This window comes from Musa acuminata, chromosome BXJ2-5 (genome assembly GCF_036884655.1).
Source record: "Musa acuminata AAA Group cultivar baxijiao chromosome BXJ2-5, Cavendish_Baxijiao_AAA, whole genome shotgun sequence".
In the NCBI taxonomy this organism is placed as follows: domain Eukaryota; kingdom Viridiplantae; phylum Streptophyta; class Magnoliopsida; order Zingiberales; family Musaceae; genus Musa; species Musa acuminata.
This window is the reverse complement of record NC_088342.1, coordinates 10,451,864-10,521,768: the sequence shown is the minus strand read 5'-3', so window position 1 is coordinate 10,521,768 and position 69,905 is coordinate 10,451,864. Positions and strand designations below refer to the sequence as shown.

The following is a 69,905-nucleotide window of genomic DNA, read 5'->3' as shown; positions in this document are numbered from 1 at the left end:
AAAAGCTAATACGCATACATTGAAAAAGGGAAATCTATGATCAATTTAGAGTTTAAAAGGCATATGCAATACACTTCAACATGTCAAGGAAAAGATCCAGTTTTGCCCACTTTGGAGGGTTATGCTTGGAATTTTCCTATATATTTTGTTTTTCTGAGAACTTTTGAGAGAAACTTCATACCTAAATTTCTTAAAAGTGTGCCTGATTACACAATTCTGTGTATCTTGGTACTGATTAAACAATATATTTGCTTCCTGTCCATTTCAGAGCATTTTTGCACCTCAACTGTGACGAATTAATGTGAGAAGACAAAACCAGCTGGCTAATGCATGGAAATTCTAAAGGTACTTTGCTGTATGTTCGCTTCATCATTAATTTTCACTATTATGATTTCTTGGTTAAATGGGTTAACATTGGGAAGTCATGCACGAAAGTGCCTGCTTTACATTATTTATGAGGAAGAATCTTGCAGATCTAATGGCCATTTTGAATCACATGGCATGAACCAGGAAGTGCTATTGCAGAAGATTTTCATGAGGTGAAAGGTCAGAAGTGTTAGGATACACTTCCGACCCAAACACCACTCATCTTGAGTTCCTGTTCCATTACATAAAAATTAATTGTAGTTTGTAGTTTTTCATTGACAGAATGGCAGTAGTATTTCTCTAAAGAAATTATCTGGAATAGCATGTTTGTATTTTCAAAATTTTGTCCAAACCACCCCCGATAGAATGATGAAAGTTGCATGTCTGAAGGAATTTTTGGGCTGAAAATTGAGTAATGTTACGATTTTCCTGTCACATATATTGACATGCTCCTTTTAGTAGGAAAACTTAATCAAGGTAAATATTCTCATGGTCACCTTTCAACTCTCTATTGCCTCAAGTATGATTTCTCAACCAATAGTCCTTGCACACTAGATTTAACTTCTTTTCAAGTGAACAAGCTCTAGTCATTCATGTGCAGAACTACAGTGAATTGATTCCTGATCACTCTCAATTTGCTTGATTTGTGTTGCAGTATCCACATCAGAATTCTCCTCTGTGATTTATTTTTTTCCTCTTTGCTATGTGAATCCAGACTCATTCCTGTTATGGCAAACACAAAACAGAAGGTTAACTGATGACTAAAAGTACTCGTAGCTTATTGTTTCCAGAGAATTGAGTGAAATGTGTTTTTGAGTTGTGTATCCTACGTATCCTGTTCTCTAGCGTTTTAGATTTCTTCTGCTACCTCAGGATATTAGCCTGATTTGGAAGTCGTTCCTTTATTTGAAAAACATTTTATGTTAGGCTCATATGTACCATTACACATTATTTGTTCTATACAATTTTGGTTGTAAAACTAAGCATGGACAATTATAAGAAAGAATCTTGTGGAGTAAGTGTTTCTAAATTATAAAGCAGAAAAGATAGTTCATGATCATGATTGAGATTTTTGTTACTTGTATACTTGCAGAGTGGCCGATCAAGAAAATTGATTTTTAGTATGTCTTGGTGGTAGATTCTTATATTACTGGTGAGAGTGGACCTCTTGTTTTTCTCAAGTCTAAAAGAAGAAATGGAAAAGGGAAGATGATGCTAATAATTTGATCCTTTTCAACTGTAAACCTGCATATTATTGGGTCTTTTCAGCAACAAGGGGAACAAGTAGGATTTTAGATCGAATCCCATGAATAAGATTTTCTTTTAATCAGTGATGATGACAATTGAGATTTTTATCAACTCTATGCTTGGTCAAATTTATTTGCTCGACAACTATAAAGATGACTGAGTTTGTTAACAGATGAGAAGAATCTTCTTTTTCCTGTGTTCTTGATTTAAACCAAGGTTTGCCGTACCGGACTGTACCGTCCGGTACGGGTGGTACGTACCGGTCCGACAGGCTAGCGGTACGCGGACTGCCCTGTACCGGTCCGCCCGTACCGAGCACTGTAGCACTGCTACAGTGCTTGGTACACCTGAGTGTACCGCTCGGTACACCTGGGTGTACCGAGCGGTATACCGTACCGTACCGGTATCGAGCCCGGGTCGAAACGCCGGTACGGTACGGTATGGCAAACCTTGATTTAAACTTCTAAATATTGTACCATTCAGATGATATACTTTTAAATTTATTTATTATATTTCTTTCCGGGCTCTATGTTTGAGGAACTAAGATAACATGAACTGATTCAGTGGTTTTGACATTCTTTGCATTACTACTGTATATATACAGAAACGGTGAACATAGTCATAGCATATTCTTCTCAGATGAACTATCATAATGCTCCATACGTATCAAACTGGTACGCTGATTTCTCTCATGGTTTGTGAATTTTCAGTTGTGCACGTCCAAGAACCCATGTGAGATATAAGCATGTTGGCCGTGGAATAGACACCAAATATTAGCCGATAGCACAACCTCTCGAGCATCCCGCAATGCTTCTCATAAGATATTGCTGCTGAGCTAAAGAGTGTTGCCTTGTCGTATCTCCTGTTCGATTAGCCAAACCAACTTTCTCAATAGTAACTATGTTACCGTATGGTTCATCACTGTATATTTGCATCAGATTTCTGTTGTTGTTCCCTCGTTGATAATGGTGAGGTGTAGCATCTTTTCATGTGTAATAATCAGTAAAATATTGTTATTTTCTGGGTGTTCTTGCAGAAGACCCTTCTGATATCTGCAATCAGCCAAATCCCTGGTTGATAATTGGTGGTATATATAATCTTGATATTGATATAGGACATTAACTGATACTGATATAGTACATGTATACCTCTTAGTAAGTGTTCTTGTCGCAATTAGGCCACCTAATTCCAAAGTTACATATATGACAATGCCCATTTTTTTGGCACCCGAAACTGGGCTTCAATATCTCATTACGGCTCCACCCAAATATGTATGTATGTATGTATATAATAAATACAATGATAAATATATGTCGATGCCAATTTGATCGTTAATTTGAGATGATAAGGTTGACCCGATGTAACATGTTTTATCCAATTTCGTTTCGTTCGGAATCGAGGAAAAAAGAAAAAAAGAGGGTCAGTTTTGGAGGAAAATTAGATCTCAAAGGTTGACTAGGAAGATGTCAGCTCAGGGAGTTTAGACGGAGCTCATTAGTATCATTAGTCTCCTTGTAAAACTTGCACCAATGATCTTCCCGATAAGATTTTTCGATGCTTTAAGTTTGCATTTACTCGGGTCAAATGAAGAAAAACCTGAGAATTCAAAAAGGTTAGAACGAGTTCTAAGAGTAAGGAATCAGATAGGTCGTATTTGGAGAGACCCTTATAGGTATTAATTATGATCAAGGAAATCCTACTTTTAGATGCTATATTGATGTGATACACATATTGGTACATTGTTGTTTCTCAACTGATTGGACTCTATATGTCAGAGGCTTAATTGTTTGTTTGCATATTTGTCATTAGTTACTCCTATTATTTTGATTTTAGGATCTTGATAATCGTTATTTATATTAAAAATAGTTATTGAATGTTTTTATTCGAGATGAAAAAATAGTACATAAAATATTTTTGTCCGAGTGAGGATGAGTCATATGTGCTAGATAATTTTATCTAAGATGAATACATAGGCAAAAATTTTAGCCTGCTTCATATGCTTTTGCGTTACGTCGATACATTACATATAAAAAGATGTTTTGTTCGGATATAATGGATCATGTCATAGATGAATACATCAGGTGCAAGGAGATGCCTTGTTCGATTACGACGAATTAGATGTGAAAGATTCTTTGCTCGATTTTGATATATCAAATATTTTAAATATTTTTGTTTCGAAAGGAGATATTAGACATAAAGTGCATCCGGTGTTTTGGATGTTTTTATCTTTGATGGATATATCAAGTACAAAGAGATGCTTTTCTCGATTAGAACATATCAAGTACTCTAGATTCTTTTATCATTGGTAGACACATAAAACATCATGAAGATGTTTTACCTCACTTTCAATGCTTATAACTTAAGTATATAAGTATATGCATTGGATGAAAAAAAATTCTTTTTTGAGTAGGATACATTAGGTACTTTGAATGCTTTTATCATGGGCAGACACATCACGCATAGAGATATTTTGCTTAGTTAGAATGTAAAGAGCACTTCCGATGCTCATTTATCATGAGCAAATATATCGCAAGAAGATTTTTTATTTGATTAAGATACATTAGATGCTCTATCAATACTTCATATTCTTGTGTCCTGGGTTGATATATCAGATACAAAGAGATACTTTGCTTAGATGATGTATCGGGACTTTCAAATGCTTATGTCTCGGATGACTATACCAGGTGCAAGGAGATACCTTGTCTATTTGTGATGGATTAAATGTGATAAATTCTTTATCCGATTATGATACATCAAATACTTTGAATACTTTTATCTTGGAAGAAGACATTAGGTATAGGGTGTATTCGGTGCTTTGAATATTTTTGTCTTAAAATGAGACATTAGACATAGGGTGTATCAGGTGCTTTGGATGTTTTTATATTTGATGGACGTATCATACATAAGGATATTTTTTTATCTCGAGTACTTTAGATATTTCTATTATCGATAGACACATAAAACATCATGAAGATATTTTATTTAATTAGGATACAAGGAGCACTTTCAATGCTTATATTTGAAGTGTATGCATTGGATGAAAGAAAATTTTTTTCGTAGTTAAGATACATTTGGTGCTTTAGATACTTTTATCATGGGTAGACATATCAAGCACAAAGATATTTTACTTAGTCAGAATGCAAATAACACTTTCGATACTCATTTATCATGAGCAAATAAATCAAACACAAGAAGATTTTTTGCTTAATCAAGATACATTAGATACTCTAGCAATGCTTCATATACTTGTGTTCAATAGTTACACTAGATACAAAGAGATGCTTTACTCAAATATGATGCATCAACACTTTTAAATGCTTATGTCCTAAATGAATGCACCAAATACAAGAGATAACTTATCTAAATATGACGAATTAGATGTGAGAGATTCTTTCTCCAATTATGATATATCAAATACTTCGAATACTTTTATCTTAGAATGAAATTTTAGACATAAGGTGCATCGAGTGCCTTGGATGTTTTTATCATTGATGGACGTATCAAACATAAGAAAATATTTCCATCGATCAGAACATATCTAAGTGCTCCGGATGCTTTTATCATGGGTAGTCACATAAAGCATCATGAAGATGTTTTATCTAATACTGATGATATAAGATATACTTTCAATGCTTATATTTGCTTTTATCATGGGTAGATACATGAAGCATAGAGATGTTTTACTTCGTCAGAATGCAAATAGCACTTCTTATGCTTGTATATCATGAGTAAATATATTAAATACAAGAAGATTTTTTGCTTGATTAAGATAAATAGATACTCTACTGATACTTCATATGCGGATACGTCAAACACAAAAAGATACTTTATTTGAAAATGACATATCGGGATTTCAAATGCTTATGTTCGGGATGAATGCATAAGGTGCAAGGAGATGCCTTCTCCGATTATGACAAATTATATATGAGAGATTCTTTACTCAATTATAGTACATCAAAATACTTTGAATACTTATATCTTAGAAATAGATATTATACATAGAATTAGATGCCTTAGATGTTTTTATCTTTGATGAACGTATCAAGTACAAGAAGATATTTTCCTCGATTAGAATATATCAAGTGCTCTAAATAATTATTCTTCGTTAAGGTGCATCGAATGCGTTAAAAAATAATTATTCTATCGAAGAACGTCCAAACTCATGCAAGTCAATTCATCAACATTAATCGTAATTCTAAACTTTGATTGATTTTCTTTTTCTTCCAAAAAATAAAACTTGAACATGATCAAACTTTGCATATAAACTGGGAGTTGTAAATCGAGCCAAAGGTTTTAAACTATTATTCTAATTAGACAAACAAATCGAATCAAACTAAACCGTACCACCGTATTGGGCTAAATTATGCTTAGTCAATCTCATTCATAATCAATCTCATTAAGTTAGACACACTTCCCCCACTGGAATCGGAATAATGGGCGTTCAAAACCAATGCCATATCACACACTATTCATCGTAGGAGGCTATGAACTTTGGAAACATTTGGAATATAATCTCACCTAACTTGACCGATGGATACCGCACAACATGCTTCGTTTGGCTGTCGGTATTCTCCGCAGTTGTTTGACGACAACAAAAAATAATTCTTCTCACTTGTGAGCCACATGTTCGTGTGTGTTCTTTAGTGCCACCTTCTCCGTGGCCTTCAAAAAGCACGACCAAAGTCATTTAGATCCTTTAGAAAAATGGTGTCGTGGATTCTAAACCACGTTGAGGTTGATAAAGATTCTGCCCACCAAAACAAGAAGTAATTTGAATCGTCCATTTCATTGGTCTCTCTTTGGTCATGTCCTATTATTTTCCGAACATCAAATCGAATCATGTGTTAGAAGCCAAAAAACAACTCTCTTCTTCAAAAAAGAGTATCCATAGTGCTGTAAGAATTGGATTCCCACTCGAACAAAGGCAAACACAATCCTTTTCTGTTCATATTAGTATTGGTGGGGACCGCAATCTACCACAGAATCCGAGCGAGACCGTGTGGATCACGGCGGCGCACACGCGGCGACCGAGGAGGGCCTCCTGGATTACGCGAATGCTTTCGACCACTCCCGCGTTGGGATACCCTTCGCGTTGTTGACTTGTAATTGGCTGAAAGGATCGGGTCCACAGCGGGAAAAAGTAGTCGTCACGCGCTGCGCCGGGATTCGGCCAGGTAGAGGGTGACACGCGTAGATTGTATCCGAACAGGAAGAATCCGTCTACGTACGCCTCCGACACCCTCTCGCGCTCTCCTGCGGCTGTTCAGTCGATCCCGCTTTTGTCATTATTAATGAGGTATATATCTCTGTCGTGATGTTAAGATAGATGTGAGAGTTGCAACAACTCGTCCTCGGTCGGCCCGCTCTGTTTCTTCTTCGTCTTCCGCGATCTCGGAGTCACGACCGCAGACCCAGCATTGGGACAGAGGAGGAGAACGGAGAGAGGGATATGGGGCCGTGCCTCTCGAGACCGGATGGGTGCGTCGGAGGGCAGCGGAGCTCGGCGGAAGGGACGCGGCGAAGGAGGAGGAGGAGGACGATCAGGCGGCGTGCGGCGGCACGGAAGGTGATGGAGACGATCGATGAGGCCCAGGCCGATCAGGCGCCCTACAGCAACCCCGCGTTCCGAGGTTGTGGCTTGACTTCGTCTTCGCTTGTTTTTGGTGTTCGATTTGGTTTGGGGTTTTCGAAGGGGGCCAAAAAAGGTGAGGTTTTTATGCCTGGGGGGTGAGTCCTGATGTGCATCGAGCTGGTTTTGTTCCCAAAATTGGCATCTTAGCCACCTGGTTTTTGGATTCGAATGATACAGATAGATAGGGGAAGGAGTGCCTTCGACTTCGATTCTTAATGGCAGTAGATATTTGATCGAAGTTGGGACGTTGAAAGAGATCAAAGCTTTATGCTTTAGATTGAAAAGTCAACCGGATGATCATAGTCGTCTATGCTGCAATTGAACGCGGCTTGACAGAATAATCAGTGCAACACATGCTCTGTAGCAGACTTTTGATAAGTTCTTAAGACATGAGATGTTGATACTGATTTCATCTTTTTTACCATGTTGTTTACTACTGTTTGGCACTAATCAGTTGAGCAATCCTTTTGGTTTCTCTAACTATATGGCATTGCTTAAAATTGAAGCTATGATATCGACAGGGAGTACCGAGGAAGCATGGTTCGACACATTCTCTGCGGTTGCATCAGATGAGGAGGATTTTAGGAGCGTTCAGGATGGTACTACGTTGCACATATCAGATTGATATTGGATGATGGATCCTTGGCAATGATTATTCATCAATATCTACTATTCTTTTCGAGCTTATTTGATATTCCTTGTCCTTGAGTTGTGATATGCGTCGTAAATTTCTGCAGATGCTTTCTCCATAAACAGTTTTGAAGGCGAAGACATATTGAGCCCTTCATCTTTCAGGGATGGCAGCATAGGAGCAAGCCACCCGAATGCTTCCTCCATTTCTTCTATTGATCGACAGCAGAAGGGACGAAAATTAGGGGAGCAGTCTCCAAAGAACTCGGAGAATACTGCGAAAGCCTTTGTGAGTCTTGAGGATTTGTCAATCATGCCTGCGGATGCGAATGCTGGTGGGCATGATGGAGGTATATTGAACAATTGCGGGATCCTGCCAAACAACTGCTTACCATGCCTCGTTGCCCCTGTATCGACCGCTGAAAAGAGAAAAGCTTTATGCTCAAGTCCACCAAACTCAGCCAAAAAGACATCCTTGAAGCTTTCCTTCAAGTGGAAGTCAGGGGAAGCACATTCCACATCTACATTATGTTAGTATTACTACCCTCTCTTCATTCATCTGGATGCTGGTTTTTTCAGTAAAATAATTCTTGGACTTTGGACTTCATCTGAGAGTTGTTTATTCTCTGAAATAAATAGAAAAAATATCATCAAACTAATTGTTATACCCCACTCTTGTCTCTTGAATATCTTAATCTTCACCAGCAATAATTTGTTCGTTTCTTTTGTGTCCTGATCTTTTCTGATTTGTAGCAACCACTGAATCTCATACATTTTAGTTGAACTAATTGTGTTTGAGTATTTCTCATTAATTTCATGTATCATTTCCATTTGCTTAAATAGCTTTATTTATGAGTTCATAAAGAAATCTTTTGAGGCTTTCTCTTTGATCATGAAATGTAATACTGACTTTGTCTTTTATTTGTGTGCAAGTTTCTACAAGGCCCTTTCTTGAAAAGCCACTAGCAGGTTCTCAAGTTCCTTTCTGCCTGCTAGAGAAGAAAATTCTTGATAGCTGGTCACATATAGAGCCCAGCACATTCAAAGTACGGGGGCCACATTACTTTAGGTAGTTGTAGTTCAATTATCCAAAGATTTACTTTTTTCTCAATTATAGTGTGGAAATGCCTCATTTTATACATATGTGAAATCTGGATGATGTAATTGTGACTGAATTTCTGATGTTAGCTTTCAACTGTTGCCAGGGACAAGAAGAAAGATTTTGCTCCAAATAATGCAGCATACTGTCCATTTGGTGTCGATGTCTACCTGTGCCAGCAAAAAATTAATCACATTGCTCGATTTGTGGAACTCCCCAATTTGAGTTCATCTGGCAGGCTCCCACCTATTCTTGTAGTTAATATTCAGGTATGTAGCCAAACCAGCCTTACTGAAACTATGTTTACCTTATGACTTTTACTTGCTGTTTCAAGATGCATGTCATGCTCTAAGATAAAGCACATTATAATCGACATTATGATACTAGTTTGTGGCTTGAAACACTGTCCAGAAATATAGTTTTCCATATCCACCAACAAAGGGCAAAGTAATCTAGTGTAACAAAGATATCAGAGCATATTTTATCTGCTTACCAAGAGCGGTTTAGTTTATCATTTGATGTGAGCATAGGTATTGTTTTTAAACTTCTCCATTCATGTATAACTTATCCCAACTGGTACATCAAGGAGCCAAACTAAAGCACAATTTTGTTATTTGGTATGAACAAATTTTCTTGTTTGCTTGTTCAAGGCATCATTGTATTTTTGTTCTTTAATTAGCTCAACAAAGAACTTAAAGGACCGAATCATTTGGTTTGCTATAACAGCCAACTTTCTTCTTGATACAGGAATCTGCATTTTCAAAGTCAATCTTAAAGCATAACAAAAGTAACATAATGGAAGACTAAATATCTTGACTGAGTTTGTTAGGGGTGACAACATGCTTGTTATTGAAAGGGCTAAAGCTTTATACTACTAACTCTGGCATACTTTTCTGGTCCTTGTTCTCTTTAAATCCTGTTCCTATATCTAGTCGGTACTTGATTACACTTTTATCCAAATCTCCAAGAAAAAGCAGTCATATCATGTGTATGCATCAAATGCTTCCAAGATCTAGAGATTCATGCGAGAGAACAATGGAATTTTCTGACCATAATGTAAAAACTGAGTAATGTTGATGAATAAAAGAATTCAGTTGAAGCATTTCTCTTACTTTAATAATTCTAACTGCAACTATACATCTATACCTATCCTGCTATGGTGCTACCTTATCTTTTTTACTTTATTGACTCCTTATAGACTGTCATCATGATTGTTGACTTTTTAGCTGTATTGTGTAAAGGAGTCGTGCTTTCTCATGTTAAGAAGGTTAGATGTAGATGGCAGCCAGTTCCTGGTGGTTTGTCCACCAACTGCTTCGGTTCTCATGGGACCAGATATACTGTACATATTGAAAAATAAGGAAAAAGGAAGGAGGATATAATGACATCGTAATGCAACAGTAACCATTCACAGTATCAGCTGGTTGGCTGGCCAATGATTGACTTGCATGTACCAAATCATTTTTCCAATTTACTAGGTCAGGCTTAGATACTGGGACAAACAGTCAACAATTCTCTCTTAGATCAGCCTGGGCATATTTGCTGCGGATTCCCTAAATAATATGTATTGTGTGAAACGAAAGAGAGTTATACATAAAAAATTGGATCAGAAAAGTGATATATAGGTAAAATAACTTGGATCAAGGATTCAACTTGTATTCACTTACATATCGGTCCAAGTTGATATCTTAAAGAAACCTGCAATGTCCTTTTTTTGCTTACTGTATCTACAACCTTTTGAGTATCATGCAGTCAAACTTATCTGCAAGATTTGTTGTGTCTCGCAGGTTCCACTGTATCCTGCTACTATTTTCCAGAGTGAAACTGATGGTGAAGGAATGAGCTTTGTTTTATATTTTAGGCTTTCTGAAGATTACTCAAAGGAACTTCCATCTCATTTCTTGGAGAATATTAGGGTAAGATTAATTCTGATTTCTGATCAGCATCTTTTTTTTTTTTGTTCATCCAGTAAACTTTATACTCCAAATATACACTTGGGAGATTGAGGTGTTTTAAGAGCATGATTTATGGTTTGTGGTGCATGGCATGTTATGAGTGGTCAGTTGTAGTTTGGACTATATCCATTGTTATCTCAGAGTGCCTGTTGTAACATTGTGAAAAAGACCCATACTGAGTAATCCACTAGGTTTTAAGTATAATAAGAGTGTGTATTGTAACAGCAAATACCGGTCTGATTAATACCAGTCTGGACAGGTTTTGAAGCCCTGATTGCATCTATGCATATGGTTCTTATGCATAGATGTCTGTGACTGTATCTCACTTTACTGGGCGCTTACTTTTTGTTGGTATCTTTTGGAAGAGTGTGTATGCTTTCGTCATATCATTCGAATGATTCTTTAGATTTCTATACTATATTTTGATTCTTGCATGTCTTTCTTGACAGAGGATAATTGATGATGAGGAAGAAAGGGTCAAAAGTTTTCCTATGGACACATTTGTTCCCTTCAGAGAAAGGCTAAAAATCCTCGTCCATGCAGCAAATTTGGAGGATCTTCATTTAAGCACTGCTGAGAGGAAGCTTATAAATACGTACAATGAGAGGCCTGTTCTTTCTCGTCCACAACATGATTTCTATTCGGTAAGTTTATCCCTCTTTGGTGATAAAAAAAGTTTGCATCACTGTAAGATCCACATCATTGTGCCACTTTGGCCTAATAGGTTTGAGTTTTGGGAACAGTATATTCCTGTGTGGTGCAGAAGGCACAGACATATAACCCTATACCAGACGTGGATGGAGTTTCATTCATTGGGTTGCTTTATTTTTGTGTCTATCCAAAGGAAATTATATAGAAGAAATTTGGAATTTAGGTTCTGTGATTGATATATTTTCTACGTGAACTTTGACATGAACTGCATGCTGCAGTGAGACATCATTCTAGCACAAATATTTCATCTCATGACCCTTATGTTGCTGCTGTAATTTACAATTTGCAGGGCAATAACTACTTTGAGATTGATTTGGATATACATCGATTTAGTTACATCGCGAGGAAAGGATTTGAAGCATTTCTTGACAGGCTGAAGTTTTGTGTATTGGACTTTGGCCTAACAATACAGGTAACTCCTTTATGTTCAGCACAAAACCGAGATGCACTTGCATATTTTCATTAATATGAATCATAAAGTCAAATAATTTCTTTAGAAGTTGTAGAGGCCTCTGCATGTTAAGTTTAACAGAAGCATCGAACAAACTAATTTCTTTCGTATGCAGGGGAACAAGCCTGAAGACTTGCCAGAGCATATCTTGTGCTGTGTGCGGCTGAATAATATCGACTACACCAGTTACCTTCAACTTGCAGTTAACTCACATCTGGCACAATGAACTGCTAACCAACACAAGTGTTTGATTGTTTAGATATCGACAATTCCCAAATCTTCATACCCCATTGCAACTAAAACAACCACTGACAGACACAAAAAAGAAAACTTGCTGAAGTAGTTACAGATAGGCATGAAGAAGATTTCTACAAACTGTGAAGAAGCCCTCTTTGACAATGGACGGATGCAAGCAGGGCTTCGTCTTGTTGAAAAAATAAAGTTCGATCATTCGAATGTGGTCAGGACAGATACTCTCTGACATTTACACATTTACAAGTTGAAGTGCAAAAGGTGGAAACACAAAAGTTCGACGTTGATGTCGCATTTGTATCTCCCGCGACCGCAGAAATGCATGCTGAATAAAAGAAAAAAAAAAATATTCTTGGGTGCTCCAGCTTTCAAGCATCTGGATGTCTCTCATATTCTTTTCTCCGGCATGTGCACATTAACAAAAGCAGAAATTGTAGTTTGGTTGTATGTTCGAGTGTTGAAATGAGATGAGCTGAGAGCTGCAAAAATAATGATAAGAAACAGAAGCAAGAAGAAGAGTTGTGTGGTTTGGCCTTTTCATGTTGGTTTACGGACAGAGTTTGCAGTGATAATTTGTATTACTTCAGCCTGTTGGCCAATGTGATGTATCGCAGCAGTCCAACAAAATAGAAAACAAAAGCAACGAGATCGATGATGAAGCCAAGTTTCAACCATGCAATCTTGTGTGCACAACAGGTTTAGCATTCATTACCCAATGCAGGTGACCACCATCAGAAGAATCCGACAAGCTATACCGATGTTGTTAGAACATGAACACAAATCAACGAGATTGTGTCAACGTTTACGGGCGACAACAAAGATTGAAATGAAAATAACGGGAGGAATTAAAGAAGGAAGAACTCGAAAGTGGATAAACAACAAACTATCCTGGGATGAGAATTCGCTCCGTCGAACTCAATTCCATGTACTGTGTCATTCCATATGCGGCCCGGCGACCCCTGCCTCCGGATCGACATTGCTGCAGCTTTGGCATTGTTTTATCTAGAGGACACAGAGAGAGAGAGAGAGAGAGAGAGAGAGAGAGCCGCACTTTGAGAATCTTCCAACGATATGAACTACGAGGAAGGCTGACAAGTGGCAAAAGTCCAAAGTCAAACAGACTATTATTATGGTCCTTACGATGCTCAACCTGTTGACTTAGTGCTCTTCTTTTGAGAATCTTCCATGACATTGAACCTACTATTAAGATCTTTACGATGCTCAACGTTTTGACTTAGCTCTCTTAACGCACTTTGAGAATCTTCCATGACATAAATGATTCGTCTCGAGAGAGAGAAACTATTGTCGAGGGTCCATTGGATGCTCAAATTAAATGTAAAATGAAAATGTATGAAGCAAGAGAAGAGAAGAGAAGAGAACAACTTGCATCATCACCCAAGTTCTCAATCGTGAATCTTATAATTTTCAACCACTTGCGATGAACAAAATATCTTTCATTATTTATTTATTTATTTTTGACAAGCTGATGTCCATGTGGCAAATATTACTATTTTATTTGACTATTTAACCATTATATGAATGCATATTTTAAAGAAGAGACCCTAAGTATCCCTAGAAATAAATTATTTGGTATATAATATGAACAGTGTTGACGGTCACGAATCCAACATCATCCACATAATTAAAACAAGATACAATACATATCATGAAATTAAAATATAAAACAACAGTGACTTAGATAATGTTTCATGATCTAAAGCAAAATTGCATACCAAATTTCATCATCAAATAGTCCGGCTAATTATATATTACCTTTTGTAGTTAGTTGTCTTTAGCATCCTGACCCATATACTTAAAAAAAGTTACGTCGATATCCCTATAATTACGTCGATATATCTTAACATCGTTGAAAACAAATGATAGAAAAATAATTTTAAGTTTCAGTTGATGGTGATAAATGACGTCAATGGTGGCGGATGATGGCGTCGCTAGGGGCTAGAGCTCTTACCGCCCCACTCATTGCTAAGGCAAATACCTAGCAACATTGCTCGGCAACTACATCGACAGCGTGACGAGCGATAGAAGCTTCGGACCCAGTGGCACCAACATAGATTCTAAGCAGCGTCGCTTAGTAAGGGGAGCGGTAGGAGCTTCGACCCCTAGTGGTACCGATGTAGATATCGAGCAATGCCACTCGACAACTACGTTGGTAGCAAGGAGGAGCGATAAGAGCTCTAGCCCCTAGTAGCACCAATGCAGATATCGAGCACCACCGCTTGGCAACTACGTCGGTGCCAACGTAAATGCCAACCGATATTGCTCAACAACTACGTTGACATTATGCAGTTATTGAGTGGCGTTGCTCGACGTCTATGTCGGCACCACTTGATATTTGCATCAGTGTCGTTGGGGGCCAAAGCTTTTACCGCTACCTTAGCTGAACGACGCTAATGCAGATGTCGAGTGGCGTCGCTCGACATCTACACCGGCAGCAAGTGGAGCAATAGGAGCTCCAACCCCTAGTGGCGACATCGTTCACCACCACCGATGTCATCCATTACCATAAATGAAACTAAGGTAAATTGACATTGCTCGATATATAATTAGCCCCAAATAGTCAATTGTAATTTCAGAAATAACGGCTAAGATTAATATTTGATATCCTCACAATCGTAAAGTCTATCCTCACAATCATCATATGTAGGTTTAGGATTAAAATGTTTTCATTAGTATTTAATATAAGACTAATTCTTCTTTTATTATGTACTTATAATAATATCATCCTACTCAATAAGGTTGATTTAGAAACAATCAAATTACTAGCCAATATCAAGAATTTAAATTTCGATCAGATATCAGTTTTAATAAAAGGTCGGTACTTCGGCTCATAATGTTCCTGGTATTATCGAGAGAAAAAAAAAAGAAAATAAATATTGACTAGTATCAACCACCTTCGTCGGACCAGTAAATACCAATCGGTACAGACCGAGTAACCTGATATTTAATTTCTAGTCATCATAATTTTGCAAGGTAGAACGCAAGGCTCCAGCTGCATTTGGATTGTTTAATGGAATCAAAAGAAGAGCAACAGCTTCCAATCATGTGCAGGAATTTGATGCTTTTTGGAATTAGAAACTATATTGCAATGCAAAAGATGCTTAGGAACAAATGAAATATGTTTTTTTCCTGATACAGTGAAATTACCTGACTTCAGCAAATACCAAACTCCATCCTAGAAAATAATCATATGTACATATTAGTTGTGCCAAGAAATGATGCAGTCAATACTTGAAGATGGAAGTCAACAGCTTGCTCTCCATGCACATTTCATGTCAACTTGGAAGAGAGATTCCAGGTGATGTAGAACATACATGAAAGCATGCAGAAATCATCCACCCCCCACCTCCAAAATCATGCAAGAAGGGGTTCTACCAGATTGCTTGAACTGGTGGTATCTGGAAGTTTCATGGTGTATGTGATGACAGCAGAAAGAAATGCACAGGTTGCAGGAATCACTCCCAGACCATATCTGTTTACTGAATGACTGACATTACTGCCAAGGTTCCCCATGACATCAGGTGAACCTGAAGAGAAGATGTTATTGTCAGGTGGAGATCTAATTGACAAACCAAAAAAGATATTTTTCGGCCCTTTTTGTAGAAGTTTATGATATATTAGGCACAACCCCATGAATCTGAAATTGGTTAGCTCACAGTTTTGAAAAGATAAAATAATGCATCAGAAAAGCAAAATGAAGGTTGAGATGTACTAAAGCATGGACAATCTTGATAAATCATTTGAAAGGAACAGCTGAGAGAGAGAGAGAGAGAGGAGAGAAAATTAAGGATATAGTTCATCGAAGAGCATGAAACCCTACGGTTATGCAAGTGTCTTTCATTAGCTTTGAGTCCATGCTTTTAACCTAATAATTTGCTAATCTAAAAAAAGGAAGATGCAAAAGATATATGTACGGAAACATTTTATTAAAAAAAATCATATAAGTACATGACAGAGCACGAATATCCAAGCTTATAAATTAGCATAAAGGATGAAATCTTGAATTAGCATGAGTTGAGGTAAATGATTAAATACATTGATATGCATTTTATCTCCAAAATAAAAGAATGAAGCACTCAAGAGGACAGGTAGTAAAGACTTGCGAAAGGGAAGAGGAGATGAAGGTGGGGGAGGGGTGGGATACCTTGAGAAAAAACTTGAAATAACACCATTCAGAACATAATTCAAGGTTCAAGGGAGAAGCAGTAGTCTTAAACAAGTTAGTGTAACAGCAAAGAAAATCAAAAGAAGCTATTTCTGGCTGATTCCTTGCATCAAACAAACATTTCTAACTTCTATCAACTTGTATCTCTATTCAGGTCCAATATGACAAATGACGGATAATGATAATATAAGCATAAATTAGTTTAGAAACATGGCATCTGTAACCAAGTTACTGTTTTACCTTGATATGACTCGAGAACATACAAAGCGAGGCCGCATGATAATTTATCAACAAAACTTAGTGATCCATACACGAAAGCACATCCGTTTAGGTTTTCTCCAACCAGCATGCTTTCCATGCTAATTCCAGTCACCTGCATCGGAAAAAAGAGAAAATGAGAGACCAAAGAGAACCACCTCGAGGATATATCCGACTCCTAGAAGAATCACATTTTAGAATTGCTCTATCAATGCTACCATCAAAAAGGGCATTCATGGATCTATACAGTGGATGTAACTCCTGTTACTCAAATTATATAAGGTGTCAGGCAGAGTGCAAATTAGTCTGAGTACAAAATGTTTTCTTAAATTTGTTATAATTTCTAAAGTAAATTAAAAGAGTTTGTTCTGTGTATATGTCAATGAATAAGAATGACTCATTTTGCAAGTTTCATGGATCTCACGAGTCACTGTAACATGCAGGTGCTTTATGTTGAGTGAAATGACCAAGCTAAATCCACAATCGCATTTTAACTTCAACATCAATTGATTAGTCACTTCTGTCACTGATGGACAATCAGGAACACGATCTATCAGCTGCCACGATACATTACAAAAACAAACTCTAAGACCATGTCCTACCAATGAATTAATAAATATAAGCAACAAAGTGTCACAAAATGTTCTAACAGATCACACAACAAAATAGGGCTTACGATAATTAAGAAAGATTGGCTACATAAACTGCTCAAGTTTATTTTGACTTAAAAGTCCAATGTGCCTCAAACTTCATAAGTTCATGGCAGGCAATTTTGAAGTTCCTATGCTATGTGAGACAATTAACATACCGTCATCAAAGCATTAGCAGCACCAATTGCTATTGAGAGAATGTACATAAGATTGTGCATGCTGTCTGGAAGAACAGATACTCCTGCACCAGAAAACATCCAAAGAATGGCTCCAGCATTAAAGAAGGCCTTAAGGCGCCACCCAGACCATCTAATCTCCTGCATTAGTTAGAAGTTTGGAATCAAGAAATGTTGTTACAGGCAAAGTATTTCAACCATAAAAAGGCCAAGTGAGACCTGCAGAATAACAGACACCAGGAAGCTGCAAATATATATAATGGCAGGCACCTGAAATGGAAAGAAAAATGAGCAGTTAGACTCAACCAATCCACCAAACACTCTTAAAATGGAAACTTCTTTTGTTAGAAATGCATGAAGGGCATTAGTCACTGCACCACTTTGGAGTATTATCAACATACTCTCAAACAAGCTTAATTCTTGTGGGGAATGCTTCGCAACAGTAAATCCAACAATATAAGTTGTCTCCTGTGCATTTTGAAATGACTAAAGTGGAGATCAAAACCTCGAACCTAAACTATTAATTCTTAGGAAACTGAATAACCAACAACATGGTACTAGATCTATTTGCTGAATAATTAACTTAGTAGTAGAGGTTGTTTCTGGATATCACTAATTTTACTAGTTCGCTAGCTATGCGACATTCATAATTATATTAAAATACTGATGCACATGTGCTGTACACAGTTGATTTAAGTAATTGTCAATAAATTTTGTAATTCTTACCAAAGCCTTTGACGATTGGCCCATGCCCAATTCATTAGTGACAAAAAATACAAGCAGTGCCTGGCAAAAACAAGCAACATTGTTAAAAGAAAAAAGGCCATAGCTAAACTCTTTTCCACCAACTTCAAACATAGAGGTACCCACTTTATTTAATTTCACATGCATTCACGACACTTGAAGTTATAATCATTATCTGCTATGTACAATAAAAAACTGATGGATATAAAACAAAAAAGTAAAAAAGATCTTAACAAAAACTGTAATTCATTTATGGAACAATCAGACCAATGACAGGCACATAGTGGCTTAGCAATATATTGTTCTCAATTCTCATATATATATGAGGTTTCATTAAAATTTATAAATCAAGCCAAAAACAATTTGATATAATCTACAACAATCATAAATTAGAACAAATTATAGGATATCAAATTTTTTTACATAAAGGGGCCATATGTAATCCGTGCATCAAATGCAGCTCTTTTCTAAACTTTTTTCAGCCGCTTTCTAGTAAATTTCACAGTTAGTCAGAATCAAGTACATAATAGTTCACATTCACTTTTAAGCAGTCAACATTATAAAATGAAATATGTTGACCTGTGAAACATTTGTCACCAGCCGGGTAAGTGTATAAACAAGAGCAACTTGATAGTAGAGTATTTTTTTGAACCAGTGGGTCCATGAGATACTGGAAACGTTTTTACACTGAATTTGCAGCTTCAACCTACATGATAAAAACAAGCACATGTTTTAAGATGGAAAAACAGCAAATTGTCTAGTAGATTGATTTACAAAAGAAACACAGAGTAAAATGCACTAAACAATCAGCTTACTGCGGTTCTTTGGTACCAACAAGGAACAGGACCACAAAGCAGCACCCCATGAAAATGGACAGGTAAGCAATCCAGCGGTACTGATCAATCAAGAGAAGAAATAAGATAAAACAGAGAAACAAGAATGTTCTTTTGGACCATGTATTGTAAACTACCTGAATCTTGATATCCACAGTGTCCTTGGAACTATAAAGACTGAACACACATAAAGCAACTGCATAGAGACTAAGATTGGCTACCTTCAATTACAAAAAGATTAACAATGACTAAAAATTAGTAATTCATTGATATCTGGAATCATATTATTAGGCATGGAGGTTCGACAAAACATGTATTAGAGAAAGGATATGACCATTGTGAAGGCATTACGACAACTTGCAAGTGCGACTCTGCTTGTTGGATTAAGAGTGATGCAATTCACCATTGACCTTAAACAAAAAAGAGAAAATCTTCCTTAGATAAAGACTCAGATATTTAGCTACACAGGAAACCAAAGGAATTTTTTTCTAAGTGGAGCATTACATGTGAGAAACTTGGGTAACAGCCCAACCCACATTAAAAATTGCAGCAAATGTGCTGTAGCCAATAGTTTGCAACGTAAGCGAGTTGCTGCCCATGACTTTACAAGGAAGGCAGCTACCAAAAACAGATGAAAAAGAGACAGCAACCAGAAAAGACCCTCCAGCATGCCATAGTTTGAAGTGCCCAAACCGATCTATCTGAAATACAGAATACACTCCTCAGAAAAGAACATCACAATGTATAATCCATTAAAATTTAGCACACTGAGATATTTTGGTATGTCAGAAGAAGCAACCTTTATAGAATTCTCTTATACAATTGATCTTCTAAGTTTTAAACAATATTCACTCTTGGCTAAAGAACACTTGCTCCAGATTTGGGATCACAATAAACGTCACCATGAACAAGTAAAAAGAAAATCAAAATTGATAATTTCCCCCTCATTAAAATTCAATTCCATGCATAAGTCCAACACTACATAGATAATGTCATGAAACAAAACAAGGATTCAGAAAGTTGGCCAAAAGCTATTAAAGGAATCTCATTGAAGTTTAATAGAAAGAGAAATGCCTCAATTTGTGGGACACACCCAGCATGTCTTGAAAAAAAAAAAGAACAGATCTATACCAGCTCCCCAACAAAGATTGTAGTGAAGCCATCAGCAACTTGGCCAGAGAGCATGACAATCGCCGCATCCCTGCAAATTAATCAAGTGAATATTGAAAATAAAATCTAAATATACTTATTTATAAATTTGCACAAAAATGCTCGATAAGTGTTCCTGAAAACTCCCAGAATATAGAAATTTTCAATTTAAAAAGACATAATTTCTGGAATAATATGAAAGACAGTTTATTGCTTTAGATGAACACTGGGGAAGTCAGAAAATGCATATGCAGGCAAATCACATATTGTCAGTACTCAGACAGAACATAAGATAATTTGTCCTGCCTCCTAGAAGATGGGTTAATCCAATCGAAGACAAAATGCCTAGTTGCTTCTCCACAACTATTTAATACCATCCTAAAGATCAACTATATTTATACACATGGCAATTCTAGAGACAGTCTTATTTCTTTTGTTATAATTTACCATTACCTCACTTTTTTTCCCGTTAGTGTTACCATTACTTAAAAAGCCATGCATAAGCAAAAGGCAATCAGCTTGGTACCCTTAGCTCTTGCTTAGCAGGTGAGCCTATACAAGTATGTCATGCCAACAGCCTGCAACATATTCAATTTCGTTATGATGGAGGTATATTCTTCCCACAGGGTTTTGAGTCACTCAATTTGCAAGTACCAAATAAAAATATCCAAGGGAAATGCTGCAGAAAAACTTCAGAAACAAAGGGAACAATACGTGAAAGATATGAGTACCTTGGACTTAGTCCTATATCTGTCAGGAACAACAAAAGATAAGTGAACCAACATGCCGATGTGATATCATTTAGCATGTGTCCAGCACCATATGATAGTGTGGCTAATCTTCCTAAAGGCCCAGCATATTGTGCTTCTGATGATGACTCATCACCGACTGAATGATGAACCATAGTAGAAGTAAGGAAAGACAATTTTCTCCACAAGTGCCTCTAATTTTAAAAAATCTGCAGAGAGGAAAAAGATTTAGTGAACTACTTGAAAAATAAGGTTTGAATTTATTATATTAATAAGCTAAAAACATACAACTTGAAGACCAAGTAAAAAATAAAAGGTTGGACCTTCCCATGCTTACTTTCCAGTTCAACAACCTATTCACTTTTATAATAATATCAACAATTTCATAATGAAAAAAAAAGATTTCTGGAACAAATCAAATTCACGTAACAAGGTAGCAAAAGACATCATGACTTAAAATTTGATACTTTAAAACTGGCAAAATCTGTATGTTGACTAGCATAATTTTCCCTAATATTCCATATCAAGAAGACTCCAAAAGGATTTGTGTTATATACTAAGCAACATTGTTTTACAGGAAAACAGTATTTCTAACATTTCAGCTAGCCCTCTAGAAGACAAGGCAGCCTCCTCTAGCCTAAAGTATTGCAAAGTCTCGAAGGCCAATTTTCAAAAGGCGCAAATCGAGTAAACCCATAATGAAATGTTTCCAGAATCACTGATACTGGAACTACTACTAAGACCTTGGAATATCTGACAACACCTAGTCAGAGAATGGTATCAATGCAGACCAGTAAAAGTGTTGAATGGCACGCCTAGCCATCTCCTCTTATCTCTCAGGCATGTAGAAGAGATAAACGGCCTCAATCCTCATTGTTTACAACCAACAGCCAAAGAAACGCATCTTCGATTGTTTTTGCACAGCGGGCAGCAAATCGAACCCAATAAGAATATGATTCGTGGTACTACCTTACGTACAAGCCAAAGGGAAAACCTATGTTCAATCTCCTTAATTTTATCGATTTTTCCGTCAAAACTAAAAGGAACTACTACAAACATACGAAGCAGAAGTTTTTTGGCCCTCGAACACCAGTAATTTTTCTCATGCATCAACGAGCACCCGCCGTGTGCTAGCGTAGCCTATGCAACCATACCCACGCCCAATTTCCTAATCTTCCTCGATCTCTACGCACAAAGATCGAGTTTTTATAGCTTCGAACGGCAGCAATCTCCCACGACACGCGGAAATTCCACTCAAGAACATCAGACGTGAAGCTTTACATGCCAACCGTTCCAAAACCTAACGAAATCCCTCAAGGCACGCGACCACAGAGAACAAGAACAGAGCAAACACGCAAAGAGCGATATTTTCCCAACAAAAACAAGAAGAGGAAGATGAAAAGACCGTACCGCGGTCAGACTGGACAGGTTAACGCGGGGATTGAGATCCCGCAACGAACGCCTCCGTTTGTGGAGAGCATCGAGGAAGCGATCAAATGAGTCTCTTATAATGGCGTGGAAGAAAGAACGCCATCATGCTCCCTCTTGCCTCACTCGGCAACGGCAGTCGTTGTTCCTTTCGCAACGGTGTCAAAGGAAACACCCACTTTTCCATCCGGCTCCGTGAGGATCCTCTCCAGATTATATTGCAAACAGAATCTTATAATCTCAGCATCAATCGCTTGCGAAAGCCTTTTCTGCGATGGCCCAATCATAGATCCTGAACAGGGGGCCCGCCTCAGAAGCGAAACTTGGAGAGGATCCGGATTCGTATCCTTCCTCGGTCCTCGAATGTTGTGCCCGAACGGCGTGGGCGTAGCAGTCGGGACTCCGGTTCTGCAGGATCCTCAACCTCTCATACTGCAAACAACAAATTAAAAATCCACGAAATCGACGCCCACGTAGAAGTTCCCAGGGCACAAATAAAACTTCTGAACGTGTCTCAGCCGCAAAAACTTGGAGAGGATCCGGATCCGGATCCGCCGCCTTCCTCGGAGCTTGTGCGTGCTTAGAGAACATATTGTGGGATCAGGACGGTGGCTTCGATCCGGCTCATTTCATTGGCTCCAGAGGGGCGGCTGACGTCGGAATCTGCAAAGTGAATCTTTTGGAAGTATCAGCCTTCGTCATCGAGAAGTATTGTGAAGATAAGGATGCCGAGGTGAAGAATGATACATTATTTGGTTGGACAAGACCTCTCGTTGCAAACTTGTGGTGTGTCATCATCCTAAATCTTAGAATTCAGATATTAGTCAAAAAAAATTCCACCAAATTTGTAAATTTCAGCACGAAAAAAAATAATATTATAATAAAAATAGGAAAGTCTTAAAATTAAATAAATTTCCTCTTGAACCGACTGATCAAACAAAAAGCTAACTTTTAAGTTTTGAAGCCACCATTTCTCATCAAATCCATATATATGGATTTGATGAGATCTATGCATCATACAGTATGTCCAATCTATAAAGAAAAAGAATATCCTCAGGTCTCAGGGAATCAAGCATGGAGGAGAGGTAACACATTTGGCTGTCCACAAGTCAATGTCACAGCTTCAATATTGTAGGATATCACATAAGCGAACAAATACACCGGACATGGAAAAGCATTAATGAATGACGATGCAACCAAGATGATGGGAGTCTGAAACTATCTAATTTCTGCGTGCCGTTAACGGAGAAAGGGCGCTTACGACTGTTGGATCCTATGCATATAATAGTGAGATGTGACCTAAACAGTACAATTAGCGATGACAATTTCACAACTAGATCAATTTTAATGGAGATAGTAAATTGCTTATAAGTGGTAAGGACGAATCAAACTAGACCGAGGTGCATCAATTAAGTCAAGCTTAATCAACTTTAACCGTAAATTATATTGAATGGGATCAAAATAGGAGCAGTTTTATTTATCTCGACCTTGAGATCCCCACCCTTGCCAACTGCATCCTGCAAAAATGCAAAAAAAAAAAAAAAATCATCACCTAATTTTACATTGGCAATGTGTTTTCAAATGTATAATTAATGCATATATTAGTGACATTACATTGCATTATCATAGGATAAAGATGTGCTACAATTATCAACCTAGGATAAAGATGAGGTAGGAACAAGACAAGGTTTGCAAACGGAGGTATCAAGAAACTTTGAACAAAAAGCTACAGTACATGTATTTTCTACCTCTTGTCCTCCCACAATATTCACATTATCAAGATTTGGCCCTCTACCAGTTGATGGCCTCACATAATGGCATGTGTTTCTAAATTATGGAACAAAGTAGGAAGCATTATTTCAACTCCATTATTCTCTGCATGCAATAGATAGGTGTTTTATAATAATGTTGTAGCAAACATTTCCCAACTATTTCCCTGCACTTACTATACAGCATCCAGGAGCATCTGCATTATGGAACTAAGAGAGCTAAATGAGACAGATTTTTATCTACCTCATGCTTTAATGAGGCTTTTAAATCATTTTTGCTTCGTTAGAGCATCCCAAGTTAAGTTGTTTCATGCAAAGAATGATGCAGGTAAGTCTAGAGAAACACCATGGGAAAAGCTTCCTAGTTCTAGTGATTGAAATATATTATACAAAAATCATAGGCTAGAACAACAACAAAAAATATCAGTGAAATTTTTGTTGTCTTGTGGACCAGGAAAGTTCTCGACCCACACATCTAAAAAGGTTTTGGCTAGTGCTAATATATCATGGTTGTCACTTTCAAAATAATCTAGGTCCGCTAGAAAATTTCCAATTCTCACATCTTAATTATTCATTCATTCTTAACCATTAAATATTATTCTTGGCATATTAAAGACATTCGATCTAGTTAATTAATTCCAAACCAAACCAAATCCATAGGTTCAGTTCCAATTTCCAAAATCAACTTAAAAGTTTAATATTCAAATTAAACCCATGACAAACCTCAGTTCTGGGATTAGTCTAACACAATTGGTGATGAAAGAAATTTTGTTGGGATTCCTAGATTACATAAGCCATCAAGACAAAAGCTAGGTTAAACATGGCATACACTTGGGATCTAAATTTTATAATAAATTTATCATCTCATCTGCATTCCACATCCATTCAATACTATATTTAGATTATATTCCACTATATTAGATATTTAAAGTATCAAACATAATAACATTTCAGAACCTAACATCTTATGACATACCCATCTTCTACTTAGATTGAGTGATGAAAAAAATTAATCACAACCATGATACCGAATGCTTATAAATCAAATTGAATAATTGTATTAAGTTATTAATAAAATTCAAGAACGGTTCATACCTTCTTGTCAAGAAATCATCAAATCCTCACAAGACCAAACCCCACAATGGCATGTGCAGACCCCACCGACAGCTTCTACCTGCACAATCGACCAGAGAGTGTACATGTCTTTCCCTGTTTTTAACAGCATGTTAGACATAAAATCAACCACATGATTAGCAAGTGAGATGGTACAAAGTAGTACCTACACTAACCAGCAAGCTAAACAATAAAACAGATGCAGACTGCAACAAAACATGCAACCAGAAAAACACAATATTGAATCAGCAAAGAGTCGGTAGTCATCAAATCATGCTACATGTAAGAATCCTGCAAGGAATCTAAATACCTTATAGGACAATCCCAATACAAAACTTGTAATAATCTCATCATCAGAACATCTTAAGCTTTGCACAGAATATAACAGCAAGTAGTCTAGGTAAGCAATACGCTATTACCTCACCAACACCTTGTGAAAACGTACATTTCCACTAAATGCTACCAATATTCTAAGAACACAGGACATTAACCAATAAAAATAATGCTAGAATTGACATGGTCAGTTATTGATGTGCGCAAACAATAAATATTGAAGTCATTTCCTTGAAATAATCATAGAACATATGTAGGCATTACTCGAGAACAGTCCCCGACCTGTAGAAAGACATTGAAGTACAATTCAGCATCTTGATCAGATTATAGTATCAGTTTCAAGATAACACCTGTTTCTGACAAGACTTGACAGACCACCCCTTTTCCTTCTACCTCCCAACAATGATTTCTGTATCTTAAAATTTTACAAGAACCCAATTGATAAACACAAAGCAAAAGCAATGATGATGTTTTACTTCCCCACCACTTTAACAGGTCAAACAAACATGTTTGAGACGAACCAAACAGCCCTAAAGGACCCTCGAAGTCTCATCACATATTTTACAACCTCCAACTTACACACAAAAAAAAAAAATTGAGAATGAAGCTGCCTGAGGCATTACAGTTTGCCATGCTTCCATTCGATCATATGTGATTCAGTCAGATAATACTCTCAAAAGTGGGGAAAGAGAAACTGCTAGTGATTAAGCAGGCAATGAAGAAAAGGGATATCGCAAACTATGTTTAGCCTTCAAGTGTGTCATGCTATCAAAATTATAACCCTCATGAATGGGTGAATATATCTAAGCTATAAATTAATGGAATGGTGCTAATCCCAAGCACTAGTCAACCCTTGATTGCCATAACCACCTCCATACCCTGATGCCGCATATGACCCACCTCCATACCCATTGCCTCCACCATAATACTCACTGCCTCCACTCCTGGTAGAGGAATCTCTTCGAAAGTCACGGCCTCCAAATCGTGCTCCACCTGATCGACGGTTTCTACCACCATATGAAGACCGAGTGGTTGCATAGCGAGAAAGCCAATCTGGCACCTCCTGGCTTGATTCCTGCATAAGCTCTGCCAATGGCCTGGCTAAAGATGAATTATTCTCATTGAAGAATGCGGTGGCTAGACCACTCTTTCCAGCTCTCCCAGTCCTACCAATGCGGTGAACATAGTCATCAATGTCATTGGGGAGGTCAAAGTTGATAACATGTGACACATGGGGGATGTCGAGCCCACGGGCAGCAACATCAGTTGCTACTAGAATTGGAGTTGCACCACTCTTGAAGGATCTCAGTGCTCGTTCCCGTTCCTAAATATGTCACAAACAACAGGTCAAAATATCACTTACCGAACAGAAAAGGTACAAAAATTACTTAAAAAAAATATTTTGTTGCTCATAAAGGGAGAAGAAGGTTAATTTAACCGAGTAACGAAAATTACTCCACCCACTGAATCATATTACTCAAATTTCTAAGCTGTATAGAAGAATGGAACAATTATCTGATCTTCCAACAATTTTGAGATTTACACAATCACTGTGGTTTAGTTATATCTTTCAAATGCACATCACAGAATCAGTGGTCTGAAATTCCGATTCTCAAAGTTGCCATATCTCACTGGGAAGTTATATTTGTAGGTTCTAAAGAAACCTCACAGTAATCTGGATTTGCTCAATGAAACATAGCATCAAAACAAGAAATTGATGTCAAATAAATATATCACCAATAAGCTTAATCTGAATCTCGAATATATAAGAGTGAAAAATTAGATAACCATGTCAAGAATTTTTCACTAAGAATGATTTTTATCTAAAGGGAATTCCCAAAAGCTAAATCACCCAAAAACTGTGGGCAACATGTAAAAATCAAATAACAACAAACCAATTATTCAGAAACCTATGGTATGGCTCATTGTATTTGCTAATTGGCATAGCTTTAGTAAAATTTACCTTCATCGAGAATCAACTTTTGTAAAATTTACATTCAGAAACTTATGGTATGGCTCATTGTATTTGCTAATTGGCAAAACTTTTGTATAATTTACCTTCAACGAGAATCAACTAATCTTCAATCATAAATATGCCAAATGTCATCCTTTAACTATGTCTAAAGAGTTTAGAGTTTTACTTATTTGCTTTTTCTTTCATGGTCCACTGGGATCTTTTCATATTTATTTCGTCATAGTGAAAGACAAGTCTTGGCTCCAAAATTAGGTTGCTCCTTTAAGCTTGGGTGACCAGACCATAGCATGGAGATGACCACTGCATGAAAGAGTAGGGTTGCATATATCAACCCACGTTGACTAGTGCATCATGCACTGGACCACCCCTTATTTGTTTCATCTTATTAGCAAAATTTAAACTTCCAAACTCGATGGGGTTGTAAAAACAAAAAAAATGGCATAAGCTCTCAAATAAATAAACCCTGAGGTAAGAACATGGTCATCAGGACATGGACATTATATAACTAAAAGAACTAGTCCTCGAAAAAAAGCAATATTCATTTCATAACAAGTAAAATTTAAACTTGGTTGACAATATCCACCTTAAATATATAAAACAAAATCCACGATATGATAACAGGTTAAGCTCCATTTGAAGATGCCAACAACATGGAGACAATCTCAATGGTACAAATGTCAAGAACCATGATAAGTCCAAGATATAATGCAAGATACACTTTTATAGATGCAAAAAACATGGAAGTAATTTTGATCATGTCAATAAGGTATACAGTTTCGAATGATACCACCCGGTATGGGCGGTATGTACCGGTCCAACAGTAAACCGGTACACAGACCGCTCGCTATTGGGCGGTATTTTTTATTTATAAATAAATAAATTATATATATATATAAACATATATATAAATAAAGGCGACGTTGCCCTGCCTGGGGAGAAGAGAGGCGACGTCGCACATTTTTTTAAATTTTTTATATAAATATATAAATAAATAGATATATAAATAAAAGATTATATATATATATATATATATATATATATATATATATATATATATATATATATATATATATATATCGAACTATCACGGACTTAGCTGGAATTGCCTAAGTCGTGAGGCACCATTGCGGTCAAGACGCGAACTTAGTTTGAGTTACCTAAGTCGCGACACACCCTTGCGCCAACTTCTCGGACTTAGCTGGGATTGCCTAAGTCTTGAGGCATCCTTGCGACATATGCGTCCGCAAAGGTTCAGCCTAGTTGCAATCTCGTACAGGTCCCGAAGGACCTGTAAACCAAAAAGTTGTTTAGATTGAAAACGAGCGACGGACAAGTCTCGACATCTTGCAAAGAGGAAAGTTTTACAAGCAATGCAGCAAGCACCTTATGTGCACAGAAGAAAAGAGAGAGAGAAAGAAAACAAGGACTTTAGAAGGTAGAACGAACAGTTGCAAGTCCACAAACAACTGCTCACTGGGTGTTGGGCATGAAGGAAAGTTCCCGTCAAGAGAACGTGCGAACTTGTGAAGATTGTTCAACTCCCAACAATAAAGCGAAGCCCCATCTAACCCTGTGCCACCCGACGGGTTTCAGGGTGCTAAGATAGCTGACATTTCGCGCGCTACAACGGGCTGTAGAAAACAGCCCGCGGCACGCGAAAACGAAGCCATTTTGGGGCTTTTTGACCTGGCACGATGAGCGATCGCATTGTGCACTGCAACCTGTTCGAACATATATTTTTACAAGCAAAAACACACAAAACTAAGGTAAAACAGGCTGCCATGTCTCTGTTCAAGCATGCAAAAGCGGCGAACGGTTCATTGAATGAAGTTGTTGCGAGTGGGCGACGACCGTTCATGATAGAACGGTATACCGCTCAGTATACAGTACCATACCGTACCGAGAGAATGTCGAAATTTAGTATGGTATGATATTTCAATCCTTGCATGTCATACACCATTATCCGTCACTAGGAATGAGATAAATCTATGACACCAGATAAATTGGTGTCAGAACACTAAAAAGTTAGGAATGAAGGCCTATTGTTTCACAAGCAACACAAAATGACACCATTAGAAACAATAAGGAATCGAATACACCTACAGATACCATCAAGTACCCATGCTATCCTAAACTTTCTAGTAGATTATAGTTGAGTCTATATCACAAGCACCTGATGGATCCAAAAAAACATTAATTTACAGCATCTACATGACTTGGTATTGCCTGATCTTTCTAAGCTATTGGTTGTCCATGGCTAAGACCCAAATAGTTGGGACTTCACGGCTTTGATGTTGCCGTTGTTGTTGTAGTAGTTGTCCATGCTGAAATTAATTCACATAAGGTTATTTCAACGTTCTATCAAATTTTAACAAAAGATACCATAATATCCTAATGCATAATCACAACTGCCTAATAGATTATAGTAGATGGTATATCACAAGAACCTGATGGATCCAAAAAAGAATTAATTTACAGCCTCCACTTGACTTGGTCTTGCCTGATCTTTTTAAGTCATTAGTTGTCCATGGCCTTTAAGTCATTAGTTGTCCATGGCCAAGTCAATTCACATAAGGTTATTTCAACAAACAACAATTTTTTCACAAAAGATGCCATAATATGCTAATGCATAATCATAACTCAAGAATAAGCTCATCTAGCTGACCAGTAATTTGCTTATCGATCTCATATGACATTGGCAATTGTTGAAATTAAGCCATGCCAATTTAACAAGAAAATGCATCACAACATGCCACTGGCTAATAATGACAAGGATAACCTTATCTATTAATATTACAATCAGCTCATTATTATTAGAATGTATCCTTTTCACACTAGTCCTCAAAGCTTAACCCAATGAATGAATTGGTCCACATATGTAGAATAAAGTAATGATATTTACAAACAGAAAAAAGATAAAGCTTCGCAAAAATGAAACAATGATGAAAACTTCAACATTTGTAGATGGGAGGAAAAATAGCTATTACTTGAGGATAAATATAAAGCATGTGATAATAGATAAAATATCATGCAAATCATTCTTTCCCCCTTGCTAAGATAATAGATAAAATATCATGCAAAGACCTCAGAATCATATATGAGGAATGCTTCACTCAATTATATTTGTGTTGGATATATGTATAGGGTTACAAAAGAGGAGGCTAAAGAACAAATTGGTGTATTTAGCCTAGAAAACATTAAACAACTAGCAAAACATATTTTAAGATAGCTAAAGGTAGCAGCATATTTTTGACAACGTAATGTTGATGGTAGTGTGACGTGATAAAGAAAATCAATTATTGTGAAAAGAACATCTTATATTGCATTATTGCTTAACCAGAAAAAAAAAAAAAGAATGACAAGAATTTTGAAATTTATATAAAGGATGATAAATAAGCAGTTAGGAAAGCTACTAAGATAGTTTAGAGGTAATGGCAAATGTTTTGAAAAAGAGAATCATCACCAATGTGAAATATACAAGAATGAACTAGGATGTCAAGCATAATGGTGTTCATATTGAATTCATATTGAAAATTTGAATTATAAAATCTATTTTTTGGAACCATAATGGTTCCAAAAAATCATAAATAGGCCTTGCACATGACTTTTATTGCACAAATAAAACAAAAAGATAAGTTATTTAAGTATAACGGAAATGTTAGAGCAAATACATGCAAAACAGGAAAAGGATATTACATGTCAAAGCAAGTAATTTCCCAATCCACCTAAGATTGCATAAAGGGTAAAACTTGAACCCTGATGAAATTACTAGATATTCAAGATGATATGTATTTGCTAGCGGCACCATTTGTGTCGTTGACAACCAGTGATTTAAAAAGGCGCTCGAGCGCTCGCCTAGGCGCTCGAGCGCTCGCCTAGGCGCTCGGGCGAGGTGAGGCGAGGCCTGAGCGCCTTGCTTCATTTCCAGGCAGCACGCTTCAAAGAGGCGCCGCCTAGGCGCTCGCCCGAGCCCAAGCGTCTGGCGCTTCGGGCGAGCGCCTGGGTTAAACCAGGCGACCAAACCAGCGGTTTAGGTCTGGTTCGGTCTCCGGTGCTTTAGTTGGTTCAATTGAACTAACTAAAGCACCGATATCAGCACGACTTCCCCAACCCTAACCCTGCTCGTCGTTCATGCTGCTCGCTGCCGCTGCCGCTGTCGCCGCTCCCGCTCCCGCTGCTGCCGCTGCCACTCGTCGCTCTCGCTGTCGTTGCTCGCTTTTACCGCTGCCACTGTCGCCGCTCGTCGCTCCCGCAGCCACTGCCATTGCTCGCTGCTGTCGCTGCCTCTGTCGCCGCTCCCGCTGCTCACTGCTACCGCTGCCACTGTCGTCGCTCACCGTTGCCGCTACCGCTACCGCTCCCGCTTTTCTCAGCACCCTCGGTCTTCCCTTACACTCTTCTCTTCTCTTTCGCTTCTCCTTTTTCGAAATCAAAAGTATACTGTTAACAATATACAGTATATTGTTATACTGTATACAGTATACTGTTATACTGTATACAGTATAACATTATTATTTTAATCTTAATACTATTAATTTTAATATTATTAATTTTTAGTGCCTCATTTTGCTCGGCCAAGCGCCTAACACCTCGAGCGTTTTTTGACCATAGCGCCTTTTGGCGCCTAGCGCTTTTTAAATCACTGTTGACAATAGAGAAAAGATAAAATCTACATTTAGAAATGAAAGGAATTAAATTAAGGGATAAAATATGTAACACAATACATCTGAATATATACATTGAAGATTTTAGCTAAGTAGAAATATATGGTCCAAAAGTTACAGAAAATATAAAATCTTGTTATATTGAAGTCTTGTTCAACAAAATAAATGTTAAACTTTAACGTAATCTAAAATCACAGACATATGTCAAAACTTATCGTTATAAATTTTACAAATAGTTTTATATCGCATTTACCACATACTAAACTTTCAAATTTTGGCATGTTAGCATATCCGTCATATAATATCGGTATAATGATTTTGTATCCATGCTTCATAAGCCATAATTGAATTTGTTACAATCTGATCAAACTAGATTTCAGAAAACAGATACAGCTGAAGATAGTCTTCTAGCAGTATCAAGTTCTCAAACATCCAGCACAGCTTACTCGTCCTTTCAAAGATGCAGGATACAATAGAGAATCAAAATGACAAATTCTCACAAGGAGAAGGGAAATAAGTTAGTAGAATAATTTATGAGCTAACAAGAACTAAACTAATAGATTTGAAGTAACAATTTGATCAATGATGATTCACTTACCTGTTGTGTCCTATCACCATGAATGGTAGTTGCAGGAAACCCATGCATGGATAACCAATGTTCCAACGAATCAGCACCTTTCTTTGTCTCCACAAAGACCAAAGTTAGAGCTTGCTGAAAGAATGAGGCAACAATATCAAAAATATTGATTACAGTAGAATGATAAACATAACCAAAGAGACTAAGTTCTTTCATGCAAAAGAGTATTAAAAATTTGAGTTCAAGCAAAGCCATCCTAGATCCAAAAACAAGGCAATGACCTTTTGTAAAATATTCCTACCTTTCCATAGGCACCATTAACCTTTTGGGCATGAAGGAGGTCCATTAGGTAGCTTCTTTTGTCTGGCTCAAGAACAAACTCTACTCTCTGAACAATCAGTTCAGTACTAGAACCAACCCTTCCAACAGCAAGAAAGATGTAATTGAAAAGGAAATCAGAAGCCAACCTCTGCAAACAAAGAAATATTTGTACCTTAATATTTCACAAAAAGGATAAAAGGAAGATAAAAAGAAAATGATGTTAAATATCAACAATTAAATAGTTGAGCTTGCCTGAATCTAATTCAAAACCAATTGACCTCATAGAGATACTAAAGAGTCTTCTATTTCATTACAAAGAATTAGGCTGTAGTTTTCAAGCCTTCATAACTAAAATAATATAGCCTTAGAATCAGCAATAAGCATAACAAAATAGAATACACATTAAATTCTATGCCTAATAATAAATATAATGGTCATCATCATCATCTGTGGCAGCACCTACTGCCAACACAATCAATAGTCCCCGGCATGTGGAGAGCTAGAGCATGGTGCATGGGCTGCAAGGCTCACCATTTTGTACAGTGGAGAACATGGCAGCACAGTCACAGGCTCTGGGCTTGTCAGTGGACCATCATTATTTCCAATCCCGATCAACATTGCTGCAATCTATGGTCGGAGCAAAAGAAACTTGGATATCTTTAAAGATGATTTGCTTCAACAGTGTTTTTAAAGACTGCTGCAGCATAGGAGCAGCAATACAGACTGTTAATGTTGCATTACTGAATTGATCTATGGTGATCGAAGAGAGGTTAAGAGGCTCTGATAGTGCTCAGATCTAAGGATCTCTGCTTTCAGCTGCAAATAGGATTACTGCCAGCCATTTGATCACAGAAAATTAACCAGCAAGTTAATTCTCTGCTTAATCTTAAGACCATTAAACTATATGGCAGGGAGAAAATAAGAAAAAATTAGTAAGAAAATAATTGAAAAAGAAATGGACGAGTGATTAAGAGGCTCTGATAATGCTTGGATCTAAGGATCTGCGCTTTCAGCTCTAGAGATAAGATTATGGCGAGTCATTTGATCACAGCATGTTAACCAGCAAGTACGTTAGTTCCTTGCTTAATGTTAAGGCCACTGGACTATATGGCGGGGAGAGAAAAAAAAAATTTAATGAGAAGGAAATTGAAAAAGAAACGGATGAATGATTAAGAGACTCCAGTGGTGCCCGGATCTAAGGACCTCCGCTTTCAGCTCTAGAAGCAAGATTACTGCTAGTCATTTGATCACAGCAAATTAACTAGCAAGTTTGTCCTTTGCTTAATGTTAAGACCACTAGACTATTATGGCAGGGAGAAAATAAAAAAGTGTCAGAAAATTGAAAAATAAATGGAGAAACTGGTAGAGATCACATAAGTTTCTTTCAAAGCAATGCCTGATCACTGTATCGAAGCAACTGCACTCTTATTTATCATAGTCAGTCCATCTACAGACCTATTTTGGTAAAGACATCAAGAAGTAAATAAATATTGACTTGTGAACACCTTAAACTACTCAGCTGATTACTTATTTTAAACAAGAGTTACAGCCTACCACAAACTCTATAGCAGGTGATTAATAAATCAACAGCTGGTCAAACTAAAAATCATTTTAAAAAACTTAAATAGAAGTCTACAAGGATGGCTAATCCAGCTACAAGTTGTATAAAATAATGTTCACAAGCTTTGGAAGAACTAATATAATTACTCCCCACTATATGTAGACTCCGCATGTGCAGGAGCCTTCTGCAATGCAGTTGCCACCTTTTATTAAATATAATTGTTCACTCCTAATTACCCTTGCCTGAGAATGACAGTTTACCATAAAAGAGAAAACAGTCATGATGGTTCATTACAGTAAACAAACAATCCTAACCAAACTATTAGAAGCAATACAAACATTAAAATGACATGAAAATTTTAAACAAGACCATATGTTCCAAACTGAGACCTAAATTGACCATATATTGCCATAAATCAAAATATTAAAAAAAATCTAGATATATCTAGTCAGTGACTGGGTGGAGGCCCATTGGTACTTGCAATTCCAGTAACAAATAGTTTAGAATTACAAAGCGACAATCATAATATCACATAACATTAAAAAAAAGTTACTTCATCTATGTACCATGGCATCAAAACAACTAAATATAGAAGAGCAGAAATATAGAGAGAAAACTCTCCAGCTCATCTTAAATAAGCACCAACATAAATAGTGAGATCACCGGTTCTAACCAGATATAGCATTAAAAAAAAGAACACCGTAGATTCTTCAGGTACCATGATTAAAAGTTAGAAAAGAAAACCTGTATCTCTCTAGGAAATGTGGCACTGAATAACATGGTCTGTCTTTCACCACGTGGAGGCATGTCCATTTGTTCAACAATTCTTCGAATTTGAGGCTCAAAACCCATATCAAGCATCCTATCAGCCTCATCCAGGGCTAAATATCTGATATTTTGTAAAGAGACTCTGGCCCTCTCAAGCAAGTCAACCAGGCGACCAGGAGTCGCAACAAGAATGTCAACTCCCCTTTCCAAGTCCCGCAACTGCCAGTATTTATAAACATTGTGAAGGCACAATCAACTGGAAATAAAGAAAGAATAAACATAATTGTAACACACCTAGATTCCAATAGCCAATTCTGCCAATAGCATGATATAATTTATTAAAAGAAAGACTGGCTTTAAGAAAGCAATCCAAATAAACAGGCAGTCATGCAACAAACAATCACAAGAATTACTAAATAACCACAGAGGCTGAAAGAAAGAACAAGCAGAAACAGCATTATATGTGGTTAAAGATACTTACAAAGTAAAACATTTTACAATTAATCAATAGCAAAAGGGACAATTTACTTTGTTAGAAGACCAGTTAATCCAACAGAGAGGGAGCATTGAATATACTCAAGCAAATAAGGCAGCCAAGGAAACAATTCACTAAAAGCATAAATCGGTTAGACAGAGTAACAATATTATTGATCCAATAATTTACATACTTGGCACCTGATTCAATTCTTTTTAAAAAAAATGTAACGGTTCAAATAAAGTCAAGCATACTAAGGCTACTTAGAAAACAGAACCCTCAGAAAAAATAAGATTGTAAACTTAACACAAGTATATCAAGTAATTAGAGTAGCAAACTCTAGACCATGTCAAGGATCCTATGAGCTAAAGACTTGGCAATAATTCTCGCCTTAAAGGGCACAATCCTCGAGCAAGGGAAGGTGCAAACGAAGTCAAACAAACAAAGATTAAGGAGAAAACAAACAATATCCTTGAACAAAATTTCCACCTCGCAAAAAAGGAAAAAATCAGACACTCCACCAAAAGATCATTCTATCTGGAAATCAGTCTAGGATGTAGACCACCAAATTTCAAGCAACATTCAATATTTTAAACAAATCAATTTATTTCACCTAGTTCAGTCCAACTGTCAGTTTGACATGAACCATTTGGAATCCATATCAGTCAAACTGCTTAATTTCAACTTGAACTAGTTAAAACACATTGGCTCCTGTATCAATTGTTCCATAATATAATAGTCCCACTATAAATAGATTTTTAATCTCAAACCTTTCTATACTAGGCTCTTAATTTTAAAAACAGTTCCTAGAGCATAAAAAATTAAACTTTTCTTTCCAATTCCTGCATTTTCTTCCTTATCCTCTCCATGATATGAGCCTTCAAGTCATAATCATTAACCAATCAACAAATGTGGTATCCCCATAGTAGAAGGAGAGAAAAAATAAAAGTTATTAATTAGGATCACAACAAAAAAATCTTTTGCTACAAAAATAATACATTATTTTTCCGTGTTAAAATATTTCACAACTCCTGTTCCAACTAGGATTCAGCTAACCACTCTTCTTCAACACTAAACAGGCTTGATCTCTTCAAAATCAAGGAGTTTTCTTCTCCTTGAATGATTGTTGTACAGACTACAGAGCTAGTACCATGATAAATTGAGCTCTTGTGCACTGAATTCTGCTGAATTGATGCATTAATGAACTGCGCCATGCTGTCCAATCTTGAACCATGCTAAATCTGAAAAAAATTAAGCCCTTTTAATGGTCAAGAGCCAGATAGGCCCTGGCTATGCTTGAAGCTGATGGAAGAGAGGTTTGGATGATGGAACCATTTCATAACACAAGCAATAGGTGCAGTAGTATGTCCTTTCAAAAGTGTGCTAACAACTATAATACCTGCATCCTCCTCTACTTTCTTGTTTACCTTCACCTTCTTTTTCTTTTTCTTTTTTTTTTTGAATTCTTATACCTCTGCCTGATCACCTTCTTTTCTTTCTTTCTTTTTTGAATTATTATACCTCTGCCTGATCACCTTCTTTTCTTTCTTTTTTTTTTGAATTCTTATACCTCTGCCTGATCACCTTCTTTTCTTTCTTTTTTTTTTGAATTCTTATACCTCTGCCTGATCATTTTTCTGGCCATCCCTCTATCTTCATCTGGTTCTGTGTTTAGCCCTCATCTTCCTTTTATTGTTTTTCATTCCTGTTTCTTCTCTTACACCTGCCTAAGTTCTCTCTTTCACTTCTTTCGTCGTCTCCTTCCCCTCTCTCCACTTCATTTTATTAAATAGTCATTTGCCTTGAATCATGGTATTTTCAATAAGCAATGCTTTTGAAAGAAGATCTTTTGATTATTATGAAGCAGAAATAATATACTCTTCTACATTATTCACCTCAAAATATATCCTCTTTCATGATTTCTGTGTAAACCAACACTCCAAAAGCAAATAATATGGTCCTAATTTAAGAGAATTTTATTAAGCTCTTGTCCAGTAGACCCTTGATTTTAGTAATATACTATAACCACACCCACCATTTTGTCTACAAACTATAAATTAGCATACCTGAATAGTCCATATTTTTGAAAGTGCAATTGGTTTTGTTGAATAGATGATATGCATAAGCTTATAATAATATATTTTGTATCATCACACTCTAATTATTAGCTAAATAGTATCTCTTAGCTCTTTATGCTATGATTAATTTATGTGGTTGATTATATGCTTCAAAGGAAATATTGATACTGTTGCCACCTTAGAAACTACATGATAAAATCTGTAGCCTTCTCTATATTGTCCACTAACCATTTGCTTTTTATGTAGAAGACTCTTCATTCCTTTTAACTTCAATAAAAAAATCATGTGCATGGCACATGCACAAAGAACCTAGTTATTTTAAAAGAAATATGGACCTCTGATAGGAGGACTTAAAGCTATAATAAATCGATGCCGACCTTTATTCTGTATATAAGATGTTCATCACTCACATATTTTAGCAGTTTAAGACCTATATGAGAAGAGATGGGTGACAGTGTAAGCAAGCTTCATGTCACAGCAATGCATAAGGCCTTGACCTTTTCGTTTATGCTTATTACCTCTTTTTTTACCTAGGATTATCCCAAATTGAACCCAAGGTATAAATTGTCCAAAACATCCCTAAGCAATTCCTAATTTTGCATCTAAAGAAAAAATGCTCTCTTTTTTGTTCTCAAATGCATGAATACCTGCTTTGGTTCCTAGATGGAATCATCAAACCTATAGGAATCAAATATTATCCAAAATCACTGAATTTTGCGTACATATGAGAAGGAAAACAACAGATTTCCACAGAATACGTTCATTAGGAATTGGCAATTCAATGACAAAATTAAATTCAGACTAGGAAATTAAGAACCTGTTGATTGATTGGAGCTCCACCATAGGCAACAACAGCCCTAACACCAGTTTGGTATGAGAACTTCCTAGCTTCCTCATGTATCTAAGACACCAACAACAGAAAACAACAAAGAAAAAGGTGCATTAGAGAAAAATGAGAAGGAAACAAGCATACCAAACAGGGAGTCCATATGATGTCTAAGTTGAAGAGGGTAATGCAATAATCATTTAGGGAGAACCACTAACAAACATGTACAGAGGGACTATCATTAATCAAGGACGGACCAGTATCTCTATAAGGTACTAAAATATCAAACAAATAACTCAACATGCAATAAGCTGTCTCCTAAAATATCAAAAACAGTAGTGAATTGTAAAATCTGATAATAATGGTTCATTTGGTCGCAAGGAAAAAAAGAAATAAAATCTCTTTTCTTTAAGTGCATTTGGAGTGTGGGAAAAAAGTCATTTTACCAGTAAAACAGTGACAAAGTGATATCAGCTGATCTGCAAAAAGAAAATGCAACCAAAAAAACTTCACGCCCAGTGAAAAAATCCTCTAGCATAACTAATTGAATGTAGTACCATGTTAACACATTCCAGACAATTGAACTACTGCTAATTACTGAAACAAGAATAAGACGATATTTAAATGGATTCATGGATTAACAGAAAGCATACTTGGATAGAAAGCTCTCGGGTAGGAGACAAAATCAGCGCAGGTGGACACACTGTCCTCGAGCCCCGCTGCCGCTGTGAAGGTGGTCCCCTCATAATCCCACTAATGATTGGGAAGCAGAAAGCTGCTGTCTTTCCCGACCCAGTCTGAGCACAGGCCATCAGGTCACGCCCCGCGAGCAAGATAGGAATTGCATGGCGCTGGACTGGTGTTGGCTTCACATACTTGCACCTCCTGATGTTTTCATTCACTGCATCCCCCAAATCAATCTCAGCAAATGTGCTCACTGGCGGAGGCACATTGTCACCACTGGTCTCCACAGGGATGTCTTCATAAGCATCAAAATTTATCCCAGTATTCTCCTGACCATCAAAAGCAACCTCAGTGGTTTCTTCCTCGTTCACGAAAGGGTTGACCTCTCGCACCCTCCCATCCCACCCACCGCTCCTTGAGCCCCAACCACCGCCCACGCTCCGGCCACCACCACCAGAGCCAGTGCGTCCCAAGTCTCGGCTGGTGCCACCACCCCAACGGCTTCCTCCAGAAGATGCACCGGGCCCAGGTGCAAATTTAGCAGCGGAAGAACTATCGGCGGAAGGCGACGCCGGAAGTTCCGAAGATGCCGCGCGGTTGCGAACATGAGGAGGGACATAGGCAGCACGAGGAGGGCGAGGGGCAGAAACAACAGCAGCAGCAGTGGCGTCGGCAGCGTTGGTGTTGGTGGTGCTAGCAGAAGCACCGGTCGCAAACGCCGAGCTCTCGGCGTTCGCAACAGAATCAGCCCATGAAGTTCGCATAATTCAGACAACAATCTCAATCTTCAAACTCGAATCTCCAGCTGAGCAAAAGATTTAGAACAGCCAACAATCACAAACCCTAGATTATATCACCCAGCCCAATAAAAAGAAAGATACACGATACCAAATCTTATCCTTAGAAAGGAACAGGGAAACACTCAAGCAAACCGAAAAGCTAATAAAATACGAGAAACTAAACTACGATCACGAAAGTCCGGTTTGACGAAGAAAAAGGGAAAAGAAACACCAAAATCCAGACTTACAACGAAACCAAAACGAACGATTAGGGGACCGGAGATACCTGGAGAGATGGTGAGGAGGATCAGTCAGAAACCCTAAAATGGGATCGATCCAAGCGTCGCAAGGGTAAGGAAAGCAATCGAGTAAGAGAACCAGGAGAGCAAAGCTAAGAAAAGGAAACCTAATCAGAACGATCTCCTAAAGCGTGAGACCGAAAGAGAAATACCCAACTCATGACTCGCCTCCATTCTATGAATTACGATCCTCTCCAATCCCGCGCTGAATCGAGACGATCGAATCCCCGTCAAGGGAGGCGAAATCCACAATAGTCTGGGTGGGTCCCGCTGCTATTTTCGACATGAGTGGTCCGATCGTGCAAGGTTCAGCGAAACACCAGGAGAGGATCCCGCGATTCGCTCCCCCGCGGCTGTTGTCCGTACATTGGAATCGCGAAGATTACTCGACGAGAAGTGAGTACGCTGAAGCCTGGCTTAAGACCTGTCCTCGTTACGCGTCCGGGGGACCTCACCATGGGCCCCACGCCCGTCTCCAATGAGTAGTCAGTTAGGTGCGGCACCAACCAAAAAAAGGCGCAGATTTTATGGGTCTGTATATTACATGCACAAAAGATCAATTCATTATGACCGATGAGATCGAGACAGTAATTTCTTTTTTCTGGGATCAAAATTAGCCGAGAATTACCAACCAAAAAGAAGAAAAAAGGACTGCTAAATGATTCATAGATATACTTAGTGGTTAGTGCTTCGTAGCATATATCACAGGGTCGACGCCTCTCTCACTCGTCAACGCCCAGAGAGCGTTCTGCATGAGCAATTGGCCACAGGAGGCGAGCGGCTTGTCCTTGGTGCACGTTGCTGGCGATCCCGACGCTGTGAGTGGCGACGACAGAGGCGCAGTGATCTCGGAGAAGTCGCCGCGGGTGCCGTTCACCAGAATCATCTCGCAGGTATCTTCTTGGTGGTCGTCGAGGACGGCGACCTGGTACGTGCCGGCCTTGTCCGTCACAGCCTCCTCCGTGTGGACGACCTCGCCGGTGGTGTGATTCCTGCATTCTAACCTCACCTAATTGGCACCCTCGATGTACTCGGTGGCGTTGGTCTCGAAGCCAGCACGGCAAGTGTCGCAGTACACGCGGCGCGGCCTTCCACGACGACGTTGGGGGTGGAGATGCAGCAGCCGATGAGGCTGAGGAAGGCCGAGAAGATGCAAAGCGCACGGAGACCGCTTGCCACGGTGGAGAGGGAGGGAGGTAGAAGAAGAAGATGAGAGAATGACAAGAGAAGAGAGGAGCCCTTAAATAGTGGTTGAAGATGTAATGGTGGTGGAGGTGGATTCGGACAATGGATGGCGGATGACTTGGTCTACAAGCACATAGAAATGAGCCACATATATACATTGTTATTGCACACACACACATAGAAATGAGCCACATATATACATTGTTATTGCACACACACACACACACACACACACACACACACACATATATATATATATATATATATATATATATATGTATATATATATATATGTATATATATATATATATATATGTATATATATATATATATGTATATATATATATGTATATATATATATTTCAAAAGCCTCACTGAGACCTTGCTTTCTCCTTGGAGTTGCATCTCGCCTTGATCAGATTGTTGAGAACCTTCACGTACCTGTTCAGAATCCCATGAGCTCTTACTCCTCCTTGCTTTGGAACGATGGGGAGGGTCTTCTCCCACTCATCGTTACTTGTTGCGGCCGCTGCATCCTCCTGATCTCTTGATGCATTATTCATGAGCTTACGAACAGCAGCAGCACCATTAATGCCTTGGCCTGCACCTTGTGACATCAGTTCCTGCAAAGACATGCTTCGAAAGCCATCAGTGGCTTCCTCCGGCTGCGGCTCTTCCTGAAAGACCTCGATGGCCTTCCTTGTTCTCCTGGACATGCTCGGATCGATGCGGCGTTGCTTGCTCGGATCGGAACGCGTCGCCATGGTTGGCGAGAGAGAGAGAGAGAGAGAGAGAGAGAAGAAGGTAAGTTGAGGGAAGGGTGGAACGTCAACTTGCATGGTTAAGACTGAGAGATCAGCGGCTGTGCTCCTACCGGCCTCCTTTGGCTTCATGCCAAAGAGTGCGATGGAAGCATTGGAGGAGGAGCGAGGGACGAGACTTATGTGGTTGCAGCACTGTTCTTGATCCATCTATCATTACTAGCCATGACTTCATTCTCATCATGCACCTGCGTAAAGATGGAATCATACATGACAACAATGAGGACGTACTTACGATGATCGCATGTCGTCAATCGCAAAATGTCCTCCTTATATAGTGATAATCTTTGTTGGTAGACTCTGTTTAACCCCATAAGTGATGATGTGCCATAATCTCATTTATAAAATTGATATTAGTATTTTTCATAAATTTAAAACCGAAAGAAATAATTTTATTTTTCCTAACATCATCAGTTACACTATTAAAAGATATAATACGTGATATTATATACTGCATTAGTACAAATTAGATGAAAAAAAAAGATAATTTTAATATCTCTATATCACCGTTTGCATCGACCTTCGTCGCTCGGCTCCCCTTCCTCCCCAATGCTTCTTATGTCATGACTCTTTTCATTTTTGCCCTCGCCTCTAATTCCAACACTTTCTTGAGCTTTAGTCGTAACTTCATTCGCCATGTAATGATCGCTACTATCGCCATTGGGACAAGAGTATGCTATTGCTTCCTGTCCGATCAATAGCTATAACTTATATGCTTAATTACGATGGTTATTTGAAAATGTCCTATCGCGATAGGTTATATGACAAATTATTATATTTCAATTATGTGAGTATTATTTGTGTGGTTTTAGTATGATTGCTTTTAAGAGGAGACAACATTTTGAGTAATGTTATTACACAAAATCATATTTTATGCCAAAATCCTATAAAGATAAATAAATCTCTTTTGTGATTGTCGGAACAAAGAACATAATAGACTAGTATGGGTAGAGATAAAGATGGCAGGGTCTACAAGTAGTTATTGCTATGTTAAAATTATATTTTAATTTAGGCAAAGCAAAAAAATAAAAATATATTAAAATTATTATTTTTTACTTATCAATTTCGCATTAGTCGAGCATGTGATATCACATGCTATCTCTTTCATGACGTTAGAAAAAATAAGATTATCTATTTTATTTCTAGAACTATAAGGATCCTAATATAAATTTTTTAAATACATGAACAATAATATTAATAAGGTCTAAATATAGAAGATAAAAGTTCATCTAATACTATAGTTTTCGTAATCGTAAGTAAAAGTTTTATCTTTTTTATTGTGGTCTAATAATCGCATCTACAAGTTTTATTCATGTGTTATTTATAAGATAATACTTATTGTAAATAAAAATATGTAGCATTACATCTATTAATAAGCCGATAAAATTAGATATAATATAGAATTATAAATTTGATCACATATCATTTACCACAATATGACATGATACGATAATTAGCTACCTATCTCATCCATAGGATACAAGTGTCGAATTAGATGTTGAATTGATAAGTAATATTTGAATGAACATTTGAATTGGTTTATAGCGATAGGGCGATCTGATACTATTATTTTGAGTTTAAATGCCTCGATCGATGGTTTAGGTTTATTAAGATAATGATTTAATTATTCTATTAGATCGTATCATAACAAATGATACAAACATTACATTAAACATAACATAAGGATTCAAATAGAAAAGAGATATGATGGATGTAATCGAATAGAATACATATCATAATGTGAAAGTCCTATCGACTTAGCTTCACATGCAATAAGCCATTGTTACACTCTAATTTAATATCTTAAAAAAATTACATGAGTTTATTACTATTGATTTAAACTTAACACAATTTACACTCAACATAAAGTATTTAATGGTTACATACTTCCTCCCCTTCTTTCATCTATAAACCCATCCTCGAGCCATTCAAGGAAAGAGGCACTACCAAACATCGAATGCTTGTTCTTGTCCTTTGTGCAATGCCAAAGATGAAAGTGAGGTCAACACCTCATGCAACAATTCTCTTGTCCTGAGTTAAGGCTGGCTTTGGAAGTGATATTTGCGTTGACTGCTTCCCATCAGCTTCACTAATCTAAGGACTTAAGAAGCTGAGCTCCCCTCATTCTATTGGAAGGTGTTTGTCAACCTTTCAGTGTTGTTCTATTTCTCCTTTTTCACCCCACGTTTCTTATGAAAAGGTATTTGATGGATTGGTGTATTATACAATTGCCAAGTCTTGTACTCCAATCTATATAAAAAGACAACACTGAAAGGTTGACATTCAGAGTTGGCCATCACGCAAAGCCTTCATAAGAGGCAACAAATTCTTGGAAGTCAAATCATGATAGTTATTTAGTGACAATCTTTCATAACTTTTCATAATGAAATCTTCCAAATAGAAAAAATATTGATGTTCACCTTCTTGCCTCCGATTATCACATAACAAAAGAGGGTTAATTATATATTATCCTTTATAGTTAGACCTCTTTAGTTTTTTTATTTTTAGATTTAAAAATATTTATATTGAAATCTCTATAATTATGAGAATAAAATATCTATATCTATTTATTCTGTCGTTGTCGATTTTATAAATGGAAATATAAAAAATAAATAATAATAATAATAATTTTAATATTATAATCGATAGTGACAAACAATGTCAGTGGTGGTGGATTATAATATTATTAGGGGTCACGGGTGACTATTGTGGATGAGGAGAGCAGTGACGATAGATGAGGGTCGCTTAGCAATTGCATCAATACCGATGCAGATACACAATGATGTCACTCGACAACTGTATCGATACCGATATAGATGCAGAGCGATAAAAGATCGTCAATGCAAATATAGAGTGACCTTCATCTCTCTTCATCACTCTTCTCATCCATAGCCCCCAATGATACCGTCATTTATTATCACCGACGTTGTTCACTATCATCAATTGAAATATTGAAATTATCTTTTCATATTTTATCTTTATATTTTCATCGATAAAACAAATGACGTTATGGTAAATGAATATAGATATTTTATTTTTATAACTATAAAGATTTCGATATAAATTTTTAAAGTATAAAGTATAAATATTAAGATGTGAAGAAGGACTAACCCTAAAGGATGATCTATAATTAGCCCGCAAATAAGATCATGTAAACTTGGCATCTGTGTTGGCTTTTCCTTTCGTGCTGTGGTTGTGGTTGTGGTTGTGGTTGTGGTTCGTTTTGGCAGTAAACTTAGCCTTTCGTTGCCTTGAGAGCTAACAAACACACCCAACACCGATGTGCTCATCGCCTCTATTATCCTTTTCAACTATATTCTGACAGCATTCTAAGTTGACCTCATTTTTCAGCTATTTCATTATTGCATTATTGTATTGTATTGTTGTTGTTGGTATTATTATTACTTACTTTCACTCCATTCACCAATATCTGAAATCATTAATTAAATAATGTTGTGTGTTTCTTATAGGGATATATATATTATGTGGTAAGACCTTTTATAAGCTGACCAGTCATGAGTTGTCTTCCGCATCACACTAATGAGTTAGATGTCTACATTTCTGACCTAAAACAGCTTGCAAACATATATTCTGATGGATAGGAAAGAGTAAATAATATGCATCTATTTCTGGAGATTGTGTGTCATGTTGGCAACTATATACCAAACCCTTATGCATCTGCCAGAGTTCCATTCTTACGTATATATCAACACCACGACGAAGCGATCCGTAATAATGTGGGGGGTTAATGCATACTAATTTTTGTTTGGGCGAAGGAATTGTTTTATGGTAATAGCAATAACTATTCTTATTTACTTTTCCACGAGTATTAATGACGATTAAACCTTAAAATATTCCTATTGCCAGTCCTGCAATCCTTCTTATATAAAACTCACGTATGCTCGGTGACGATGGAAGCCTCGACTGAGTTGAATAGGTGGTTGATGCAGCAATCCCTGATACTTACTTGCATGCGCCATGACGCCCGTGGAGGTACCCAATGCAGCAGGAGGAGGAGAAATGAGGAGAGTGAACGTGGTGTACTTCCTCAGCCGGAATGGCCGGGTGGAACACCCGCACCTCCTCCGCATCCATCGCCGTCGTCGAGACCACGTTTACCTTCGCGGTACTGTGCTTCCCCTTTGCTTGCGCCTCTTTGATCTATCTCTTCGGCTGTTTCCCAATTATTTCCTGCGCCTGCTCGATCTGCCAGATGTGAAGAGATGGCTGTCGGAGTTCAGAGGGAAGGACATGGCCGACTCCTTCGCCTGGTCCTACAAAAGGTGATCTACTCCATCGTCTCATCCTCTTCGTTCGATGCTATTCGTGACATGATTACATGGGTGTGATTTCTCAGACGGTATCGAGGCGGATACATATGGCAGGACCTGATGGACGACGACCCCATCACGCCCTTCGCCGACGCCGAATACGTGCTCAAAGGCTCCGAGCTCGCCACGGATCCTCCCGTCTCCACCCCCAGCAAACAGGTGCAGCACAGCACCCCACCTTCTGTTACCCACTCATCTCCTCTGACTTCATGTGCATCGTTTGCTTTCACCGATGACCAGGTGATGATGCCGGCGTCGACGTCGGCGGTCGATGAGGAACCACCCAAAGTGGCGGCCTCATCTGACGCCGACACTCTACTGGTGTTGCCGCCATCGCCAACACAGCAGAAAGCGGCACCCGAGATCGACGCGTCGAAGGTGGAGGCGAAGGAGAAGCCGAACGAGGAGAAGGAGGAGGAGAGAGGGGCATCGATAATGGACAGCAGCAGCGACAGCAACAACTGCTCGAAGCGAGCGACGCAGGCGCTACGTAACATCCTCCGGTGCAAGACCGCGGATCAGACCGACGACGGGGCCCTGCGGCCGATAAGCCGAGAGGGAGAGGAGCGGTCCGGCGGTGGCCGCGGCGGCGACAGTGAGGGTTCAAGGTGATCGCATCGGTGCCATTAGGAGTCATCTGCTTTGCATTTACAGGCCTTGCTGCTGTGTGCTGAAGAGTTGGAATTGGCAGGGAAGGGAGGACGAGGAGCGGCGGGGGGAGGAGGTGGCGGAAGGCGGGGAAGCAGGAAGCCGCCCCGGTTTACACGCCGGCGGCGACACCCACTTGCTCGTAAGTCACACTCTTCGTCTCTTAATTCGTGGCTCGTGTGACTCGGATCGAGTCGTAGTTGGTTGAGAAACACACGGGTCACAGTCCGACTACGTCAAGACACGAATCCAAGTTTTATGGCACACCAGTATTCACTCTTGATTCATAGGTATTGCTGCCATAGTGATTGATATCTGAAATAGCAGTCAAAATTATGTCATTAAATAGTACGTCGCAAAGTTGGATACATATTAGGCTAATTATATATTAGCACTAACTTCTTTAGTATTTCGATCATTAGACTTAAAAAATTTATATTAAAATTTTTATAATTATAAAAAGTAAAACATCTAAGTCCATTTACCCTAATATCATAGGTTTTATAGATACAAATATAAATAAATAATTTTAATATTCTCATTGGTTGTGACGGACGATGTCAGTGGTGATGAACGATAACATTGCTAGAGGTCGCAAGTGACTGTTGAGGATGAGAAGAGCAACGATGAGAGATGAGAGCCACTTTGCATTTATGTCAACGTCGATGCAATTGTTGAGTGATCCTTTCGCCTCTTTACATCTGCATCGACGCGGTTGTCGAGCGACAAAAGAATCACCGATGTAGATGCCGAGCGATTTTTTCATCACTCGACAACTACGTTGACGTTGACGTAAATGCAAAGCGATGAAAAGGACGCTCACTGCGTTTGCGTTGATGCAATTGTCGAGTAGCAAAAGGGTTGGTCACTACATCAACACCAATGCAAATGCAAAGCGACGTCACTCAGCAATTACATTGACGCCAATGCAAATCATTGCTTGGCAACTACGTCGACGTCGATGCAGAGTGACAAAAAGATCGCTCACTGCGTCAACGTAGTTGTTGAGCGATGAAAGGACTACTCAGCATTTGCATCGATGTCGATGTATAGATGTAGAGCGACATCGCTCGACAATTGCGTCGACGTTAATGCAATGAGTGACGAAAGGACTGTCGATGTCGAGCGATCCTTTTGTCGCTCAACAACTACATCAACACCGATGTAAAACGACTCTCATCTCTCGTCCTCATTCTCCTAATCCACAACAACCATCTATAACCTCCAACATCAACCGCTATCATCAATTGAAATGTTAGAAATTATCTTTTTTATCTATTATTTTTATATTTTTATCGGTTAAACCAACAATGAGTAAACGAATCTTGATGTTTCATTTTCATAACTATAGAAATTCTACTGTAATTTTTTTTTAAATATGGGACCAGAAATTCTACTGTAAATTTCTTTAAATCTGGGACCAGAATACTGCGAACGTTTATATTTGGAAGGTAATTTATAATCAGCCCATAGAGATTTCATAATATCCGGTTACTATAAATCACCACTTGCTCATGGTTCGATGGAAGTGCAAATGTAATTAATTACTTTATGCTCGAATCCATTTCACTAATGATTGGTTTAATTGGTTGCAAATTTGTCACGCAGGCAATGTGGGAAGACATTTAAGCCGCAGAAATTGCATTCACACATGAAATCATGTAAAGGTCTCAATGGACAAGTAGGGATATAAAGTCCCAGATATGATGAGAATGTCATAGGATATAAAGTCCCAGATATGATGAAAATGCTATGGCAGTGAATCGAAAATGGAAGAGTTCAAGGCAGCAGTCCCCAAATTTCTCATGGTAAAACATGTTCCCTAAAGCCAACAATGCATTCCAGGTGGACATGGTACTAAATCTACCTATCATTACAATAAGAACAATAAGTAGAAAAGAGGTGACAATCATCAGATCAAATAAACTAGATGGAACATTTAAAGGTTGCAGTGAGTGTGTGGAGATGATGTCTCAGGTATGGCACTGATGATGATGAATCTTTGAAATGCTTTGGTTTTTGTGATCAGTTTTGTTTTAGTTTTTCATGTATATTCTTTGTATACATGAATTTATACATGTAGTGTTTGGCTCTATATATTCTTTAAACAATAAATAAATGCAGGTGAAGTTACAAGCAAATGCAATTTTGAATGTCTGAATTTTTACCATGTGATTGCATGATACAAATGTTGTGGTTCAGATGATTTTTTTTCCCACATAGCCTCCTAAACAAAATCCATATATTTCACTAGCTATTAGTGCATTTGGCAAAATCAACAACAAATCATTACCAATTAAAGCAGAGATCTTACTAAAACCATTATCTGCAACAATATTTCAACTTTAACAGCCATAATAGTAGATTTAATCCAGCTATGCCAGCCAGTAAAAATGAGGAACAAATGCAATTATTTTGAGAGGCTATATTAGATTTTATATTTGGAGTTTCTAGTGTTGCAAGAATCAATCTGGATAATATAGACACATCACGTTCATGCTCAAGGTGTTGGTGCGATTTCAGAAGCATTAAGTAATTCAAAGAAAACATAGGAGCTGAAATGTTCATCTGAGAGGAACAAATTGACATCCATGCTCAATCCACGGCTCATTCCAAGAGAAAACATTTTTGATGGAGTGAGTACATGCAATTAATTAAGACCAGACACAAACACCACAGCGAATTAAAATATTATGGGTTCATACCAAAATAGAACATAGAGCAGTTTCTCAATTTTTCAACACAATCCATGCAACAAAAAAAATGAACAAAACCCACTGAGCCGATAATACAAGTTTGTAGACAAATAGAAATAGCCTGCTGAAGTAGGCAAGAAAGACCATAGAGTATCATAATAATAATTACTATTATCAGCGCAATCTCCTAGCCTCCCTTTCAGATTCAAGAAGGGTAAGGATATCACCTTCCCTCACGGGGCCCTTTACGTTCCTCATGATCAGCCGGTTTTGGTCATCCAAAAACTTAACCCTAACCTGGGTAACCTGACCTCTAGATCCAGTGCGGCCCATCACCTTCACCACAACTGCAAGCTTAGCTTGAGTATCCATGCTGTTCATATCGGTTACGCAATGCAATCAGATAAGAGTGCTCATCATAATTCCCACTTCCAAAGAAAACAAAGAACCAAATAATGGCATGACAACGAAAACCAAATTACAAGAAAAGAAACATGAAGAGTGTGCCACCATTTGAAGTGCACTTGTGTCAACCAAGTTTCTCATTGCCATAAATGGAAAGTGATGTAAGTTTCATATTACATGGCAACTTGCAGAACACCAACCTTGTGCTAGTTGTTCTGACAGTGTATATACGATGACCTCTATGATATATTTTGATGAAGTAGTGAAATCTGTACTGAATGAAATAAATTAAAACCCACTAGTTTAGTGATGAAAATTAACTCAGTAGAATATATGACCTATGATGAGGGTGCGTTTGGCTCACGGCGGAGGTGGCACAAAATTAAATAAGGCATCATAGTTATGTCTACTTAGAGTGCATCCAACTGTTAAGAGCTTGAGATCTGATCAATCAAAGAAAACAAGTTTTAATTAATCATTTGTAAAGAACATGGAACTCGGTTAAATAGCCTTACTTTTCTTTAGTTTGGTCACTTAACTAGCTGGCTAACTCAATTATTAGATCAACAAAGAAAACAAGAGTGAGCTACTCTAACCCGCTCTCCAGGACAAGTAATTATCCAGGTTAACTATTCTAATTAGGTAAAATTAGCCCTTTGAGTAATCAAACCAATAACCACCAGCTTAATCCTGTTTAACCCAAAACCAAACTAAGTCAAATAGCTGTGTGCTCTCTTTTTAAGGTGCTTGAAACAGACTGTCAAGTGATGTTTCTTCGCCAACCTCTTCTTACATGGGAAAAATTACAGACACTTCGATTAACTTAAGCATGAAGCATATCAAGCCAATGATTCTAAGTGGTCAACCAGTACGAGATCGAGATCTAAATTCATGTATATATCAAACAACAGCACAACTGCCCATTAGACCACAACATCAAAGAAGTAAACAACTAAAGATGCAAATCATATCAAGAAACAAACAACTCACTTTACTCGAAGCTTATTTAAAACTCAGATCATCGTAACCAACTAAACATGCAAATCATGCGCTACAAGAAATTAATTGGCGTACAAGTCCTCCACAAATCGAAAAAATTCGATAGAAGACTGAGAGAACCGACAATCAGTTTTGCTGGATGACAGAATACAAACTACCAGGACATCACAACATCCACTGATAAATCGATAACAAGCGAAAAAAGAACTGGTGACTCGGAAGTAATCGCACGCACCTACGATCTCTCTCGCGTAGGGGGCGATGGGCAAGCGAAGGCGGCCGCGGGAGAAAGCAGAACAAGAACAACCCTAGTCAGGTTTTATTTATAGGGGCCATCGACCGAGGGCTTCAGACTCTGGGCCGCGAGTCAAAAAGGCCGGCTTAACAGGCCGGTTCGAGCCGAGATGACGTAAGCCTGGCTAATTACATTGAGATGGATTCTTCCAGAAGTCAAAGGCAATATTATTTGATAATAAAATACAAATTGTATGATATTAAAATTATTATACAAAAAGAAAACTCATATCTCATCCAAGGATTTAAGTTTTTACAGACAATAGCATTGTGAACTTGAGATAATAAAAGCAATTTCAACATTTTTTTATTTTTGTTATTTGAGACTTGTGATGCCTTTTATATATTTTTGATGAAACTTTTAATGTAGTAATTATTAATTATTCTTTCAATTTCATGCGCATGATAGAACAGAAATCCTAACACATCTGCAATATTAGGGCAGAGACCAAAGGGATCAATAAGTCAAGGAAACGCAAGCACTAGAGTAGAGCTACTCATCAATGGTGAGAATAATTCCAAGAGACTGCGATGAGAGAACATTACAGGGATCACACTAACCATCACCAAAAAGACCGGCATCATGACACTTGACCAGAAATCAATTACTCCATGAACATTACAATCATTATAACTGCAGCAGACCGTTTTGACCAATCCTTCCACTATAACCGGTAAGATTCAACAGAAGAGAATCTTTCTTCACCCTTCACAATGTACACCTCAGATGACAAACATGTATTCCAGCTGTTGATTTTATACATCACCCCACCAAAATTGCAAAATTCTCTTGAAACTTAAATAAAACTCGATCGAACAATGCCCTCACACTTGATTCAACTTGATGAATAGACATAAAGAATGATAACCAAAAGCAATAATGATGTAAAGTAGGAAGGCACACAAACCATAAGAAAGAACAGGTTCCCCAGTGGCGACACCGGAAGGGTTACGAAGATAGTATAGACTGCAGCGCGAGTTGCTGCTGAGGCTGCAACGTAGACCAGGTTGAGGCGAGGACAGACGGTGGCAATGTCTGTTGAATCTGCCTCAAGAGACTGATCATCCGGCTAACAGTTTGTTCTGTGGCCAGATCATTTCCTGCACACAAAACCTAGACGAAAAAACAAAAGAATTCACTATCTCAGGTGACAATCAAACAAACATCAAATTGCCGCTAAAAGTAGTACAACCATCAGACGGTATCCAAAAGACTACATGGCAAAATAGCTATTGCCGAAAAACCAATCTGACATTTTGTTACTATTGATAGGGCTAGGAAGGTATTCAAGTGCAACAGCCGACAGCAAGTAGCCAAGGACATGTAAAATCATTAAATTTTACAAAAAGAGTATGCATTTCTCTCCTAGCTAAAATAAATCTATTTCAGATTAAGGTTAACGTCCTAGGTATCATGTAAAATCATCCTGGTAAACACTGCAACTTCGACAAAGATCAAAAGATTTTTGGAGTACCAATGAAGGCTCAATCATGCTACAAGCACAGCAGAAAAACTTCATACCACTACCCAACATGAAAATGGGTTAAAATTTTTGTATCATCAAAGGTTCTGTGATGCTAAAAACACTGTGCATAACCCCGTACTGCTACTAGACGGAAGACAGGATAAAATTTGACTATCAATAAAGTTTCTGTCATGATAAAAGCATACTAGGTTGAGCTTCATAATGCCATTGATAACAATCGCTTCACAATTATATTTTAGAACTAGTGGGAGAATATAAATCACTTTACCACAGAAATGAAAGGGGGGAAACTAATAGCTCACCTCGGCAAATACAGAAACTATTTTAGGAATATTCTGGTTGTTTGGTCCTAAGAGCTCCCTATCCGATCTGTGGAGAGAATTCATGGTTAATATTCAGTGTAATACCAAACCAAAAAATGAATTAGAAGCTATGATGGATCAAATATTCTAATTTCCAGTCACACAAATCAGGGAGTTACCTTTCAAGCATTGAGCAAAGCTGTTCATGAACAATTTTGGCCTCAATTAAATCATTTTTAATCGGTAAGCAGCTTAACCAAGCAGGAAAAACCTATCAAATCCAAATATATAGCAGTATTAACATCGAGAAATGTCGTCAGTTTGCATTGCATTCATGAAAGTCCAACAAGTGTGGCAATGAGAAAAGTACATACAGGCAGTGTACAATGATATCCAGTGCAAAATAATATTCTAATACACCTGATTGCAGCCTCAGGAATAATCTGACAATTTCCTTTGACATACTAAATTAAAGATAAGTACAATAACAAAAAAATAGGAGCAGAATGATATCCAGTGCAAATAGAAAGTTGACCGACAAAATGACCTTACAATAAGAACTAAAACACAACAATTAAGTTAGAAAACAAAAGCACACGAATTTCAAGAATGGTACACCAGAAGCAAGGCTGCATGAAAACACTATCAAATTCTGATGTGCATCGGAAGTGTCCAATATGGAAAGAAAAAGGAGAAACACAGATGAATAAAATAAAATTTTAACATATTATAAGTAGATAATATTTTTTATGTTGTGGAACTTAAAGTATTAGAAGTTTTTATAAGATTTATAAATAAAAAGGCAAAATTTCAATGTCAAATCATCAGTAACATATAGAATTGATCTTTAGAGAGATTGATGAGTCCTCATGAATAGATATCCATCCAACATGATTTATGGGTGCACTTGAGGATCCAAATAACTTCCATGTACAATAAATAGCCCAGCAAGTCGAAATTTGAGTATCAAAATGACTTCCAAAGGGCACTAAAACAAAATAGTACAGCAAGTCTCATTTTGCTCAAACAGAAACACAATCATCTCAATTATGCAATAACAGAAGATTAACAAGGAATCCAAGAATATCCATGCAAACCGCCATCATTTGACAAATTTTGACATTTAAATATATAAGATTTTAATAAATTTGTGGAACCATAATGTAGAATTACCCAAGAAATGATAGTTTGCCTTTTCTTAAGCTGTTTCCGGTTCAGAGTTAAGGAGGGTTAAGTTGATTTAAATCAAAGGCTTTAGAGTTAACGAAGGTAAAATCAATCAGATCAATGGGCTTTAACTCGGATGACCTGTGATAAAATAAATCATCTTGAAATAATCCTATCTAATTTCCCCTGCCAACCTAGATAACTCACTTTTTAGCAATCAAATTAAACAAGTAAATCACAATTGACCACTGTAGCATTACTTTGACATGGATTATACTTCAATTGCAAACCATACAAAGATTTGGAGGAAATTGACAAACAAAAAGATGTCTTGCAACTAATGAAAAATCTGAGGACAACAGTATAAATAGTTCAAGCTCATAGAGCTGTTAATATAATTGGACAAATATTTAGAGTTGGCTACAAAAATACCTCATTCAGATAGACCGATTAAAAATTATACAATGAGAAAACATTAGAGATTAAGAAATTCACCGTTATAGAATGAGAAGAGAGAGAGAGAGAGAGAGACACTATGATCTCTCTAGCTAATAATACCGTTGCCATCAACTACCAATACCGTTTATGCAATATATAAGCTTTTAATAGATTATAAGATACAACTATATAGGACAAAAATAAGAGAGCACACAAAGCTACCTTAGCTGCATCAATACCATCACGATGGAACTGACATATTTTGCCAAGAGCAGAAACTGCATTGTCATATGCCATCACATTGTCTGGGTGCAATGCATCAGGATGTCTAATCACATTATCCAACCTCGACAAGGCCTCTACATAGAGGAAGAAAACATTGCACAAATAAACATGAGGGATCACCAAAGACGTGAACTTCTATGTGAATAACATAATTCACATTAAGCTACCTCCGACAAGAGGCCGAAACACAGAAGAACCAAATTCAGCACAAACACCAACTCCATAAACAGCAGCCTGAAAAATCAAAAACAAGAACTTATAACTAACAACCGTAATCTCATGATGGTGGTAATTATGAGTATGTATCCCAGTTAAACAAAAAGTACACACTAGGTATATAAGATGGATCAAAGGGAAGAATGAACCCAAACCTGCCTAACATCTGCATTCTCATCATTGCATGCTTCTAATAGGAAAGGAAGATAGGTGTCATAATACCTGTCAAAAAGAAACAGATAATATGAACACACAGATACTAAGCACAATTACTAAAATAATCCGCTGATTGAAAAGAAAAATACTTCAGAGCTGCTTCCTGGCATTGTTCTGCGACATCATCAAAAATGCAAATGGCAATCCTCCTCTCCTCAGCTGTTTTATCCTTGCCCTGTATGCAAAAGACAATGCATAACCATGCCATAGAGAAAGTTTCATGAAGATGAATTTAACTATTAAAAAGCAGAATCTACTATTTTCAATTCATATCACAACACGATCATAAGACAGAGCAAAAAGAGCTTGGTAATTATAGCAAGAAAGCTTTTAAATACAATTCCAGACGAACAACTCTGATATGCATGGATAAAATACTAGATATATGAAAGCTTCTAAATGCAATTCCAGATGAACTCCAATATGCATGGATAAAATACTAGCCATGTTCCATTAGCATGAAACTATGAAAAATATAATAATGCAATTGTGAATATTTGTTAACAGTCATCCAACCATGGGGGTCAAAAAGTAGGAGACCTAGGTTGAAAGTTGCATAAAAATTAAACAAATAAGAAAATTGGAAGTGTCTAATTTGTGAATCCACTTACTCAAATTGCACACAATATGAAGAAAAAAAATCATACATACTTGGGAGTGAATTAGCTCATTTGTGGATTCCACAATCTATAGATTGATGACTTGATTTCTAATCACTAATAACAGTCCATTTTAAGATTCCAACATCAAAGAAACATTTAAGTTACTACATTGTCACTCTTATGATAGTTTAGGATTTGATGTACAAGGGAAGCCATTGTTAGCGGAGCATTTGTCTGAGACAAGCACAGATTACGAAGTCCTTCAAAAAGAAAAAGATGCAGGACACAGACCCTGATTCTCTTCCTCTTCATCTTATTGTTTGTTGTATTGTTAGTTCTTTTTTAAATCTTTTACATGCTTCATTGTGTTTTCATTATCTGCTGATTGTCACAACTGCTGAGTAGGCAGAACTACATAACTGTGCCAAACCAAGTCCAATTGAAATCTACTTTGCATAACTTCTGGATGCCATGCTTATAATAATAAAATGTTTTTCAAAAGCCTTTAACATCAACAAAAAAATGTTAACATAGCTGAAGAACATAGGTATCCAGAAGTTCCATAAAATACAGTAGATGACTAAAGGTATGCAATATCCAAACATCTTATACAATATGCTGAACATACAGAAAGCTTTGGAGAGTTTACCAGCATCGGAGTTATGTATAAAGATAGCTCATCAAAGAATGGATTGAAAGAAGCCTTGAAGGTCTTGATCAAAGTTCCTAGGCAATCCCCAACCTGAAATGCAATAACCAGGGCAGATAAAAAATGGGCAAGATTTGATTTCACAAAGTAACTACTGTTGCATTAAAACACATTTAAAACAAAACAATTTTACAAAAATCCAGTATAATTCTGTATCAAGTCATTATTAACCTGATCAAACACTTCTTCCTCCTCCTCATTTTCCTCCTTAAGCATTTCCTCTTCCTCTGCATCAAAGTCTTCTGCCTTTGTTCGTTCTGCCCTTTCCTTTTTCCTAGCCGCACTAGCTGTTATCACATGTTTTATTTGGTCAACTATGCTTCTGACCTGGTTTTCACTAAGAAGCAACCCAGCAAGCTGCAAAAAACAAACATAGAAGTTGCAACCAACAATTAGGACTGGTTTACATTTTTATCTGTAGCAACACAAGGAGATGATAAATTATCATAATCTAGGATACCAAAAAAAAACTGCATGATCCCTTGTCTTGGATGGTAAAACATTTATTTTCCTCATGAAAGGTCGAGGTTTGATCCCCATGCATGCAAGCTGGGCTTTGTGTTTTCTTCCTTATTGTTGGCTCTTATGGGCTTTGTGTGACTAAGTGTGTCTGAATGGTTCATTTAACTTACTTCCATATGTGGATCACCTTCTGGGCCTAGTGTTCCTTCTAAAAGGAAATTACAATAAAGCAACCTTAAGACAAGGATATACCTGCATGCACTCGTTAAGTGAATCCAGCATGCTTGCACAGATTTCTGTTTCTGGTTCCTGCAAAAAGATGATGCCGATAGATCAATAACCTCACATGTCATAAGACAAATAACATCATTCCATCAGATAGCACGAATAACCTTTTGCAATGCTTCAACTAGAGCTGGAATTATATAATCTGCTAACTGCTTAACATATGATTCATCACGGCCTTGAGATTGCCCCTTTTCAACTGCTAGTTTTGCCGATCGAAGTAGTTCCGGCATGGCTATGGATAAGCAGAAATAAACCAAACCATCAATACGCAGAATGTAATAAAAAAATGAAGAAAAAAAAAATAGATACCTGCAACAGCAGCCTTCCTCACTTCTTCATGGAAATAAAATTTAAGAAGAGGTACCAATGTAGGAGCCACCTGAATTTAGTTTGCATTATATAGCATTAGTTCCCCTAGAGGCAAGTCAATTCCATTATCAAAAAGTATGGCAATGGTCATAACCAACCTGATCGATCCATGGATAAAAGCCCTCCTTTAGCTCATCAGCATAGCAACAAAGCATGTTACAGGCTGTGGCTTTCTCCTCCAAGACACTAGTCCGAATACCTATCCTTTTATCTCCAAGAGTGATGGTTTCAACACTGAATACAAATGCAGAAGTAAGAAACATCATAGCATATGTTCATGACAATCTTAAATATTACAGTCAACATTTTGACCAGACCAGCTCAATGAACAAGCAGAAAGAAATATGATTTGTTTTCTTTTTATATTTTGCACCAAGAAACAAACCTTTCATCATCTGAATCTTCTATATCATCATCAGAATCTGCTGAAGTAATAGTGACATCTGGTTTCAGCTGAGCAGACTGAAGCAATGGAGGCATAACAACACTCATGTATGGCAGAAAATCCTGTCCTAAGCATTTGCATAACCTGGCCCAGGCCTATTAAAGAACAAGAATGATTACATTGGAAACATCATTTGTCTTGCATATTATGATTACATTGGAAATATCATTTGTCTTGCATATTAAGCCATGGGAGCTAAAATACACCTGAAGCATGTAGCTTATAGTAGGGTCATCTGTCTCCATCTGTGATCCTTGTAATGCCATAAGAACCTCCATAACCTGGCACATGATAACAGTAAAATTATGACTGTTAAGCCTAATAAACAATAACATCATAAGCAAAAATAGTTCAGTACAAACTACAGAGAGACAACCACACTCTTCATGAACTTCCCAAAAATACAAAGACTAACTCTTCAAAGAAAAAAGAGGAAGCTCAAGAAGTTGTTATTGACAGCCTAATAATTAGTCACTCGTCGGTACTAATGAGGTTTCAAAAAGCAACAAACTACTTGGAACTCCCAGTACTTAAACAGAAACCTGTACCTACTAGTTAATACCATAACTCTCAAAGTTCATGCTGTAATTTCAGCTAAAGGCATTATTAAAGGCTAAAGACCTCATTCTGTCACCATACTCAACACAAGAAGGTCTAATATCTTAAATTTCATCAAAATTTTAAAAATAAAAACGGAATCTCATTTTTAACATGCTACAACAACCATGAACAAGATTCATGTAAAATTTAAAACTAGAGAACTTAATAAACTTGAAGTACCAGTAAGATATATCAAAAAGAAAACAAATTGTTGGACTGTGAATCTGAAGCTCACATAAAATAGTAGCATGTAAACAACTCAACAAATAGAAGATAACATAAAAGAGCAATCTGTATAATCCTCTGCCTTTATTTACATAAGAGACTTGTCAAATATGTACCACAGGTGATACATAAAAAAATTTTGAAAAAGTGATTTCACCTGTTTAGCATCATCCCTGAACTTATCCTTGCCCACTGCCATTCCAACCAAACTTATGCACTCCATCGATTTCGCACGAAGCATCCGATTTGACTTGTTAGTAGCATTCATTAAAATAACCTTGAGATATGGCATAACAGCATCATAATACTTCTGGAAATGTTCCTGCAGTTCAATTTTTTGTCAGAAACTCTCTGGTCAATAGCACATTTGACAAACAGTTTAACAAAGATGGTTTTAAACAAGTACTTGTGATGAATCTGCCACTGAAGCCAAAGCTGTTAAAGCTCCTTCTTGAACCATCTGCTTCCCATTCTGAATAAAACAATTACAAAGTTCATGATTATCTTTAAGTTCTAACCCCAAAGCTGAGCAAGGACATATTGATAGTTTACTAGATCAATGCAAATTTTGAAGCTATACCTGCAACAACACAAGTAACTTGCCAACAATCCCATCTAGATAAGGTGTCAAGATATCAGGAGTGCAGTTCTCGCAGAAATTCAAAACTGCCGAAGCTGCATGTGCCTGAGGAATCAATCAATACCATTTGAGAAAGGATGACCCAGGATATTTTGAATTCAAGTATATTTTCAAGAAGCATGTACATTACATATAAAGAAACACACAATGAATGACAAATTTAAGGAGCCAAAACACATGAAAAATTGCTTAAGTGTAAAAGAAAAGGAATGAGCCAACTTCTCAACCTATTACAGTTACAACATCTTACTTCCCTTGAAATTATCTGGCAATTTAAGTAAGACATTGTCCATTTCTACAGGATTTATAGTCCAAACAAAAAATAAAAAAGAGAAGACAAACAAGAAATTCTTAACTAGGATTTTCCACTCACTATATTCAACCAATGAGTGGCACAGGACACCTTTTAGATTAATGTCATAATAATCTCTATCATGTAACATATATTCTGCTATGCGTCTAATTGATTAACCAAATTTAAAGATGGTCAAAAGAACTAACAAATAAAACCATGCAGGCAAAACATAAACCAGATATTAGGAGTTAAACAGAACCACATAGAAAATCCTCATATTAAGCTGATTTTTGCAAACCAAATAGAGTTTCAAGGATACACAAAAAAACATGTTGTTCCATAAGCTACGTGATCATCACTCAGGACTCGTTGCACTCTGTTACTTTTCTTATTCAAATAGTGATCATACTTGTGTCTAACTGGATGCTTCGGGGCACTCACAAGCTGATGTAAGCCTTACAATGGCCCGTAGCTATCCAATAAAAGTATAAAAGGTTTGTTGTTAGTTCAGACAAGAATAATCAGTTTACATAAGCTGGCAAAGCTAAGTTCACAAATTGAATTCATCAGTCTTGTTGAAAGGAATCAGTTGGAATTATCTTGAATTAATAAAACTCATCCAAAGGTCAGCTGCAAAACAATATGACAAATATCATAAGAACTTATCATAGAATCTACAAATTCTTCATCATTTCTACAACAGACAACACCTTCTTAACTAAAAAGAGTGATTTGGATTAGTCCATCTATATCTGTAGTTAGACAACACAAAATCATAAATAACAACTATTAATCCTCTCTAGACCACTTGCCTGCACACGAGGATTCTGGAAATCATCCATTGCTGATGCCAATGCTGGGAGCACACTCTGGTGATACTGAACTTGCAAATCCGGCCCCAAATCCGTTGACAACTGTCCAACAGCATTAATTGCCGCCCAGCGAACTCGAGGATGGGGATCTTGAAATGAGCTTAGGACCATAGTCACCACCTGCTCCAGGTTTTTTAACATCACCTGTACGTGAAGAGAATGCAAACAGAATATAATAAACAACATTTATGCTAGTAATACTACACTTACACCATCTTAAAGAAACTCCAATTATGATGACAACAAATCCTATCTTTTTGTCAAATCGATGATAAAGTAGTTAAAGATCAGAGTACTTTTGAGCAGCCTTCAGCGATCTGAGCAAGAGTGATGAGAGCTGCATGGTGTTTCTGCCACTCAGGAGCGGCCAGGTAGGCTGGTAGCAGCTCAGATGCAACTGGAACAATTGTATTTCCACCAACAGCAATGGCAAGACGGTCGAGGCACTCCTGGGCCATGCCATAGTTACTAGTCTCCCCTGCATCCTCATCCTGAACCTCGGCAGTGTGCCAGGCAGGTTCATCCTCAATATCTAGCAGCATCTTCATGAGCACAGCAAAGAGCCTGCTGACGAACTGGGGGAGCTTCCGCATCATCCCGGGAGCACGCTCCCTGGCCTCCGCAAGGGTGATAACAAATTCAATCGCCAGGTGGCGCGTGCCCTCCTCAAGCCCATCGGCCTCAGCGATCTGCAGCATGGCACCAACGACATCAGCAAGCTGGCGGCGGAGGAACCGTGGCTCGGCTCCGGCAAGCTCCACAAGGAGCTCAAGGGCTTCCTGAGCGGCGGCCTCCTGCCCGGAGTTCAGGGACTCGGTGAGCGTGCGCATCATGGCGGGTAGGAGATCCGCGAGACGGTTGCGATCGGCGGCAGACTCGAGGGAGGTAACGAGGTTGACAGCTGCAGAGAGGGCGGCAACACGGACATCGGGGGACGAAGGGTGGGATAAGGCGGCAAGAAGGAGAGAGTGGAGGGTGGGGAGGTGGGGGCCGATAAACGAGGCATCGTCGGCGAGGACGTAGGCGATCTGGGCGAAGACGAGAAGGGCAGACTCCTGGAGGCGGGTGGTGGACTCGGGGGAGGACACGGCGTGAAAGAGGAAGGGGAGCAGGTCGGGCCAGTCGGCATCGGGGAGGAGAAAGACGGCGAGGGCGGAGATGGTGTCGGCGACCTTCTTGGCGATGGAGCGGTCGGGCTCGCGGTGGAGGACGGAGAGGAGGTGGGACTTGAGGGAGGAGTGGGAGGATGGGGAGAGGCGGGGCCAGAGGGGGGAGTCGGCGTCGCCGCTGCCGCGGTGGGTGAGGAGCTTGCGGAGGAGGACAGCGGACATGGCTCGGAGGTCGGGGGAGGGGGAGGAGTGGAGGACGGAGACAAGCTTGAGGGCGAGGGCGTCGGGGTGGTGGTCGCGGCAGAGGTTGAAGAGGGACTCCGCGTGGGTGCGCTGCTCGTTGGAGGCCGACATCAACTGGCCTATGAGCGACTCGAAGGGCCCCGATTCCGCCGCCCCGAGAATTGCGGCAATCTGCTGCTGTTGATCCATGCTTGAACCGGTGGAAGAAGACGAAGGCGGAGAAGAAGAAAGATGATGTTTTGGAGTCGAGAGAGATCGGGGAAGTCGGGCGGGCACTCGCTCGCACTGTCTCTCTCTCTCTGGCTCGTGGATTTGGGGGTTTGTCGACCCCTTTTATGGTTAGGGTTTTGGAGATGCGATAAAGAGATGGAGGGGGCGGATTAAGACGTGGGTGAGATGGGCTGTAACTGTTAATTAAGTGAGTTTAATCGACACGGCCCGAACTGTGTATTTTTGGATAGAAAGAATCGTTCGAAGATTTTTTTTTTTACTTTTATTAGAAACAATAAATTTTTATGATTTTTTTTAAGTTCTTTCTTTAAAAAAAAGATATATCAATATTTTTTTTTATCATCTTCCGTATTTTAAAAATGTGTATATATATGATTTATGAATGAATAACATTAGAATCAGACACGATGCGGTGACAAAACTAGTAAGCAAAAGATGACAAGAGGAAGCTAAAATGGCACTGTACATCGTCTCCTTTTGGAGGGATGTAGAAGAGCATCTTTTATAGTGTATATATATATGTATATATATATATATATATTCACTAATTAGATTATTTAAGATTTATTTTGAATTGTCTAAACCATATAAAGTCGAAATAGTAAGAGGAAGAAAAAGTTAAACCTAACTTCGAACCTTGTCCAATTTTAATTTTAGAAGACCTAAGAAAAAGAAGAGTTAGTGGAAACAATAATAGCGAGTGCTAAAAATCATTTTCCACATATAGGCATTTTAGAAGACCTAAGAAAAAGAAGAGTTAGTAGAACCAATAATAGTGAGTGCTCAAAATCTTTTTCCATATATAGGCCTGAATCGAATCAAGGTATCACCGATGTTTTTTCCCATCAACCACCGATATGATTAGTTGATATAAGCATCACCGATATTTTCCCCCATCAACGACTGAGCTAATTGATCGACCAAGTTGTATATGCTGATATATCATATTAGGTCTTTGCGCTATGACAAATCGTGAATTTTTCATGGAGCCAACAAACCTTTAGATATCATATCGACTGTCAAATTGCTGCCATAATAACCACTACTAGTAGTAACTCATTAGTTTAATAACTGATCAGATCTATTCTCATTGGATGTGCGGTATGCGGATGTGCGGAAACTTGAATCCTTAATGAAGCAACTACACTCAAATACACATTTGCATAACCTGAAATAACTGGAACAATTTTAATAAACCCGACATGTGTTTAAAAACAACCAGAAGTCGAGAACATATCGAACGAGGGCTCGACGCTAATCACAAGCTTGAGATATTGCACATCCAACTCAGACCAAATTCTCACAATGCAACCATGACTCAGTAATCCTCTGGCTCATCCTCTTCATCATCTGCACCCTCTGCTCCGACCTCCTCGTAGTCCTTTTCCAGGGCAGCCAGGTCCTCTCGTGCCTCTGAGAACTCACCTTCTTCCATCCCTTCACCGACGTACCAGTGAACGAACGCACGCTTTGCATACATGAGGTCAAACTTATGGTCGATTCGTGAGAACACCTCGGCCACAGCAGTGTTGTTGCTGATCATGCACACGGCACGCTGAACCTTAGCCAAATCTCCTCCAGGAACCACTGTTGGTGGCTGATAGTTGATTCCACACTTAAATCCAGTAGGACACCTTCATGGATTAGGATGAAGCAGTCAATTCCAACCCAAAATAACATATGATGCAATAAGTGGTGATGTTGGTATAAGCTTACCAGTCCACAAATTGCACAGTTCTCTTGGTCTTGATGGTTGCAACAGCGGCATTGACATCCTTAGGCACAACATCTCCTCGGTACATCAGACAACAAGCCATGTATTTTCCATGCCTTGGATCGCATTTGGCCATCATACTGGATGGCTCGAATACTGCATTTGTGATCTCAGGGACAGAGAGCTGTTCATGGTATGCTTTCTCAGCGGAAATAACAGGGGCATAGGAGGACAGCATGAAATGAATTCTGGGATACGGAACAAGATTGGTCTGGAACTCTGTGACATCCACGTTAATGGCCCCATCAAACCTCAGAGAGGTAGTCAAGGAGGATATGATCTGAGATATCAGCCGGTTCAAGTTGGTGTAGGTTGGCCGCTCGATATCCAGAGACCTTCTGCAGATATCGTAGATGGCTTCATTGTCTAAAAGAACTGCAACATCAGTGTGCTCGAGCAAGGAATGTGTGGAGAGGACGCTGTTGTATGGTTCCACAACTGCAGTAGATACCTACAACAAAATACCATAGGATTAACCATCTTTCACAGAAAAGAAAAGACAGAATCAATATTTTCACAAGCATCCACCAACTGGGCCACTAGTACCAACTACACAATATAGAAGCACCAAACAAGGATAGCAACTAAACACCAACTTACCTACCTACCATTGCTCATAAGAATGTATCATTATACAAGGATGCTGTATCCATATTCTTCTCAAGGTTCATCACTGAAAGTACATTGCTGGTTAAGGATTTTATGTAGATTCTGGGAAGTTCTTATATTGTTCTTGTCTTCTTGATCAGACTCTATGGCCACAGAAAATGTAAGATAAAATCCTAGTCAGCTTCGTGACAAACTTCAGGAACAAATTGGGACTTAATTTCATTTTCTATTATGAATTCATTAAAATAATTTGATTTATTATGATGCTCCATACTCCATACATAGAAGCACACATTTCGCAATTGGAGACATTTACACCAGAATGCACTAGTTCCAACCTAATTTCACGTGCTTTACAGGAAAATTGATCGATTCATAGATGATTCCACCATGAAATTGAGATGTTATCTGATTGCTGACAATACTCTTCTGATAATAGGATTTTTGGGTTCAGCTAGATCAGATAAAAGTTTATATACTAACAGTAAGCCTTCACTTCAAAGTCTCAAAACATCAGAATAATAATGAAAACGAATCAGAATCAATAACATAGACCAACTTTCCAGAAAAGAGGATCTATCAGACAGTCACCATCAAACTGAAAGTATCAAAGCCTTTGCACAACTTGTTAATACCTGAGGAGAAGGGTATATCGTAAAACCAAGCTTCGACTTCTTCCCATAATCCACAGACAATCGTTCCAAAAGCAAGGAACCCAAACCGGATCCAGTACCACCACCAACAGCATTGAAAACCAAAAACCCTTGCAAGCCAGTACAATTGTCTGCTAGTTTTCTGACACGATCGAGACAGAGATCTACAATTTCCTTCCCAACTGCAGCAGCTCACAAGACCATACAGGGTCAAATCCAAGGTAGGAAAAAGGGACTATTCAAAAGAAAGAAGAGGTGAACATAGCAAACGAAGAACAATATCGATACCCGTATAGTGGCCCCGAGCAAAGTTATTTGCGGCATCCTCCTTCCCAGAGATGAGCTGCTCGGGATGGAAGAGTTGGCGATACGCACCGGTTCTGACTTCATCGATGACGGTCGGTTCCAGATCTACAAAGATGGCCCTTGGTACATGCTTGCCAGCACCAGTCTCGCTGAAGAAGGTATTGAAGGCATCGGATGCCACCCCTACCGAAGTATCACTGATGGAGACAAGAGATGCGTTAGCCAATAATCACACAAATTGTTCATCAGAGCAGCAAAAAGCAGTCTCCTTCGCGACAATTCCTCAAAGACGCGATCAGGAATGTCACACCAGTGAAACATGCAAGCCATGATTTGCTAAACAAATGAGGGCATAACTCATTTAAGGGAGAAAACCAGAAAGGTGCGATCTTTGACATTAACTTTCCACGTTACCTTTTTCTAAAGAATATCATAAATCAGATCTGAGACCAAGTTTCAAGTTCATTACGAGATATTGCCAGGTTACAGATATAAATCAGGACTGATCTCGAATAGGAGATCTTGGATATACAGATGATCATTGTCTTCATCTCGAAGGAAAACCCCCAGGATCTCGACATTCCAGGGGCCAAAATCAGCCTAAAACCACCCCCACGAAGGCGACGAATTAATGACACGAAGAACACAACCGGATCTAAAGAAACGGCATAAAAACGACAAGAAAAGACGGATGCCCATTATTGAAAGCGGGGAAGATTACAAAGACCTGGGCATGATGCCATCGGGCTGGATGCCGTGCTCGAGGCAGTAGAGCTCCCAGCAGGCATTCCCCACCTGGATCCCGGCCTGACCGATATGGATGCTTATGATCTCCCTCATCTTCTATTCTCCCTCTCCCTTTCTTTCCGTCTCGATCTGGAGCAGAAGCCCTAAAGATTTGTCGGAGGAGCGAGAGGAAGCGGAAGAAAGAGGGGAGGTTTCGCTTTCCTTTGGGCGGACGAGGCAACGAGGGGACGCGGGCATTTATTTGGCTCGGGCAGGGGAGAGTGGGACGGACGAGCGGTTCGACCAGATTCGACTGGTTGCTTTGGAGTCCGGGCAACTTGTGGGCCCGCGCGCGCGTCGGGGTCCACTACTCTGCCATTGGGCGCCTATGTTGGGTCGAAAAGACCGGCATGCCCTCCTCCACCGAGTAGTTTTCCCTCTCTCGCCCTCCTTTGATACGTGTTATTCGTTATTTTTACAAAAAAGTCCATGACGTTTGTTAAATGTATCCTCATGTAAACACATAGATACAAAATTCACAACATTTTGGATAATTATTCAGGCACCATCATTAAAAAAAAATACTGAAATTAATCTTTTATTTTTTCTTGACACTATCTCATGTCAATTTCAATTAACTTTATTTTTCATCATATAATTTTATAAATCTTGTTAATACCGTAACAATAATAATAATTTATTCGATGTAATATGATTTTTGTTATATAATTAATAGATCTCATATTACTGATATTATATTATTGCATAATTAATCTATTCAAGATATTCTTACTCTTTGGGGTTTAATATTTATTATTCTTTTATCATTGAGATATTCCTAATAAGATTTTATTATTGTTTATATAGTTTTTATTGTTTCTAGTAATTCTTTTTACTGAGGGAAGAAGTTGTTGACATTTTGGTAAACTTAGATGTGTTCTGGATCTATCTGCACAGAGTTGTTCGATATGCCACATATAAGAAAATCGAGATCACGAGAGATTTTTTTTTTAATATCTAAGTTAGTAACTCGAGGTGTATAAGTGCGAACCCTAGTGGTAAAAAAAAATCATCCCCTTTTCGTTATGCTAAAGATAAGTTTTTATACCTAATATAAATGAGCAAAATATTTCATAAAATATTCTACATTAGCTTCTTGTTTACGTGGGCAATAAGGGAGAGGGGGTGGCGTCAACATAGGGGGTGCGAGTAACCATAATCATTTGCCTTGGACATTTGCCCACATGGGCAAACTGATGGAAGATGACTTTCATCTTCTCCTTTCATCTTACCCACATGGTCACGTGTTGGATAAAGATTGACTGATGGTATACTCCTTATCATTTGTCCTCTTTCCAAGGTGTGATTTGGGGCTATTGCGAAAAGGGTCCAAAGTGCGGCATTTGGTTCATTTGACACGCCAAGCTTATACCTCTTTGATCCATTATCGATCAAGTGGCATATCTAGTTCATCCTACATGTCTACCTCATCATGCTCACGCGTTGCTAGTAGTGATCTATTATTGACCTATCACTCGTATCGTCGATGAATGCACTTGGGTTAGACAGGGTTGGTTCCCCAACCTTCCCATTTCTTCCCGATCTGATTAGATTTTATGACCTCATCGCCTTGGACAGAGGCAGGGGATGGGCTTCCTGACCTCATCACCTCCAATGGAGGTGCGGGTCGAGCTTCCCAACTTCCATGCCTCGTGCAAAAGTGAGGGTCGGACCTCCATGCCTCGGGCAAAGGAGGGGGTCGGGCTTCCCGACCTCAACACCTCAAACGAAGGCGAGGGTTAGGCATCTTGACCTCCCCACCTCAGCGAAGGTGAAGGGTTCATATCTCTTTTGTTATTATGCGGAAGCTCTATTTTTCTGCCTGAGGTGTTTGTATCTCTCTCTCTCCCTCTTCAATTTATGGGGCTCCAAGATGGTAGACTATGTTAGGCAGTGACCTACTCACCTCGAGTAAAGGAGGGGTCGATGCTCCACCTCCCTACTTCAGATATTCATTCCCTTGTGTCTTCTGTCATGGTGAACTTACTCTCATGCGGACCAAGTTTTCCTAACTCATATACCTTGAACACATCTCACCTTGTGCCTCTCGCTGTGGTAAGTTTCTTTTTACTAGGGTCATGTTTTATCAACTTGTGCGATTCGAGCATTTTTTATTTTGTGCCTTTAGCCATGGTAGTTTCTCATTACATTGGTTGCGTTTATGCAACTCACATGTCTCGGACATATTTTATCTTGTGCCTCTCAGCGTGACGAGTTTCTTCTTATACAGGTCAAGTTTTCTCAATTCATGTACATCAAGTTTTCTTAATTCATGTACCTTGAGATTGTTTTGTCTTGTGCTACCTACTGTGGCAGGTTTCTTATTATGCAAGTTAAATTTTCTCGATACATATCTTGAGCATATTCTATCTTAAGCCTCTCACCCTGACGAGTTTCTTATTATGTGAGTTGGTTTTTTCTGACTAATGCGCCTTGGACATATTTTATCTTATGCCTTCAT

At 38.2% G+C, this 69,905-nt stretch overlaps 8 protein-coding genes across 14 annotated transcripts in view; 3 read left to right on the top strand and 5 right to left on the bottom strand.

The window, feature by feature from the left end:
* Positions 1-2,635, top strand: part of LOC135612474 (uncharacterized) — a 3,419-nt gene extending 784 nt beyond the window's left edge. Inside the window, exons 2-3 of one of the 3 annotated variants that reach the window (XM_065108813.1) lie at positions 269-345; positions 2,325-2,635. In XM_065108813.1, coding sequence (XP_064964885.1) covers positions 269-292 — 24 coding nt within the window. In that variant the 3' untranslated portion in view covers positions 293-345; positions 2,325-2,635. Of the gene's footprint in view, positions 1-268; positions 346-473; positions 679-1,459; positions 1,726-2,324 lie in introns of those variants that run through there. The other 2 variants (XM_065108815.1, XM_065108814.1) reach the window with 2 other exon arrangements.
* Positions 2,636-6,926: 4,291 nt separating this feature from the next.
* Positions 6,927-12,930, top strand: LOC135612472 (uncharacterized). 2 transcript variants are annotated; one of them, XM_065108811.1, is made up of 9 exons: positions 6,927-7,244; positions 7,753-7,845; positions 7,984-8,406; positions 8,810-8,945; positions 9,082-9,244; positions 10,763-10,891; positions 11,380-11,574; positions 11,931-12,053; positions 12,208-12,930. In XM_065108811.1, the coding sequence occupies exons 1-9, from the start codon at positions 7,064-7,066 to the stop codon at positions 12,316-12,318; spliced, it is 1,554 nt and encodes a 517-aa protein (XP_064964883.1). In that variant the 5' UTR covers positions 6,927-7,063; the 3' UTR covers positions 12,319-12,930. The 2 variants fall into 2 exon arrangements, with proteins under 2 accessions (XP_064964883.1, XP_064964884.1); XM_065108812.1 differs by having other exon boundaries at positions 6,929-7,244; positions 7,768-7,845.
* A 2,478-nt stretch (positions 12,931-15,408) lies between these two features.
* LOC135612471 (uncharacterized) lies at positions 15,409-22,653 on the bottom strand. Of its 4 annotated transcripts, XM_065108808.1 has the most exons (14): positions 22,497-22,653; positions 21,069-21,295; positions 20,320-20,389; positions 19,693-19,889; positions 19,523-19,598; positions 19,326-19,409; positions 19,171-19,250; positions 18,935-19,061; positions 18,338-18,397; positions 17,831-17,881; positions 17,594-17,752; positions 16,768-16,900; positions 15,677-15,889; positions 15,409-15,537 (listed from the first exon to the last, which is right to left on the bottom strand). In XM_065108808.1, the coding sequence occupies exons 2-13, from the start codon at positions 21,239-21,241 to the stop codon at positions 15,717-15,719; spliced, it is 1,383 nt and encodes a 460-aa protein (XP_064964880.1). In that variant the 5' UTR covers positions 21,242-21,295; positions 22,497-22,653; the 3' UTR covers positions 15,409-15,537; positions 15,677-15,716. The 4 variants fall into 4 exon arrangements, with proteins under 4 accessions (XP_064964880.1, XP_064964879.1, XP_064964881.1 ...); XM_065108807.1 differs by having other exon boundaries at positions 15,409-15,889; XM_065108809.1 differs by lacking the exon at positions 22,497-22,653 and adding an exon at positions 22,148-22,390 and having other exon boundaries at positions 15,409-15,889.
* Positions 22,654-26,024: 3,371 nt separating this feature from the next.
* LOC135612470 (DEAD-box ATP-dependent RNA helicase 37-like) lies at positions 26,025-40,881 on the bottom strand. Its single transcript, XM_065108806.1, has 7 exons — positions 40,724-40,881; positions 39,628-40,463; positions 38,966-39,049; positions 35,572-35,814; positions 33,247-33,414; positions 32,967-33,080; positions 26,025-27,053 (listed from the first exon to the last, which is right to left on the bottom strand). Exons 2-7 carry the CDS (start codon positions 40,420-40,422, stop codon positions 26,559-26,561), a joined length of 1,899 nt encoding a protein of 632 aa, XP_064964878.1. The 5' UTR covers positions 40,423-40,463; positions 40,724-40,881; the 3' UTR covers positions 26,025-26,558.
* Positions 40,882-46,690: 5,809 nt separating this feature from the next.
* LOC135611702 (protein SOSEKI 1-like) lies at positions 46,691-47,756 on the top strand. The gene is made up of 4 exons (XM_065107349.1): positions 46,691-46,868; positions 46,956-47,025; positions 47,100-47,232; positions 47,314-47,756. The coding sequence occupies exons 1-4, from the start codon at positions 46,721-46,723 to the stop codon at positions 47,683-47,685; spliced, it is 723 nt and encodes a 240-aa protein (XP_064963421.1). The 5' UTR covers positions 46,691-46,720; the 3' UTR covers positions 47,686-47,756.
* Positions 47,757-50,402: 2,646 nt separating this feature from the next.
* On the bottom strand, positions 50,403-52,171 carry LOC103984975 (small ribosomal subunit protein eS28). Its single transcript, XM_009402572.3, has 2 exons — positions 52,057-52,171; positions 50,403-50,790 (listed from the first exon to the last, which is right to left on the bottom strand). Exon 2 carries the CDS (start codon positions 50,787-50,789, stop codon positions 50,592-50,594), a length of 198 nt encoding a protein of 65 aa, XP_009400847.1. The 5' UTR covers position 50,790; positions 52,057-52,171; the 3' UTR covers positions 50,403-50,591.
* A 528-nt stretch (positions 52,172-52,699) lies between these two features.
* LOC135612469 (uncharacterized) lies at positions 52,700-63,420 on the bottom strand. The gene is made up of 20 exons (XM_065108805.1): positions 62,030-63,420; positions 61,674-61,877; positions 60,507-60,611; positions 60,333-60,398; positions 60,084-60,248; positions 59,308-59,382; positions 59,042-59,196; positions 58,755-58,890; positions 58,597-58,666; positions 58,392-58,519; positions 58,252-58,308; positions 57,709-57,894; positions 57,478-57,570; positions 56,316-56,401; positions 56,166-56,232; positions 55,962-56,028; positions 55,732-55,868; positions 54,084-54,175; positions 53,905-53,971; positions 52,700-53,229 (listed from the first exon to the last, which is right to left on the bottom strand). Exons 1-20 carry the CDS (start codon positions 63,272-63,274, stop codon positions 53,065-53,067), a joined length of 3,366 nt encoding a protein of 1,121 aa, XP_064964877.1. The 5' UTR covers positions 63,275-63,420; the 3' UTR covers positions 52,700-53,064.
* A 1,060-nt stretch (positions 63,421-64,480) lies between these two features.
* On the bottom strand, positions 64,481-67,629 carry LOC135612468 (tubulin alpha-3 chain). The gene is made up of 5 exons (XM_065108804.1): positions 67,386-67,629; positions 66,641-66,855; positions 66,335-66,534; positions 65,033-65,541; positions 64,481-64,950 (listed from the first exon to the last, which is right to left on the bottom strand). The coding sequence occupies exons 1-5, from the start codon at positions 67,496-67,498 to the stop codon at positions 64,635-64,637; spliced, it is 1,353 nt and encodes a 450-aa protein (XP_064964876.1). The 5' UTR covers positions 67,499-67,629; the 3' UTR covers positions 64,481-64,634.
* Between the last annotated feature and the right edge of the window lie 2,276 nt (positions 67,630-69,905).

What these genes read in the sequence shown, in the direction of transcription:
- LOC135612469 (XM_065108805.1), bottom strand. Translation starts at nt 63,274, where the DNA reads ATGGATCAACAGCAGCAGATTGCCGCAATTCTCGGGGCGGCGGAATCG. An exon ending in TCGCTGAAGGCTGCTCAAAA is followed by an intron (nt 61,878 to 62,029) that starts GTACTCTGATCT and finishes CTTCACGTACAG; the next exon opens with GTGATGTTAAAAAACCTGGA. An exon ending in GAAGATTCAGATGATGAAAG is followed by an intron (nt 58,891 to 59,041) that starts GTTTGTTTCTTG and finishes ATTTGTATTCAG; the next exon opens with TGTTGAAACCATCACTCTTG.
- LOC135612472 (XM_065108811.1), top strand. Translation starts at nt 7,064, where the DNA reads ATGGGGCCGTGCCTCTCGAGACCGGATGGGTGCGTCGGAGGGCAGCGG. An exon ending in CACAACATGATTTCTATTCG is followed by an intron (nt 11,575 to 11,930) that starts GTAAGTTTATCC and finishes TACAATTTGCAG; the next exon opens with GGCAATAACTACTTTGAGAT. An exon ending in ACTTTGGCCTAACAATACAG is followed by an intron (nt 12,054 to 12,207) that starts GTAACTCCTTTA and finishes TTTCGTATGCAG; the next exon opens with GGGAACAAGCCTGAAGACTT.
- LOC135612470 (XM_065108806.1), bottom strand. Translation starts at nt 40,422, where the DNA reads ATGCGAACTTCATGGGCTGATTCTGTTGCGAACGCCGAGAGCTCGGCG. An exon ending in CATTTCCTAGAGAGATACAG is followed by an intron (nt 33,415 to 35,571) that starts GTTTTCTTTTCT and finishes CTTTGTTTGCAG; the next exon opens with AGGTTGGCTTCTGATTTCCT. An exon ending in TTAATGGTGCCTATGGAAAG is followed by an intron (nt 33,081 to 33,246) that starts GTAGGAATATTT and finishes TCATTCTTTCAG; the next exon opens with CAAGCTCTAACTTTGGTCTT.
- LOC103984975 (XM_009402572.3), bottom strand. Translation starts at nt 50,789, where the DNA reads ATGGATACTCAAGCTAAGCTTGCAGTTGTGGTGAAGGTGATGGGCCGC.
- LOC135611702 (XM_065107349.1), top strand. Translation starts at nt 46,721, where the DNA reads ATGACGCCCGTGGAGGTACCCAATGCAGCAGGAGGAGGAGAAATGAGG. An exon ending in TTCGCCTGGTCCTACAAAAG is followed by an intron (nt 47,026 to 47,099) that starts GTGATCTACTCC and finishes GTGATTTCTCAG; the next exon opens with ACGGTATCGAGGCGGATACA. An exon ending in TCTCCACCCCCAGCAAACAG is followed by an intron (nt 47,233 to 47,313) that starts GTGCAGCACAGC and finishes ACCGATGACCAG; the next exon opens with GTGATGATGCCGGCGTCGAC.
- LOC135612468 (XM_065108804.1), bottom strand. Translation starts at nt 67,498, where the DNA reads ATGAGGGAGATCATAAGCATCCATATCGGTCAGGCCGGGATCCAGGTG. An exon ending in CCCGATGGCATCATGCCCAG is followed by an intron (nt 66,856 to 67,385) that starts GTCTTTGTAATC and finishes TGTCTCCATCAG; the next exon opens with TGATACTTCGGTAGGGGTGG. An exon ending in CGATATACCCTTCTCCTCAG is followed by an intron (nt 65,542 to 66,334) that starts GTATTAACAAGT and finishes ATTTTGTTGTAG; the next exon opens with GTATCTACTGCAGTTGTGGA.
- LOC135612471 (XM_065108807.1), bottom strand. Translation starts at nt 21,241, where the DNA reads ATGGTTCATCATTCAGTCGGTGATGAGTCATCATCAGAAGCACAATAT. An exon ending in CTGTGGATATCAAGATTCAG is followed by an intron (nt 19,251 to 19,325) that starts GTAGTTTACAAT and finishes TTGATTGATCAG; the next exon opens with TACCGCTGGATTGCTTACCT. An exon ending in TGGTGTCTGTTATTCTGCAG is followed by an intron (nt 17,753 to 17,830) that starts GTCTCACTTGGC and finishes TAACTAATGCAG; the next exon opens with GAGATTAGATGGTCTGGGTG.